General features: G+C 35.5%; 1 protein-coding gene across 2 annotated transcripts; it reads right to left on the bottom strand.

Moving 5' to 3' along the window:
• Positions 1-23,065: 23,065 nt before the first annotated feature.
• Positions 23,066-61,447, bottom strand: SLC36A4 (solute carrier family 36 member 4). Of its 2 annotated transcripts, XM_063094107.1 has the most exons (12): positions 61,340-61,447; positions 48,927-49,050; positions 47,680-47,770; positions 46,355-46,443; positions 45,165-45,260; positions 43,662-43,746; positions 36,477-36,704; positions 34,384-34,482; positions 31,346-31,515; positions 28,023-28,192; positions 23,952-24,143; positions 23,066-23,148 (listed from the first exon to the last, which is right to left on the bottom strand). In XM_063094107.1, exons 1-12 carry the CDS (start codon positions 61,386-61,388, stop codon positions 23,129-23,131), a joined length of 1,413 nt encoding a protein of 470 aa, XP_062950177.1. In that variant the 5' UTR covers positions 61,389-61,447; the 3' UTR covers positions 23,066-23,128. The 2 variants fall into 2 exon arrangements, with proteins under 2 accessions (XP_062950177.1, XP_062950176.1); XM_063094106.1 differs by lacking the exon at positions 23,066-23,148 and having other exon boundaries at positions 23,833-24,143.
• Between the last annotated feature and the right edge of the window lie 10,642 nt (positions 61,448-72,089).

The raw sequence follows: 72,089 nt of genomic DNA, 5'->3' as shown, positions 1-72,089 counted from the left end.
GACTCCCCCTACTTCAGATGCTAATTGCAAGTCCGGGCCTTCTGTACCTCTGACCAACTGGCTATAAAATTGAGGGCTCCAAGGATCCATCCCCTTCCATTCCTATAATTTGCTAAACAGCTAAAAGAACTGAGAAAGGCATTTTACTTATTATTAGCAGTTTGTTATAAAGGACACAACTCAGGAATAGCCCAATGGAAGAGGGCAAGGTATAGGGACAGAAGCAGAGTTTCCAAGCCTTCTCCAGGTGCACCACCCTCCCAGCACCTCAATGTGTTCACCAACCCGGAAGCTCCATGAACCCCATTATTTAGGAGTTTTTAATGCCAATTTCATTATCTAAGTATAATTGATTAAATTATTGCCTACTGGTGATTAACTCAATCTCCAGCCACTCTCCCCTACCTAGAGATCAGGGGGTGGGGCTGAATATTGCAACACTTAGTAGACCTGCCATAGTCTTTCTACTAAACAGTCCCCATCCTGAAGCTATCTAAGGGCCTCCAGCCACTAGGTGTGTCACTAATGTACAAAAGACACTCATCACTGCAAAGTTTACAAGAGTTTTACGAGCTGTATGTAAGGAAATGGGGATAAAGACCAAATATTTACTACTTCTTATATCACAAGACATAATTCATATACCAAATAATTCACCCATTTAAAGTATACGATTCAATGGTTTTTAGAATAGTCAGAGTTGTGCAGTCATCATCACATTTTAGGACATTTACATCAGTCCGAAAAAAACCTTTTTATACCTTAGTCATCATCCCCCAACTCTCCATCTCCACAGTTCTAGGAAACTGCCAATCTACTTTCTACTGTGATTTGGCCTGTTCTGGGCATTTCATATAAATAGAATCATGCAATATGTGACCTTTTGTGACTGGCTTCTTTTACTTAACATAATGTTTTCAAGGTTCATCCTTGTATGTGTCATGCTTCAGAACTTCTCTTTTTATAGCCAAATAATATTACATTGTAGGGCTATACTGCATTTTATTTATCTATCCATCTGTTGATAGACATATGGGTTGTTTTCAGTTTGAAGCTATTATGAATAATGCTGCTATGAACACTCGTAAAAATTTTGTATGAACGTAAGTTTTCATTTCCTGTTGGTATTTTTCACAGGTCTCTGAGATGATGTTAAAGACAGACATTTGAAATGGAACTTTAATGATGTCCAGAAAAGAAATAGTGAGCTACAGCCTTCTGTCATTAATTTATTTAATCTACGTATTAACCGTGTAAAGTAGGTATTTTTTTAAACCCATATGTTATCGTCAGGCCAACTCGGCATACCCTCTTGCATTAAACAAATGATCTGAAAATCCAAAAGTTGGTGCAAGGACTGGAAGGTGTATTCAGATTACCGGTACTCAACTAAATGTCTAACCAAGCAAACAATCGAATAGAAAAAGAGGAGCAGTGCGGTCCAGTTTATCCTAGTCCCAATCAGCAGGGTCAACCTATTCTACTGACAGTAACTGATGAAAGCAGTTCTCCCCACTGTTGTCGGCACAAAGAAGAAAGTACAGACTAGATTTAAATCAGAGAAACAAAGCATAGCTGGGACAACAGCAGAAGAGGGCTCAGAAAATCAGAAACAAAGCATAGTCAGGAGCCCTCCAGGGTGCACCTGTATAGTAGCAGATACAATCCAACCAAACAGCAGAAGAGGGCTCAGAAAATCAGAGAAAGGTAAACAGAATTTTAGTGGCTTCTGAACTTGCAGTCACTGCGTGGCCTGGGACGGAATCCCTACCACTCTGGGGAACCTGCTCAAGCAAGATCTGCATGGTGTAGAACTGACCTTCCCACCTCTGCTAGTCACCCATCAGGGCAGGCTGCTGCCCGGCAGAGGGAGCAGCTTCTCACAGGTGAGAGGAGTTTAAGCTGCAGTTGTCAGGCAGTCACTTTAAAGAGGAAGGTGGGGGGGCGCAGGCAGGGAAAGAGAGTAAAAGAGAATAAAGCATTGCCTTGTCAGAATTTAGGCTGAGGACTCCAGGAGAGACTTACCAGCAGCAGAGGCATAGGAGCAAAATAGTGCCAGTGACCATTTGCCTCTTCTAGCTAGAGTCTTCTCTGGTGCCCAAAACTTTCCAATTTTTGCCAATGATTAAATTAGGCTCCTGGATTCCAAAGTCATAGAAATGAACAATGTATCCAGCAGTAAAGCAAGCAATGCTTTATTAAAAGAGGAGATAGACTTATGCATTAGGAGGGTAGCAACAGTAGGGTAGCTGTTCAGGGTCTTTTATAGGGAAAGGAGTTAAGGGGTATAGGTCAGCGTCACTAGAGGTAGTCCATTCTGTTCTTCCTGGTTTCATCATGGGTGCATGCTCAGTAGGTCCAAGATGGCAGTGGTGTTCATCATTGTCACCCCAGGAAGGTCATTGTTGATGCTTTGGGGGCAGGTGGGAATTCCTAAAGGGGTCTTAAGGTTAATCTGCAACTTTTACAATTATGGTAAACAAGCCTTGGGGAGGGGTTTTGCAACTCAGTAAATATCTGTTTCCTCTCTTATCTCAGTCTGTTTTATTAGGGCGGCCCACGGAGTAATCATTTGCCTTGGGGGTCTCATGACTGAGGAGTGGAAAATTAACAAAGTGTCCTCTACAGGGAAAATGGCTTTGGTTTGGTTCACAGGCCTGGCCTTACTCTGTTTCACAGAGAGTCAGAGAAAGAAAATATCTCTTTCTGACTCGAAAACCCATGCTCTCGAACACTATTCAATACGGCCTCCCACTCAAACTGGGGAAATGGGATGTTATTCCTATTTCTGCACAGAACTGGTGTGGTTTTAACAGTCTAACACTCTCTGGAGGGAAGACATTGCCATTTGGAACCGCTAAGATGGTGCAGCTTTGGAAATGTCTGAAGCTGTTACCAAGCAAAGGCTCACTGCCTGATGCACATAGAAGCAAAGGCTTTGGTGCTGATTTTTGAGAAAAGAAAGGCTTTAATTGTGAGGTTGACCAGAAAGGAGACAGGAGGCAAGGCTCAAATCTGTCTCCCCAGCCTAGGGTCTGGACATGTTTTAAGGGGTCAGGGAACAAGGCAAGAAACAAGGAAGTCGTGAGTTGGCAGAGTTTAATCAGTTTGCTTTAAATTTGTCTGTATTTGGTATGCGAAGTTGTGGGCATCAGATCTTCCTTGTTGTGGGAACTCTCACTTTGGAATTGGCTCCGATGATTGAGTTTTCAGCCTTTCGGATCCGCTGGTGGAAGAATTTGTTCCTGCAGTGCTTAGGGTCATGACCTTCTTTTTCTGTGCATGCTCAGTGGGTTTCCTGCTAAACAACATACTAGAGCAAAGAAGTGAGACTAGTTCAAACAAGTTATGCAGTTTCAAAACTTGCTTCCCAGGTTGGGCAGTGTTTATTGCACAGAGGACCCTGGTGGCAGCAGCTGTGGAAAAGTGTCTTAACTGTCTTCTTATGGCTGAGGAAGCTGGCACAGAAGAACAGAGTACCATTATTGCATTCAAGTGAGCCACTTCTAGAGACCCCTGCAATAGGTGGAAGGGATAGCTAGGCACCCAAGATCCCACAGTTATGCAGTGGATAAGATGAGCCATTGAAAAGAGAAAATCAATGGTAATATGAACACATTTTTATCTGTTACAGGTTGGGGGGCCTGTAACAAACCAGCCATTTGGGGGCTCTTGCCTTTCCTCTTACTGCCCCTTGTGTCTGGACACCCCCTTCCCCATTGCCAAAGTGGGAATATGCTAAAATGTGGTACAGCTGGAGTTAGGCAGTAACATTCTTTTTTTTTTTTTTTTTTTTTTTTTTTGTCGTTTTTTCGTGACCGGCACTCAGCCAGTGAGTGCACCGGTCATTCCTATATAGGTTCCGAACCCGTGGCGGGAGCGTCGCCGCGCTCCCAGCGCAGCACTCTACTGAGTGCGCCACAGGCTCGGCCCTAGGCAGTAACATTCTGATAGAGACAAGAGAGTATCCCAATTATTGGCTCTAATTGGGGTTGCTGACTCTAATCACACTTTAAAGCTGTCTTAGTCTGTTTGTGCTGCTGTAATAGAATATCTGAGACTGGGTAATTTATAAAGAACAGAAATTTATTTTCTTACGTTTTGGAGGCTGGGAAGGACAATACAAGATCAAGGTGCTGGTATCTGGGGACAGCTGCTGTCTGCTTCCACCTTGATGCTGTATCCTCCAGTGGGGAGCAACACTGTGTCCTCACATGACGGAAAGAAGAAGGGCAAGTCAAGCCTCAGTCAAGCCCCTTCTTAAAGCCAGTTCTATTCACAAGGGAGGAGTCCTCATGGCCTAATTACCTCTTATGGGCCCCACTATCACACTGGCAACCCCTGAATTTTGGAGGGCACAGATTCACATCACTTTGATTTTCTCTGAAGTCTTCTTTCACCAACACTCTAATAAGAATGCATCATTCTCTCTTCTGAATTCCTGGGTACATGATTTTTTTAAAAATTTATTTATTTATTAATATTATTATTTTTTTATAATCTAAGATGTTGTTGCAGAGAGTTGGGGGGAAGGGAAAGAGGAGACAGGGAAGGGAAGTAGGGTGGCAGGAGGAGGAGGAGCGGGGAGCATGGTCAAGGCCCATGGCACCCCCCTCATGCATGCAGGGGAGACCAGAGGGCTTCCAGCAGGGGCTTGGTCATTGCTGGACTTGATGCAAATGTCTTTGGGGTGTGGCTGAAGCCCTTGGCACCCTACCACCCCTACTCAGGAACCCAGGATGTTTCTTGTGGCAGCTAAATGGTCATTGCTGGGCTGGTTGCAGATGTTGGGGGGTAAAGCTGAGGCCTTTGGCCCCCCACCACCCCAGCTCGGGAGCCCAGGGCACTTCTGAAGGTGGCTCAGAGGTTTTTCAAGGTTTTTTTTGTTTGTTTGTTTGTTTTTTTACCACTTCATTGGTTCTGCTTTGCCTTTCAGAAAGCACCAAACAAATGTGCTATACTAAACAGTAAGAGCTTGAAAAACAGTGATTAATTGCATTCTTATAATAGGTTGAAAGATTAAGAAAAATGGTCATTTCATTTGAATATTTTTTTCTCATCCCCTGCTTAGAAAAGAGACAGCATAGTGTTTGAAAGGTTAACAGTGGTTTAAAAAATTCTCCCATCTACCCACCTGCCAAGTAAAGAGCTTTCTGGGGTTTTGAACACATTGACAATGACCCTAGAGTTGGAGATGAAGGCAAATAGTGTTAAAAAGCAACCATAATGGAAAGGAGTATTAGAGATTTTTTAGTGATTTCCTTTATCCCCAGACCAGGGAAGGGTGCTAGGGTTTGGGGACTTCACCTGTGCCCTCCCCCACACAGAGGGTTATGAAGCTTTGCTTTCCATCCATGATGGCAGTTCAGGGGAAGGGAGAAAGGATAGTGGTGTACATTACAATCTATTTTGGTGGTAGCCATGGGAAAAGACCACTATGCTTGGATATGGCTGTGAAGTCGGGTGGTTACCTGACTTTATCCATCCAGGAGAAGCATATCAACCATGACACTGTGCACCGAAGGCCAGAAAGATTGTACTCAATGGTCCAGACTATGCAAGCCACCTGGCTTGGAGGAGGTGGAGGGGGTACATAGTATATAGTTGTAGGATTGTGAGGAGATAAATGCAGGAGTCCAGGTGCGGTGGTAGAGAATTCTCATTCAGAGAGTCTTCAGGAGGCGATATGGCATTATGGTTGAGAACCTTGGCTTTGGTGTCAGACATATCAGAACTCAAGTCCTGACTCTGTCACTTAATACTAATAGTATGACCTTGAGCTAGATGCTTCACCACTCTGAGTTTTCATTTTTTTATCATAAAACCCTTCTTCATAGGTTGTTATAGGGATTAAACCAGATAATGCCTATGAAATAGTAATGAGTCAGTCCAAAAGCTTGGGCACCAAGAAACACGATTTCCTTAATGTTTCTAAAACTGAAATTATTTTTTATTTATTTTTGTTTGTTTGCTTTTTTTTTTTGACTGGTAAGGGGATTGCAACCCTCGGCATGGTGTGGCCTGCACCACACTCAGCCAGTGAGCATCCCGGTATAGGATCCGAACCCGCGGCCTTGGCACTACCAGTGCCACACTCTCCTGAGTGAGCCACGGAGCCGGCCGGAAATTCTTTTTATTTTTAATGTCATCCTACCAAAGCTGGCCAAAACCTTTAACCAAATTTAATGTGTACACCCTTCACCTAGAAGTCTTGTTAAAATGAAGATTCTAATTTGGTAGGTTTGAGGTGGTGCCTGACATTCTGCATTTCTAACAAGCTCCAGGCGATGCTTATGATGCTGCTGGTCACAGGACCACAGTCTGAATTGCAAGGATCTGAATGCAAACAGAATTGACACCTGCTCAAATTGGGGTTGGAAAAGAGGGAAAATAAGGAAGAAGAAAGCAGTCCCATCTTAATTTAAAAGTGCTGGCCTAGTACATAGAACAGTGACCACTCAATAAATGATAGCAGTTACCATTAATCTCTGAGAACAGAAGTAATCTATAGGACTTATTGTCCACACTAACATGACAGTTATCCACTGTCTTCATCAATGTGATTTTATTATTCCAGGACACTCTTGTTCAGGAAAATAAAGTTGCAAATAACTTTATTATTCATTTCCAGAATATCTTGAAAATGCATTTAAGTGAACATTAGACTACTCAAGTAGTCTATACTTACTACCACATAAAGCCTCAAACAATTGTTTATGCTCCAAGACTATTTTCAAAACCCTTTCCCCACTGTGTTCACCAATCCTAAATATGTTACATGATTGCCCAGTCCTAATCAAGCCCCCTGCAACAAAAGACCCATCTCAAACCAGACTTCAAAACATCATCAATAGCCTGCTTTTCCCCTCCCTACTTTGAGATACTACTAAGAATCTGTCCATTCATCAGTTTGTGTCCATTCATCTGTTCCCTACATGTAGTGAAAAGATGAATGTTTGTGTCCCCCCAAAATTCATATGCTGAGGCCTAGTCCCCAATGTGAAGGAATTTGGATGTGGGGCCTTAGGGAGATGATTAGGTCATGAAAGTGCTGCCCTTATGAATGCGATTAGTGCCCTTCTGAGAAGAGACATAAGAGAGATGGTCCTCTCTCTCTCCCATGTGTAGAAGAAGGTCTTCACCAAGAACAGAATCAGCCAGCACCTTGATCATGGACTTCCCAGCCTCCAGAACTGTAAGAGGCTGTTTAAGCCACACAGTCTATGGTATTTTTTTATAACAGCCTGAACTGACTAAGACAAATGATCACCCTTATGATGGTAAAAAATAAACTCAACACTGATTTATTAACATTTCATTAATATTTTGGTGGTATTTTGGGACATTTAGCATTTTTTAGCAGATTTTATTTTTAGAGCAGTTTTAGGTTCACAGCAAAATTGAGTGGAATGTAAATTAGGTATGTCCAGATGGAATAATATTGACTATTGCCCTATGGATGGAACAATTTTTGCAAATTCGTTTCAACATTTCTTTACTGCATTGTAACCTGTGCATATAACGTAATGAGTTAAATAAAATCTTTGACACATTCGTTTTATATCTGAAAGTCATAATTCCTAACATTTTGTGGAAATTATCCTTTGACATCACATTTAATTATAATCACAAGTTTTCAGTTAATTAGTAACTCCTACTGAATTGCTAATTCAGTAATTAGTAATTGCTAAGATGTGAAATAGAAATGTGGCCTTCTGCCATTTTGGTCAGCACAAGTAGAAACCATTTCCTTTCAGTCAAATTTCCAATTCATTTAATAGAAATTCACATGCTTGTTAGTTAAGCCCACTGACAATGCTTACAAGAGTGATGGTAACAGCCAAAGTAGGCAGCAATTGTCAGGGGGAACTAGAAGGGATTTTCATATTTAAAAGATCCATTCAGAATGAAGCTGGGATTTTAGTGAATGGTTGAATAAGTACAAGTCTTTGTAAAAAACAAAAACAAAAAACAACCATAAGTAAGCTTGGCTATGGAATATTTAATGGATTTACATTAAAATGGCTGTACAATAAAGAAGATTTATAGTACTTCAAAATGCCAAACCAAGAAAGGCTAACTTTGTCCTCTGCAGTTTTACAGCAAGTTACAACCTGATATGCTTAGGTGGGCCAGTGCCAAGAAGGAGATATTTCCTAGAAGAGCAGAACACACTGAGTGGGTGGCCAAACAGTCCTCAATGCAGAAATCTGTCTGTAAAACAGTATTTCCCAATATGTGGACCAGAGTAAGAGCACAGTAATATTTGATGAATGAATGAACAAATGAATGAACCAGTGACCATGCTCAGAAGTTGTAGAGCTATGTCCTGGGATCTGCAAACCATGGTGCATAACCAGTGATGTTGGGAGGCTGGGGAAGTGTTTCACACACCTACCCAGGCCTACTAATTCCCAAGGTAATGTGATAACACAAACAAGTTCACTTAGAAACACCATTAAGTTTATTGTAGTTTTTCTCATTTGTATTTTTTCCTATCGTTTCAAATAAGAAGTATGGCAACTGTGATAGGGAGATCTCTAAAATTTTTTGATGTTTTAAAAGGGGGAGTTTTCATCCCCCTGATACCAACACCAGACAAAGATACAACAAAAAAAGAAAACTCTAGGCCAATGTCTCTGATGAACATAAACACAAAAATCCTCAAGAAAATAATAGTAAACAGAATACAGCAACACATCAAAACAATTATACACTATGATCAAGTGAGATTCATCCCAGGATTGCAAGGATGATTCAACTTACACAAGTCAATAAGTGTGATATGCCACATCAACAAAATCAAGGACAAAACCATACGATTATCTCAATAGATGCAGAAAAGCATTTGACAAAATTCAACATCCCTTCATGATAAAGACTCTCAGCAAATGAGGTATAGAAGGAAAACATTTCAACAAAATAAAAGCCATATATGACAAACCCACCACCAATATCATCTCAAATGGGGATTCCAAGAGTTGGAACCAACCTAAATGTCCATTGACAGATGACTGGATAAGGAAAATATGGCATGTATATATATATTTTTTTTTTCCTTATCCAGTATTATATACACACATAATAATGGGTGTGTGTATGTGTGTGTATATATATATATAAAATATGTGTGTGTATATATATATATATAATATGTGTGTATATATTTATATATATATAATATGTGTGTATATATTTATATATACCATATTTTCCTTATCCAGTAGTATTCTCTATATATATAATGGAAGACTACTCTGCTATAAAAGAGAATGAAATTCTGCCATTCTCAGCAACATGGATGAACTTAGAGAAAGTTATGTTAAATGGAATAAGCCAGCCACCAAAAGAGAAATACCATATGTCTTCATTCATAACCGGGAGCTAAAAAAATAAACAAACAAAGAAGAATGAAAGATACAACACTCACAATAATTTGTTGAACTTTCAGAAGGAGAGAACAGAACTCCACTGGGGGGAGGAGGGATCAAAAGTGCCACCTAGTGCCACAGCACTATTCCTTGAATTTTCCTATAAATTTTAGAATCACCTTGTCAATTTCTGCAAAGAAGCAGCTCCTTTGAAGCTTCATGGAATTTCGGCAGGGATTGTCTTGAATCTGTACATCAGTTTGGGGAGTATTGCCTTCTTAATGATATTCAGTCTTCTGATCCATAATCATGAAATTTCTTTCAATTTATTTAAGTCTTATTTAACTTCTTTCAATAATGTTTTGTAGTTTTCAAAATATAACTTTTGTACTTCTTTTGATAAATTTGTGTCCAAGTATTTTATTCTTTTTGATGCTTTTAAAAATGGAATTGTTTTCTTAATTCTAATTTTATTGTAGTAAAATATGCATAATATAAAATGCACCATTTTGACCATTTTTAAGTGTACAATTCAGTGGCACTAAGTACATTCATATTGCTGTGCAACCATTACCACATCCATCTCCAGAACTTTGTCATCCCAAACTAAAACTCTGTACCCATTAAACAATAATTCTTTATTCCTCCCTCTCCGCAGCCCCTCATAACCAATATTTTAACTTTTGTCTCCATAAATTTGATTATTCTAGGTACCTCATGTAAATGAGATCATACAGTATTTGTCCTTTTGTGCCTGAATTATTTCACTTAGCATAATGTCTTCAAGGTTCATCCATGTTGTAGCATGTACCAATATTTTTCCTTTTTAAAAATGCTCAATAATATTCTATGTTTTATATATATATATATATTCCATGTTTTATTTGTCCATTCATCTGACAATGGACATTTGGGTTGTTTCCACCTTTTGGTTATTATGAATAATGCTGTAATTTCAATTTTGGATAGTTCATTTCAATTGTGTAGAAATAAAATTGATTTGGGGATATTGATCTTCTATCCTGCAACTCATTTATTAGTTCCAATTGTAATTTAGTAGTTTCTGTAGGATTTTCTATACATAAGGTCCTGTCAATTGCAAATAGAGATAGTTTTACTTTTTTCCTTTCAACCTGGATGTCTTTTATTTTATTTCCTGTTATATTCATCAGTTAGGGCTGTTATAACAGAATACCATTGACTGGGTGGCTTAAACAACAAACATTTATTTCTCACAGTTTGGGATGGGAATTCCAAGATCAAGGTTCCAACATGGTTCAGTCCTTGGTGAAGGCCCTCTTCCTGATTTGCAGATAGCCACCTTCTGTTGTATGGTAGAGAGACAGAGAGAGCTCTAGCCTCTTCGACCGCTGTGAGGGCATGATCCCATTTCAGTGACCTGATTACCTCTCAAAAGCCCCATCTCCAAATACTGTCACGTTGGGGATTTGGGTTTCGACATATGAATTTGAGAGTGGGGGACAAACATTCAGTCTATAGCACTTGTCCAAGTGCCCTGGCTAGAACCTCCAGTACAATGTTAAATAGAAGTGGTGAGAATGGATATCCTTATCTTGTCCTGATCTTAAGGGGAAAGCATTCAGTCATTGCCCATTAAGCGTGATGTTAGCTATAGGTTTTTGGCAAATGTCCTTTATCATATTGAGGAAGTTCCCATTCTTAGTTTGTTGAGAATTTTTATCATGAAAGGGTATTAGTTTCATTAAGTGCTTTTTTTTCAGCATCTATTGAGATAATTATAAGGTTTTTTGTTTTTTATTCTATTGATATGGTGTACTATGTATTTATTTTTGCATGTCAAAACAAGCTTACATTCCTCAGATAAATCTCACTTGTTCATGATGTGTAATCTTTTTTCTATGTTGTGGAATTCTGTTTTCTAATTTTTTTGTTGTTAAATATTTTTGCATCTCTATTCATAGACATGTTGGTCTGTAGTTTTCTTGTGTTTATCTGGTTTTGGTATCAGTTATTTGGTATCTGGCATCACAGCATGAGTTGGGACATATTCTCTCCTTTTTGGACAAATTTTTTAAGGATTGGTGTTAATTCTTTAAAACTAGCTCAGCTTTTAGATTTGGGGAGTGGGGTGAACTGGCATAACCTTTCCATTAATAGATATTAATTCCCCTATCTCAATTCTACTTCTCTCACTCCTAGCTTCCTTACTGTAGGCTTGGGGTTCAGCGCTTCTCAGGAGTTTGCTGAGAAGATTGGCTCCTGTACCCACAGCAGCCCCTTAATGCTCATTTTCTGGGCTACACTTTTCTTCTTCTCTGTTTCATATATTTACTAACTTTTAATGGCATATAATATTCAGGAATCTTATTTACTGATGACTCTCTTGCACTTCTCTTTGCTATAATGTATTTATCCCTTTGATCTCTCTAGCGCTATCTCAAAGGGAACTCACATAAGAGGAGAGCCAAATGTGTGCTCAACCCACCATCACGAGATGCAAATCCGGTGCTTCACATAGAGATTCACACTTGGTAGATGCTCCCTCAAAGTTTAAGTTGAATTGAATTAAATTCATTGTATTAGGACTTCAGAGACTATCTTTTGTGGTTTATCCTACTGCTTTAAGTTTTTTGTATTTACAAAATTGGAATATCATTTGATTTGCTTTTACATCTCTAAATATGCAAACTCATTTTCATTTTAAAAGTTTTTAAGATTTTTATTTTTATATATATAATTTAGAAGGATTTTTTATATATTTGCACATGTACATGCACACACTTGTGTATATTACATATGTGTATACATGTATACATACATATATATGCACACACATATATGAGGGTAGTTCAAAAAGTTCATGGAAAAATGGAATTTAAAGATAATTCAAATCATTCTATGAGCTTTTTGAAGACTCCCTCATATATATCCAAAATGTTGCAGCCATACTGAAATTATCATTGTAAAGTTATTTTTTTACTCTTCTTTGGAAGTCTGAATTACCAATAAAATGTTATCAAGTTTAAATTGTCTAATTCTCATAGTCAGAGAGACTTGGGACTGTTTGGTCTTTCCTTATTATAATCAAATAGGTTTTAGACATACGTTTTCAAGGATCTGAATTTTGGCTCAGAATTTCCTTAATAATGAAAACTCTTAAGATATGTAGGAGTAATTCAATCAATTCCTTTTGCTCTGGACTGAAGTCTTTAAACCTTTTGCAGGCACATCAAGGCAACACACCCCATCTCTGTAAAACATTTCCATGCTCGTTACACTCTTGGAAAATTCCTGTATCCTTCTGACCTGCTCCAGTTTGAGCTTGTCTCCTTCTTTTGTCTCCTGATCTTTTTAAGGAAACTAGAACATTTTAGAAGCATTTACATAATCACCCAAAGAAGTTACTACTTTATTGTCCGACTTTTGAAAAATGCCAAGAGCTATTATCTTTAAAATTGAGTAGTGCTAGAGAATAATAAATAATTGATCTTTAACTGTTCAGTGTCATCTCCCTGTCCAGAAACGCAATCAAATATAATAGTAATATACTGGTTAAGAGCATGGGATGTAGTGTTGGTCAGACTGAGGTTTCCATCCTGACTTCATCACTTATTAGCTATGTCTCCTTAGGCACATTGTTTAAGCTTCTTAAGTTTCAGTTTCCTCTTTTGTAAATTGGTGTAATAATACTGCCTCTCTCATATGGTTGTGAAACCTAAGATACTGCATAAAGGGCTCCACACATAGTAGGTGCTCCATAACCATTTTTTTATTGTTTATTTCTACAGTAGACCCACTGTACTATAAAGGAGAGCAATGAGATATCATGTAATAGCCCATATGAATTATCTAAGAGATGATTTGCCATTCTCATTGCTCCATGTTCTCAAGTTTGAAGGTAATAATGGGAGTTTTGTTTATTTGTTTTTAAAAATGTTTCCTTGTGTAAGTCCAGAATAGGGAAAATATTGAATGCCTTTATAAACCTTAAACAATTTTTATTCTTAATTACTTTAGGTTTTGCTCATTCTCACAGAAGACAAGTGTCCTTAAGTCTTGCTAAGCCTTGTCCTGTGGACAATGATGCTTGCATGACAACTTTCATCTATCACTGGCAAAGTGGTTGTCAGAAGTAATGGAAATAATTCTTAGATTACTTTGTTCTCTGCATTGGACTTCCATTACTGGAGTCTAATAGAGAGGCAAGGTAGCAGGATAAAATTAACAAGCAAGATACAAAACATAGGAATTAGACAGCATTATACTCAGCTGCCATGGGAGGCAAATTGTCAGAGGTGAGAAGCTGGTGGAAGCAAGCTTGAAAACCACTCTCCTTCTGCTGGTGCCACTCTGTGCTCCCACATAGGGGGCTGTTGCATTAAGGTAATGACAGCCACCCAGGTTGGAAACCATAGATTGCAAATGCAACCCCCCAGAAATAAAGGAGTATAACTAATATGAACTCAGATGATCATGCAGTCACCTCTCAAGTTATTTTTTAAGTTGTGAGCAGATGACTAAGCTAAAGCAGCAGTTAATGTTGAAAATGAGGACAAATGAACAGGGCTTAATCTGTGATTTGGAGGTGTCTGCCCTTTTCTAAAGTCTTGGATGCTTTTATTTTTACCCATTACCTCCAGCATATTTATTCTAATATTGTATTAAACTATGCTTTTTACTTAAAAATATAAAACTTAAGTTTATTACTTACAGTTATGTCATGATTACACATTTAATGCTATTGCAATTCCAGGAAGCTAAGTCTCCTTAAGTAAGTATGGAACTCAAGACAGCAGGTTTAATTAATGACTTTATCTTTTCAATGAAAAATGATAGACTACTATATTCTGGAGCAGTCAGTACTACAATATTATTCTTTGCATCTGTTCTTCAATTCATCACATGTTTATTGACACCTTGCTATGCTCAGAAGTGATTTTTAAATTTATTTCAGTGGCTGCATTTCTTGTATGATGCTTGCTTAATTCTGACAAGGTTTGAGGAGAAAAAGTACATGCAAATTTCAGAAGCGAAACACACGTGAAACGTGATTCCGTATTCCTCTGCATTGCCAATGTTTATCCTCTCCTGTTCTGAATGTTAAAAACTGAACAAACTGGATCCCTTTCACCTTTTTCATGATAGAAATTAGTCCTCAATCCTTGCCTCATTTTAGGTTCCCATGTTGAGGCTGCTTGGTTTAGATCACGTGCTAAGATCAGCATCTCATCTGTTTCAGGCTTTGACATGAGTCAATGGTCTCCATTAAGGGAATGATGGTAGGAAATGTGAGAGAAATTTTGTTCTAAGTGTGCAGATTGTGTGACTGATTGTGGCTCTCTGAGGTTGAACACTGAGATTAAATGAAAATGTATAGACTGCGCAGTCTGAGCTTGTTGCTACTAACTCCTCAACTTCTTTACTAAAGGTACCTCCTAGGACAGCAGAGTGTGAATATGCTTTCTCAGGGGTCTATAGTACAGCCCCAGTTGGAATCCTTAAACTCAAAATTTCTTTGAAGTATTGTGCTTTATTTTAATAACTCACCTGCTTTTTCAGCCTTAATAACATAATTTTTGATAAAAAATAATATTTTGTATTATACTGTCTGAGATTTGTTAGATGTTGCCTAGTCAATCCCGTTTCCTCTTCCTGGGCAGAAACAAACACTATTTCCCAGTCCCTCCTGAGATTAGTAACATAGGACCATATGATTAGGTTCTAGGCAATAGGATATAAGTGGAAGTGATGTACCCCCTTTCTAGGACTGACCCTCAAACTCCATGCAAGATTTCCCATACTTTTTCTTTCCCTTTTATGGTGACCCTAGAGACCACATGTTTAGTATGGTAGTAACACAGGCACAAAGAACTGGGATCCCTGTATCCTCGTGTGGAGGAGAGGGTCCCAATGTATAGCACATTGTGAAATGAGCAAGAAATAAATTCTATTATGTTAAGCCACTAAGATTTTAGTGGTGGTGTGTTACAGAAGCCATATTACTTGTCCTGACTAATCCACCATGGGGACAATTTTACCTATTAGCTGTACTCATCAAGATGCAGTTTCATTGAGTTAATCAATTTTGAAAATAGGGCTGAATTAAGTAATGCTGAATAGCATTATCAGGTTTAGTGTCTAGGCAATTTCTCTCCTCCTTTTTGCTGTTACAATATTTTCAGACCTCAGAGCCACAAAAATAGGTAGATACCAAAAATAGTTTTTCTTTCATTTCTTTTTCCCCAAAGCCCGATTAACTCTATCAGTGTAATCACTGAGAGAAGACGCCCAGAAGACTGTGAAAAAGAGATGCAATATTTTCAGGCTAGTTTGGGTTGAAATTTTGACAAGTGAATCTTCTTTTCAAGAGGAAAAATTGTTTGCATCATTTGGCAGACTTAAAAGGTTTCTGACCCACTGTTAGTGTCTCAACTTTTTCATGAAAAATGATTGATGATGCAATTTATTTTACACTAATGCTATCATTTCTATCTCTTATATATTAAGTCTCAAAAGATTCATCATCCTCATATTCATTATTTTCTTCAAATGCAAATCCTAGGACTTGTAATACTTTCCCCCTCACACCTGTTCTCTACGCATTTCCAATTTTCCATGGCTGCCACCAGAAAAAAACCACTTGAGGGCAATCTTTTACTACATTCAGGCATCGTGTATCCTTAGACAATTCCCCCACCTGTTCATTCCACCTGTTCATTCCACCAACAATCTCTCACCAACGTCTCTCAAATTTTTGTTATCCCCAAAGTACCTAATGGTTACTCAGTGTACTCTCGGACCATTAGCTGTAAAGTAAATAGAAAGAGACATGATAAGTATTTAAGTTATAAAAATGGAACATAATATTAACGGTAAGAATAATTGTTTCATGCCAGTGGAAGAAGGATGAACTCATTACTAACTTTTCACTAAGTTTTTGGTTCAACAATTGAAGCATTAGGTTCTACATGCAGTATGTCTCTTTCCTGCCTTTTTATTGCTGCTAAATTAGAGAATTCAAAATTACCATTACAGATCGTTGGGAATGTCAGCAAGTGTTGATGCTCCAACTGATAGTTCCGGATATTCGGTTCAAACATGGACCCAGAATTAATGGAGAGACGTTATCAGTGAGCAGTACCTTGAAAACTCTAACCACACAGTCGAAAATAAACCTGGCAGTTTGGTTCCACCTGCGGGTTAGTGACAAATAAATTCCTAATCTATTCTGATGGTGTTGCACTCTGTAGAGCAATTCTTTATGTTCTATTGCAGCATCTTGGTGTAGTTTTTAAAGATGCCCGAGAAAATTTCACTCTTTTGTTTTCTCTAATGAGAAAGAAAATCATCACATATTGGGAATGAGTCAAATTCCTAGTGACTGATATAATTGTGCTATAGCCTGTTTTGTTTTGTTTTGTTTTAATCCTAACATCTTGTCCTTGCCATTGAAAGCTGGCAAAAGTTCATCCCTGAAGTGATAAGTTCTGGCTTTTCAGGATAATTATAGATATTGCTGAGATATACCACATTTGAATTGATAAAATTGGTCTTTATTGTCATTATTCCCTGTTTTCTGCTCCTAGGACCACCTTTCCCTCTACCAACCAGTGTTTTTCAGTGGGGAAAAGCAGTGTCATGTATTTGCTGCCCATTTCTTGGCAGGACATGCTGAAAAGGTGTACACTCAATAGGTGGAAGGTGGTCTTAGTTACAATGTTTACTCTTTCCTTAAACATAAAATTGCAGTCAAGTGGTACTTAATAGTCTCCTAATGAATCTCTGGAAACCAAGCAGTTTGTAGATTTGCATTTAGTGGCTACCCTCCTAATCTTGTAATAAATCTGAGCCTCTGTCAGATCTGAGTACGACACATCTTGTCCAGTATGTATAATGACTCCAAAATAACTTTTTAATTAAAATAAAAAAAGCTCTTCTCCTATGGTATGGGTTTTCTGTATTACAGCAACCAAAAGCCATCAAGCACTTCCTTCATACACACACTCTGTGGCATAGGCTGAAAAGTGAAGTCACAGCCAGCACGCCCATTGGATAAGCACGGTCCACACTGTGCACCATAGCTGTTCAGTGATTTCCAGCAGTGTCTGTTCATATCAGTACTTACCAGTATTCACATTGGGTGGCTAGTTTTCTAAGCATATCACAAAGAGGGTGATCCGTATCTATTTTCACCATTAGGAGTGTAATCTTGGGGCCTATTGTCTTCTTCCAGTGGCAAAATTAATCTATTTATACTGAAAAGTATGGCTGTGGTAATTGCTTTTTACCACAGAGCACACTCTGCTTTTTGTGCTAATAACACACTGGGGCAAAGTCTCATGAAAAACAATGTACTGGAGCAAATGGATTTTCGGTTAAATTAATTCCTATTTTCAGATATTCATTGTTATTTTTATTTCCACTTTTCTTTTTCTTTTCTAGCTATTTCTACAAAATGATCGTGTTTGCGGGGCCACTTTCCCCCACATTTATGGATTCCCATTCTCGGCTTGCACTGGGGGCCCATTTATGGAATACACTGTGATGAGCTCAGAAAATAGACAGGTTCTCAGAACAGTCAGAGAATGCCCACTTTTGTGAGATTCCAAAGAACTATTGAGTGTATGACTCTTTTACAAGCAGGCAACCCTTGGGCATCAAAAGCTCAGAAAAAGATTCTCAACCCTAGCTAGATATTATGCATTTTTGTCTTTTTAGAAAGAAAAAGGCCACTTCCATTTTAGGTTATATCTAATTTTGTAAACAATGGGTAGAAAGTATAACTGATTTTTTTCCTACCAAACTTAAACTGCCCACATAAAACATGAAGACGTAAAGGCTTGTGAAGAAGGGTTTTTAATATTTTCCTTATTATAGAGTTCACATATTTTACTAGAACCTTATGAATATGTTTTTAAGGTTTGTCTGATTCACAGGATTTTCTGTAAGACACTCAGATTTGGGTGTCTTTGCTTTACAGGATTATAGTCTGCTGAGCTAGCATACAAAGTGGAAAAGCAGGCCAGACACATTCATTCAACAAATAGACACAGGGGCAGAAAGGACAGTACAAAAAGCATGACTTTGCCCCTGTGCTTGAAAATTTCATTAAGTACAAGAACTCTAATATGGGCTTTTCCATGTTTTTATTTTGTTTTGTTTTGTTTTGTGCCAATTCATTCAACAATTTTTTTGAACATCTGCTTGTGCCTGACTCTCTTCTAGGCACTGTATTTTCAGCAGTGAACATAACTGACAAAATTGCCTCCCTTATGGAACTTATACTGTCTAGGGGAAGGCAAACAGAGAAGAAACAAAAAAAATTGAGGAAAAAATTTGAGAAATACACAACTCACTCTGGGTAGGGGCAAGGATATATGGAAGGCTTCCTGTTAGAAGAGACACTTAAACTGAATCTTAACAATAACCAAGGATTAGCCAAGGAAAAAATGGGGGAGTAGAAGGAAATCATTTTAGCATGAGATGATGGAATCATGCAGATGAAAAACAGAATGTGTGTACTGTGTTTGCAGTGTTGTAGCAGTTTAGTGTTGCTGTAACATGTAAGGTGAGGCAGGGAGTGAGGCCTGCTAGTGTACCTACCACCACATTAAGGAGCTTGGTGTTTGTGTAGCCGAGATTGGGGAAGGATAGAAAATTTAAGAAAGGAATGTGACAGGATCAGATTTTCAAGTGCGTGTTCCGTGCCCTTGTAGAGTACTGTTATCTACAAGATAAATAAGACACTACAGGTTCATGATCTGAGGTGCTCATTTCTTCATTGCCTTTTTCTTTCTGCAGGGGTGGGGGGTGGGGTTCACTTTCTCGTTCTACTCTAGACCTACTCAATCTTGGTCCAAACCTAGCACACCTTTCCTCTCTGCTCAGTGCAGGTGGGTATTCAGTGGCCAGTTCCTGTCATTTAGCATAGATCAAGATCCAGCACGGAGAGCAGGTTTACTCTGTAATTCCTTGGCAAGATTAACATATTAACTTTAGTTTGAGAAGCATTCTAACATCTGGTACCAGTTGGTACCATGCTTCATGGCACCAGAAAATAGTGAAGACCAAAAGACCCAATTCCCTCACACCATTTCAAGTCATCAACCAAACCTATCTGCAGAGGGAAACTGAAAAAATTTGTTTTTTCAAATCTGTTCTTCAAAAACTGATGCACAACCGTTCCCAAGGAACCTTTCCCCTGGAGTCCATGGACCCCCTGAAATATGAATCCTGTCAACCCATATGCAAAATTTTATAAGCTTGTGTATCTGCTAAGAACAACAGCTGTAACCCTTTTGGATTAAAAAAACACAAAACTTTACAAAGTAGCCATATTTAATTTTTTTTTTCCTCCAGCAAGTATTCTGTAGAGCTTTTCATTGCATTTACATCTCTATGTACCTAGTCCTATCCCCACTCTTTTATTTTTTTGATCTTCTTGTGTTCCTTCTGCTGCTTGCCAGGAGCATGTACTACCTACCAATAAGGCTTTATGAATTCCTTGTTTCCTTCACCAAACCATTTCCCTTTATTTCTCTCACAGCCCTCATTTGACTAGTCATTTAAACATAATAAAACCCATTTCTTTATCCTAACGCTATAGTTCCATTTTCTGAATATCTCCTTGTCTTAGTCCAAAAGCATATTTTTGCAAAGCTGCAATTAAAAATTAATTTTATGTATTTTTCCTTTCCCAAATTATTAGTCTTCAGTAGAACTTTAGTCTAATTAACACAATCTTCATTGTGTTCTAGGTTAAGATATAATTTATGATCTTCTTATTGTTGAATGTACGTTGTTTCCAATTTCTCACTGTTAAAGCAATGCTGCCGATGCACCTTTCGGCATATAGTCTCTCTTCTGATGATAATATGTCTTCACATGTTAAGTTCACAAGAGAAGGATTACTAATGTAAAGGTATAAATATCTTTATGATCTATGATATGGATTGTCATAATGCTTTCCAAAAGCATTATTTCAATTTTATAATGCAAGCAAAATGACTGATACATATTCTTGACTTTAAGAAAGTGTAAACTTAAGTCCTAGATGTAGCACCTGCAGACTGCTCATCTTGCATTCACTCTGTATGAAGTTTAGGTCATGGTTTTGGGTGTGTTTTTTCATTTTTAATCAACTTCTGCCCTTAAGTAGTAGAGGTACATAACATCAACTTCCAATTATTCTAGTACCATTTCAGCTTATCATATTTGTCAATGTCATTTAACCTTATAAAAGACAAATTTATTTAAAAAGGCAATTGCAAGCAAAATATTTTATTGAAAATTCAAAAGAGTTACAATACCTTAACAGGTTTTTTCATACTCTGTTATAAAGAAAAATAAATTAGAAGAATTGACTAAAGTGCAATAATATTTAGTTTACATTCAAACTAACAAAATCATTTGAAAAACAAAATTCCACAGCTTAATTTATTCAGGGTATAAACTTGTATTTTTATATTTGTTATCAAGAAAACTCTAATGCAATACTTTTAGAGTGAGATTTTCAGTACAACATCCTTCTAGACCCAATTTAAATGGTAAATTAGTATTGGTATCTAGATCACATAGATTACTGATGTGTGTGTCTGTGTGTGCACACACGTGAATGTAGGATCTAGCTAATTTCAGTATGAAATATGGCATCTGCTAATAAAGTACTTGTTTTCACTTGGTAACACCACCTAAGCTATAGTCTTTAAACCAAGGAAAAGCCCTAGTTCTTATTTCTTCATAATTAAAGAAGTAAGGACTAGAAATAAGAATCTGGTCATGTGGGGAAAAAAAGATCCTCTGATAAACTGTCTGAGAACTAGTGTTTCGACAAGTTGACTCTGATACTGAGAATAATGGAACAGTGATAACTGACTTAGAACAGAGCTCATCGGAAGTAAATAAAGCTTTCCTTTCTCCCCCCTCAGTAGTAGAAAAGTCTCTCAGGCAACTGATTAACTTGCAGAGAAGAGTTCTTCATTGTGGTGGCAGATAAAATGCTGAAGTGATTTTAGCCATAATGTGATAGACCAAGAGATGAGATACAAAATTTGACAGGTGCAATAACTCTCATTTCTCCAGGCCCCCAATATGAAAGCAACAGCTGATATAATCAAAATATCTTCTCCAAAAATATTTAGAAAACTGTGACTCATTAAAAATAAATTTCCAGAGAAAAAAATATTACCCACTGATTATTTTGCAAATAAAATATGTCATCAAATATCCTTTATAAAGTGCATTTATACTTTGCATCTAAATAGTGTTTCTTGCTAACAATTAAAACTACTTTATCCCTTTTTAGCCCCTCTTCCTTTCTGCATTTCAACATTTTCTTGTATTTAAAGTATTGGTAATTTAGTGAATTTAGTAATGGCTGCTGATTCAGCATTCTTATTGCATAGGAAGCCTAGTTGATAATATGCTCAAGATGTGTTTGTGCTGAATTTAAAATTTATGGCTATGATCAACTATATAAAACTTCACTGCATTTGATGATTTCCATAAGGAAACTAAGCAGGTGAAAATATAAAAATAAAATAGTACACAAAGACTAGAAATATTATCCGAAGACAGATGACAAAAACCTAATACTGCTTTCTATTAATAAAATAGTTTTCAACTGATTGTATACCAAGTTATAAATTTTTAAAAACAACTAATTTATTCTTATGTCCAAGATCATATAACATTAGTTTCAGTGAAGATTACTTTTCTCATAACTTCTGCATTCTCAGTATAACTAAAGGCTCAAGGTAACAGATTTGATATAAAAGTATCACAATTATTGATATCTAAAGTAAATGTTTTAAAAGGTTTTGATACTTATGAATTTGTACCAAAATAAAGCTTCTGATATATCTTTAGGATTGTACTTGATGATTAGTTAATGATATAAGCAAAAAATACTTGGACTAAGTTAACATTTACATACAAAAATAGAGAATATATACACTACAGTGATCTTGATGATACCTTGAAGTATGGTATTACAAATTAGAGTAACACCAGCCTGATTTAAAAATTCATGTTTTAAACTATAAAGTTTTTTAAAAATCAGGAGACAATCTTATTCTCAGCATTTTAAACTTAAGAATTTTAATCTTCCCCATCAACTGAGATTTTGGCTAATAACTGTGGTTGAAGAATATGGAGTAATAGAAGGTATTTCTCCAGAAGAAGCCTGGAGTGTCTTAATATTTAGCAGACAGTTTATTATTGCTTCAATTTTTCCTAAGCATTAATCCCTTTATTGTTCTTTTATTCTGCCCATTCAGATCAATAAGAGGCTGTGATAAGGAAAGCCACCGGGCTGTAAGAAGTCCACAAATCCTGTATTTTGTGAGATATCTATTTTCTGCCATTAAGGAAGACGGTGCCTACAAAACCCAGGAAAGGGAAGAAGCAGTAAGGAGAGATCAAGTCACACATGGTGTAGCTTGGCACATTCTACCAGCCAGCAGTTATGCCAGCAAGTGGTCTCTATTCTTTTTAAAAAGAACATGCTTCTTTCCCTTGTTGAGGTTTATATGGCCACAGTGCAGGCTAAGGTTTTCTAATTTTCTGCTCAGGTCACATATACTATTCAAAGATTACACACTCACTTTCAAAGTATTAAAATATAATTAAATAGACTTAACACTAAAATTAAACTGAACTTAATTTATTCTTTTTCATGGATGAGATGTGAAAAAAAAGTCCTGGCCTGGGAGTCAGAAGATCAAGTTCCCTTGATCTCAAGGTTGAGTGCTCTTGACTTAAGTTGCTTCATCTTTCTAGGCCTCCATTTCTTCTGCTGAAAAATAAGGGAGTTGTATAACCTTTAAAGTCCCTTTCAACTTTGATTGAAACACTACATCTGAATCTTGCACAGTGCCTCTTGACTAAGATCAACTACCATTACAGTATAGTATAGCTTTGGGGATTTTCTGATGCTTAAATTATCGCTAATGGGAGTTTTCTCTACTAGGAGCTAATAATCGTAAGTATTTGGTTCTCTAATAAAAAGATATTGAGATATTTTTTACATTCTACATAAGTTTACTTTGACACTCACTGAGATGGACTGGAGAGAGATTTTTGTTACATATGTCATGTAATTCTCTTATTGTTGAAATCCTGTTTTCTCAACTGGGTGGCAAAAGAGTGGCATGGGGGTAAAATAAATTTTGGTTAAAGTATTTCTTAATGACATGAAGAATAGCAGAAGTATTTTTTGTTTAATTTTTTTACATATTAATTTTAATTTTTTTCCATTTTCAAAACCGAATTTTCTGAAATTATTATAAATATTTAAAATCAAGAATTTGTTGTAGTTTACAATTACTAGTAAAGAATTGCAATTTACTACTAAAATATTAATATTGTGCCAAAAGAAAACACAGTTTGGTACTACTTTTAAGTATACGGCAATGCATTTTACTAGTTCTTTAATCATTTTCAGAACTGAGACAAAACTGGAAGATTCATAATTCTGCTTCTACTATTTCAAACCAGATGTTAAGCATGTTGAATTCAGATTTAGAGAGGAAATTTGTGGAGTGCCAGCTATAACTGTGGGGGTAGGATAAATAATTTCTTCAACAGTTACATATGTACCTAATAAGAAACCAACAATTCCAGTAAATGCTATAGAAATATTTTTCAGGATCATCCATATATTGTAATGCTCCTTAGAAAATGTGAGAATTTCAACCAAAGGTGGTAGGATCAGGGCCAATGTGCTGCTACTCACGGCTCCAACCAAGGAAATTACAATGTCTAAACGAGGAATAAGAATTGCTCCAGCACCTAGAAAATGAAAATACGTATTTTTCTTATTTAAATGTTTAGTACTTACATGAATACTAAAAGTAGATATTTTCAATACATTAAAAGTAATTAATCCAAGTCTTACTACTAAACTATTGCTTGTGGAAAAATCTGCTTTACTTTGTTCTCAGCTAAAAAAAAAAAAAAGAAAACAAAGAAACTAAAACAATGAGTGACATTTCTTGAACTCTCACTTGTCAACAGAGTTTCTTATGTAAACAACTAATTTTTTGCTGTAAAATTCTGGGCAAAGAAGTTTAGATAGTTTGTTTCCAAAGCATTTTTTTATATTTGCATTACTCTGCCTGCCATACAATGCACAAAACATGGGATGGTATGATATAAATAAATGGGGGAGAAGAGATAGCTATTCCTTACAGTAGAATTCCAATTAATAAAAATACAAGGAACAATGGAAATAGAAAATCACCATTAAGCAAACACCACGGTAATCACTGGGCAGGAAGAGTCACTGAAGTATCCTAAAATTAGTGGGCAAAAACTGAATGAGATCAGGATATCTGAATAGTCTCAAAGCATCTACCTACAAAATATTTATTAGTTACAAAGGGAAAAACAGTTCTTTACAGTGGAGAAATATGTCACAAAACACCTCAACCAAGTAAGCAAAGTTAGCATCACCAATAAGACAAACTGATGCTATGATGTGATGCACTGAGAAGTGCACAGCATGTTTCCTGTGGAATTCTTGTTAGAAATGCTTAACTTCAATCTAATCAAGAGAAATCATCAAACACATCCAATTTGAAGGGAACTGTACAAAATTACTGACATTTTAAAAGGGTCAAGGTTAAAACAGACAAAGACAAGGACTTCAAGACAGGAAGAGACTAAGTAGACATGACAACTAAATTCAAGTGGGGGACAAACAGCAGGAGCAAGGGAACCTCAGGAACTGAGAGCAGCTCCCACCAACAGATAGCAGGAGTATGGGGACCTCAGGAGCCAAGGGAAGCCCCCACTGACAGATGGCAGGAGTGTGGGGACCTCAGGAGGTGATGGCAGTCCCTGCCAACAGATGGCAGAACATGGATGGCCCTCTGCTGCTACAGACATCAATGCTGCATGTGTAGTCCACCACAGCCACCAATGCTGCAAGGGTAACCTGCTGACTCTTTCTCTGATATGAAAATAAAAATCTATTTTAAGTCCATTATTTGCATCTGAAGGGTAGGAGCAGATACATCAGAACACAGGACAAAAACATTAAAAAAAAAAAAAAAACCTGTGGAAAATAATCTAGCATATTAATTTTAATTATATAAATAGTTAATGGTACTCTCCATACACCTACTGATTCTAAGATAGAATATCCGGATAGAGAATGGAACTTTTTCCATCTGAAGAAGCAACTAACTTAAATGAAGGATTTTAGTGTGTTTTCTCTAGTATTCTATGAACTACTAAAGATTTTTATGGGTTTTGGTACGTATGTAGCCATACTGTACTAAAAACAGAAAGAATACCCTCAAAGTTATGGACTCTTCAAATTAGAAATAGTAGAAGAATCTACAAGTTGGACAAGTTGGACAATAACAAAAATAAACAGTATTTAATATATTCGGTAGGCTCAATTCATACATGGAATTGAAATACTGGTCTCGAACTGTATTTCAAAATTTAACATATTTATGTATTTATGTCCATAGTGGCCTTTGGCCAGTTTTTATCCACTTTCCTCCCTCACTTGTGAGATGTCTTTATATCAGGCAAGCACCTACAGGGAACATGCAAGAAGAATCTGGCTCATCCTCTAAAGTTCTTAAGTTCCAATAAAAAGACATTTTAAAAGGATGATTCAAATGTTAAACGGATATTAGAATATAGCCACCATTATCCAAGCTGATAATCCTGCTACTTTAAAGATCAATACAACGTGGATTCAGTACTTGGAAAGGATTATGGAACACTAAATGACATTCAATTTTCAATGCAAATCCAGCTGAGCCTCCACTCTCATTGCTAGTGCTGCTCCATGAACATTACAAGGTCCCATCAGCTGTTTACACACATTTATGAGTAAAGAGCATGCCCAAAACCTCTTTTCAAGTGCTTTGGAGAACTGAATAAAAAACAGTCCTGCCATGAACGTCAGTTGTCTTTCACTTTAATTTGCAAGGATGCGTACCAACAATTCAAATCAAGTTCAGTGTCCAACAAAGTAGAAGGTAACTTTGTACGTTTTTTGTTCTCTTTGCCCAAAGCATAATTCTGTAACTATAATCCTTATTTATGACTGAGTAGCTTTAACTATTTTTAACCAAAAGAAAGCAGCAGCAAAGAAAAAGCTGCAGTTTTCTGTGCTATGAACTCAGCTCTTGAGGAAAAGCCCCTGGCCTTTGGGAACAAACTCATAGTAACATGTGCGGTATGGTCTGTGCCTCAACAGATAAGTAGCTCCAATATAACAATGGCAGGCAATATGCAGAAATAGGTCAAGTTATAAAAAATCCCAACCTCCTTTTAACATTGCCTTCAAACTCCTTTAACTGATATTCAGTAACTGATTTTAAAAGGGGATATACTTTCAGAACAGAATTGTGCTACATCTATTAATAAAAAGAACTTTTACTGAAATTAGTCTTTTTATTTAGCCCAGTTATCAAAATGTCAATAAAAGCCACGTGTAAAAAATATTCCAAAGTGTTTTAATATAACTTTTTCCTACTGAATGTTTCATTAGTAGTCAGACAGAGTATGGGCTTACTGACATCATTTCTCAATATGATTTCTTTTATTAGTTGATATAATTCATTTAAATGATTACTTAGAAAAATAAGTTTTATTTACTCTTTCCAGCTTTCCTTTTCTCTTTCCGGAAAAAAAAAAAGTAATACACCCAATTCTTTAAATCTAGGCACAAGCTCCACCCCAGGCTGCTCAGTGCAATTTATGGAGTAGCCCAGAATTTCTAGCTCTACCATTCTCTAACCTTGAATGGGACAAGATGGTTAATAATATCCTACACACAGAATTTCCAAAGCTGTTTGTGTCCCCAGAACACCAGTAATCTGGTCCCTGGTATCATTCTAGGCAATCCCAGTTTAGTCAGGTGTTGCAGTCAACCTTACATTTGTGGCTATAATAATGGTTACAATAATGATCATAATAACTTCCAGCTGCCTTGGTGATATTATTTTTAAATGCCATAAAAATGCCATAAGAAAGTCTTATCTCATTTCATAGTTGAGGAAAGAGACTTGATGATGGTATATACTTGCCTAAAGACACCAGCTAGTAAATGGTAGGCTTGACTTTGAATCCCCAGATCTATGAGACTCCAAAACTCACACTCTTTCCTTTTACCAAACTCAAGCTCACGGTCTGTAAGTCTCTATTATTAATGCTACCTTGCAGAGGCATTCTATACTGTGAAACCTCAATAAGAGATTATACACACTCCTTCAAATAGTAAGAAAATAAGCCAGTGAAATTATTACAAACCAAGACAAATAAAATAACCCCCTCTCTTATAGGCAGTCATAGAAAATTAAACTGTTAAACATACAAAAGTTCTGAAAAAAGAAACCTGAGGAAAACTAGAACTAAAGTAAAATATGTACCAACAACGTGAGGGGCCCATCATGTATCCGATTTTAATCATCACCAATGTCATTTTCAAAATAATTTGGTTAGTTCTTCTTAGTGTGTGATAGGATCTGGTTCGTATTTTTCTAATGTAGTAGTAGAAAAACAGAATTTTAACACCAAAAGTATCCAAGCTAGGTGAGTAACATTGATTTTAAAATAATGAAAAATATAATTTAAGTAAGCTTTCATTTTAAGAAATACAACAATAAAAGAATTATTATGATATAAATATATTGTGATACTTACAAGTAATACTAACCAAGAAGGACCTTATCCCAAAATCACAGATTTGCTTCCATTTAGCATGAAATTTTGATGTGATCCCAGGGATCATGATCTCTGCTGGAACATAGAACTGAATTGAATATGTCACAAAAATGCCAAAGGAATACAGAATTTTCACTGATTGATATAACCTGGAAAAAATTCAAAATGTAGTTATTTTTAATATGAATCTAGCTTTCCTCCTTTTATTTTTAATGTTAAGATAAACAAGAAATCCAAAACACAAATTTAAGCCAGAATTTTATTAGCTAAAGCCAACTGATCTTCACTTATTGTTGTCTAGATAATATGGACAACTCATTCTGACAAGCCTAGAAGGCTTGAATACAGCATGCAAAAGTCTGGGTCATATTGTTAGAAAAAATTCCTTTAGGGCTAAGCCAAAATTCTTAAGGTTAATGTTCTGAAACTTCAGCCCCATGAAGAACTAATGTTTCCTCAACTTTCTTTTAAAAAATTGAGCATACCATATGTCTTTGAAATCTTTAGTCATATCCTCAAGTGATCTATATACAGAAGAAAAACTTCATAATAAATTCTGAATTATAGTTCCTCATGCTTGAAAATCTTAGTAGGTATGTCACTTTCAGATATGTCATCAATCTCAAGTTCAAAAGGAAGGCATCTAAATGGTTTCAACTTGCAAAGTTCTCTAAATTATATATACTTCCTATGTTAAAGTCATATTAATAAGGGAAATAAAATTGTTGCGTTGTGTGGCAGTGGTGGTGTTATCTGAGTAAACTTATCTCTTTGATGCCCAGTGCTTCAAAACAGCACAGCAATGTTCAAACAGTTCTATAAATATCTTTACATTTCTATATTGTAGATAGTATCCTTTCAAAACTCAGAATATAAGTCTTGATAAAGACTTTGATAAATTTCCTTTGTCTTGCAAAAGAAGACTTTTTAAATGTTGATAATGACATGGAGAGAAAACGTAGAACCCTAGGACAGAGGAACATTACAGAGCCTACTCTCTTGGATTACAGATAGTAAAATTAATGTGTTGTATTTTTAAAAAATATTTTAATATTTTATAGCAATCAAAAGAAAAACCCAATCACTCTTGTATTTAAGAAACAAACTGGAGAGGAGACTGGATCGAATGTGCTGCATGCAGCTTCGGGCCAGTAATTAACACATATGTTCTTTTTCAACAGAAACATCATCGATAACAACAATCTTACCACTGACGAATTTTACTTTCCCACCTAATAGTCCTGTGCACAGGGAAGAGTGTTTTATTCTTAGGGAAAAATTCAATCATTTCAAAAGGATATAAAGTATTCTACTTCTGGTAAAGAAAAACCTCAGCACTAATTAGGCTTAAGCTGATTTCTTATGTCTTACGAGCTAAAGTAGCAAGGATAAGAAACAGTTCTCTAAACTATGGCCAAGCAAGAAGGAATTTAATAAATCTCCTGCTATAACATATTCATCATAGAAGTGAGTAAGAAGAAATTAAAAAGCTGAGTGAAAAGAAACTTGAAAATACTACAAACAAAATTAGAAAAGAAGGAACTCCTTAGGACTAGAAACAATAAAACTTTGATTTTAAAATTAACTAAGGATGTATTTCTCAGCTTGAAGCTTAAATTTTAAACATAAATGATCAAGTTACTAAAAATATGCAAAAATAACCAAAAGATTCCTGTTTTGTATACTCTGACATATAATTGTGAAGAATTAACAATCTATTTATTATTAGTTTAAAAGAAGAACATTCCTTTTTTTCTAATTATATTTTAACTTACATGTTTTTAAAATATGGTTACAATATATTTAAAAATAAAAATACTTCATTTTGCATATAAGCACAATTAATTTTTGATATAAAACTGAAGTTATTTAAGAATCTGGTTATTATTAATACCATTCAATAACAGTAATTATATGCAATTACTATTTGGTGTTACACAGAATTAAAATGGTAAATAAAATGGTTTGGATCTTTTAGAAGTTGGTGTGCCCACTCATCATCAACCAAAGAAAAGTAATAGAGAAATAAGAGGGTGTCTAAAAAAGTGCTTCAGTTTAAAATCAACTGTTTCACTTTTACTTCTTTTCTGTTTCAAAATCCCACTTATTTCTATATTTGGCAGCTATTTTTTCAACCACTCTAAACCATTTTTCTCTACTTAACTTTTCTGTGGACATTATCAACCTTTGTTCTCATTTTGGTTTTAAATAAGCATCCATGGTAAGCACCATTATGAACTAAAGTTTTAGAAATTAAGAGAGTTGAAAGGAAAAATTTACCCAGAAAATTCTCCCTCTCTAAAGAATAAAAAAACTTTCTTCAAGTCATGGGAATGTGTTCTGAGCATATATAAGAACATAAAACAACTTTTAAAGAATGTTTAGTGCACATTAAAAAGCCTTTTAAAACTCTTCACTGCCAAAGCTCCTGAGAGTTAGAGACTACATTTATTCTTCCCTGGATATCCCTCCCATGCATTTAGTAGATGATTGATACTTATCAAATATTAATTAAATTAATGTTAATGATCAGAAATGGGTATGACAGGTAATTCTCAGAAACTACATCCATTCAATATGACAAATAGTAATAATACTTCAAAGAACAGAATGATTCATGCTTAAAAACAAAACTTATTACACTGGTGGCAAAGAAATTTAATATCTTAGTAAAGGGCAGAAATGTATTTTTTAATAATTATTTTGCAATATATGAAATCAGATTATGGGGGGAAAATAACTCATTGTTCCAGTGAAAACTTAAGCTTTGAAAACACAAGATTTCAAAATTTGCAATGCTTTTACTCTTTTCCCCACATTAGCTAACAAACCAATACTTGGCCAAAATATTCAGATATGAATATCTTAAAATTTTTAAAAAGCCAACTTGGGAAGGAAGTTGTTGACTGATTCTCTTTCTCTCAAGGTTGAATACAGATAGGACCTGACAACTCACTTTCCCTCTTCGACCCTTCATGATATACGAGTTGATTGAGCATTTTTTAAAATTAAAGTGAATCCATATTAAAAGAATCCATGTTTTACTCTTATACCTGACTCAAATTGGAACAACCTACAATTTGTAGTCTTTTTTAAAAAAAAATCTAACAAGGAACTGTAAATTTATAGGTGGTCTCCTCTGAGGATTATGAAAAAATTCTAGATTATACAAATAAAGAAATCACAATAAAAATTTTAAATGTTTAAACCATAAATTTACAAACACACCTCTATCATCAAATATTGGTAAAGTATATCTATAAAATACATAAATTAGGATTAACAAACTCATATTCACCTACCATACATCTTGGGGAAGATTTAAAGTAATGCTGCCTTTGATTTCATCACGGAAACACATATATCCTAAAGTAGCTAATGTTACATACAAGGTTGTAACAATTCCCATGCCAATATTTAATGCTTGGGGAAAGCGTTTTGATTCTTTCATTTGGTTTTCCAGTGGAAGGACCTAAGAAAAGAATACAATTCTTTTTTTAAAGGGAACATGATATATGCAATTCAAAAACAACATTGTCTCTCTTATACATATTGGTCTTTTTATAAAAATGCAAATTTTTTCCTTTAAAACAGCACATATGATTGTTGAAGTATGTTTCTATGTGCTATATATTTTTTACACTACACATTTTAAAATTTTTAAAATAAAAAAGATTTAAAATCAACTCCTGGCAAGCAAACCTGTCATTAAAAAAAAAACCCACTTTATTTTGGAATAACTTTAGATTTACAGAAAAGTTGCAGTGATAACAGAGAACGCTCCCATATGCCCTGACCAACTTTCCCCTACTGTCAACATTTCACATGACCATGGTACATTTGTTACAACCAAGAACCAACACTGGTACATTACCATTGACTAAACTCCAAACTCATTTGGGTTTCATTGGTTTTTCCATTAATGTCCTTTTTCTGTTCCAGGGTCCTATCCCGGATACCAAATAGCATTTTGTCCCCATGGCTTAGTCTCTTCTGGTCTGGGATAGTTTCTCAGTCTTTCCTCCTACAGTTCATTATCTTGACAGTTTTGAAGAGTTCTGTTTAAGTAGTCGGCATAATGTCCCTCTTTTAGGTTTATCTGATGTTTTCCTCATGACTAGACTGGGAGCGTAGGTTTTAGAGAAGGATACCACAGAGGTGAAGTGCCCTTCTCACCACACGTTATTAACGTGATTTACCACTGCTGAAGTTAATTTTGATCACTTGGTTAAGGTAGTATTTGCCAGCTTTCTCTGCTGTAAAGTTACTTTTTTACCCCCTCATCATACTCTGTTTATTGAAAGAAAGTCTCTAAATCCAGCCCATACTCTGAGGACTGGGGGGATTCGCTACATCTCCTAAAGGGAGTAGTATCTACACAAATTATTTGGAATTCTCTATAATGTATTTATCATTTATTTATATTAACATGAATTCATGTACATTTGTTTTATACATTGAGTTATAACATAATACTCATTTATTTTATTACTCATGCTGTTCCAACTTTGGCCATTATGAATTCTATCAGGTTGGCATCTGTGAACCTTTGACATGCCTCCATTCTTTTTTTTAAGCACTTCCTTACTCTCTGGCATTTCAAGATGCTCCAGACTCACCTCAAATTTCCTTGCTTTGGCCCTAGAATCAGCAATTTTTCCAAAGAACTTTGGTTCTTTTGCTGGAGAATGGTATTTAAAAATCAAGATCTGGGAGTTGGGTAGACTTCTTTTTACTGTGGTCTCACTGCTTGCAGGTCTCTCAGGAGACAGAGCTAGGAAAATCTTCGGATGTTTTTGACCATGCGATTTGACCATACAGTGAAAGACACTAAGTAATAATAACAGCAAGTATTTGCTGAGGGCTTACAATGTGCAAGGTGTTATTCTAAAAACTTTGTGTGCAGCAGGCAGGCAGTTCTCACAATAACCCCATGGAAAGATAACTCGAATACCCCCACATTTTATGTGAGTAAGTCAGACCCTTATGCAAATATTAACTGTTAATTATAGAAAAGAGAACAGAGAGCAATTTGGATGCTCTGGAGATAATGCCAACCTGAAATATGGGCCTGTGGTCAAAAATGGTACTAGTGCAGATAGAAAAGTAGAGCAGGAAGGAAACTAATGTTTCCTGAGGCTTCCTCTGTGTCACACACCATTATAGCTGTTTTACATATAATCTCCTTTATGAAACAGATTTGAGAACTATGAAAGAAGAATCAACATGTCTTATTTACTGACTGGAACAGGAAACCAACAACAGAATAAAAAGAATTAATCCAATGTCTCAAGCTTAAGCAACAAAAAGTAAAACTAAAAGAAAAAGAGAAATGAGAAAATGAAGCTGGTTTTGGATGTGGAAGTATATGTCACAGAGATGTTGAAGTTGAGATGTCAGAGAAACAACACTTAACTGAAAATGTCCAATAACTAACAAGAGCTCACTAGTTAAAAACAAATGAATATCTGCAGTTTTGTTTGCAACAGTGATAAATGGAGTTGTGAGTTTTTAAGAATTTACTAGAATTCTCTAAGAGAGAATTCAGAGAGAGCAAAAACCCAAGTAAAATGACATAAAATTGTCTTTTAGATTTATTTTGTCTTGGCTCATATAAATACACGTTTACAAGCGGTTTTGCTCCCCCTACCAAATCATCAGACTATGAAACACAAGTTATAGAAAAGAGTAGACAGTAATATTCTACTTTCCCCAAATCTACAAATTTAGGCTTTAAATAAACTGGAAATATCCTGAATGGAAATATGTAAGATCTTAGAATCCTCAAGATGCTTGCATCTCTTGGTATTAGTTTTACGATAACATCATTCCTCAAAACAAACAAGACATGCACAAATCTAAACGGAGAATTTATATTTGACTCTTTCTATATAACACTAATTTTGTAACTGTTTCAATGCCCTTCAAATAATCTAGTCTATAAAATATGTTTGGGATATGCTTGAATATGTGGTATATAGATAAAACAAAACTGGCCATGAGCTATTATTTTTGAAGCTGAGTGAAGCTTACACAAGAATTCATTATACTACTCTCTAAATTTTGTATTGATTTGAAATTTTCCACAATATCAAAAATATTCACAGATAAAAAATAAGAGAATTAGACAGCCTAAGTGATATTCTAAGATTAAACTCTTGGTTAGTGAAAGAACTAAACTATAATTCAAGTCTTTCATACCAAACTGGAAATTGTGTTCCAGGAATAAAGAAAACTGAAACAAAAAAGAAAAACATGCATTTTAAAATATAGCTTCACTATATAAATCTATGTGTTGACGTACAAGTTTAAAAAATAAAAATAAAGACTAAATTCTTACCACTCCTATGCCTTCAAAAGCAAATACAGCAGTACCAAAAAAAAGTGGGTATTTCTTCCAACCAGCAACTATTGGAAGGTTGTGGGGATCTGGCATATTCTAGAGAAAGAAAAAAATAAATAAGACAGGTTACATCTTCACTTATTTGAAAGAATATCAAATGAAAGAGCAAAATTACATACTTCTGAGTTTCACAGCAGCAAATGTGGGTTATAAAAGTGAATAATTCTTTCAATAAACACTAAGCATCCTATGTTAAACATAGCCAAACTGTTAGGATTTCACTGCCAAAGCGATTGTTTCCCTCATGCCCACACATTCCATCTGAGGGAAATATTCCTGATTACCTGTTTCCACCTGCAAGTCCCAGGCTGTGCACACTGGGTATGGCTCCTGTCACAACAGGAAATATATAAGCATACTCAGGGTCTGAGCTGAGAGCCATACAGTCAGTCATCAACTACCACTGCTGGTTCCTAACAGAAATTCATTCTCCACTCTATTTCTATTACTCTTTCGGTTCTCTAAGATACCTGGTTCCTGACTTTGGCTTTCCACCTCAAAACTCTGCTGCTCCCTAAGGCAGTCTCCTTCTGGTTTCAGTGTTTACTCTGCCCTGATGGTTCTCATTACACTTATTTGTATATAGGGGCCCAGACTTTGGCTTTGATTATTTGGTCCTGCCTCTAGCCTTGTTCCTATTCTCACTAACTGGACAATATCACACACTGCACATCTGTTCAAGATCTCTGGCTCCGCAATGGCCACTTCTTCCATATACCCCAAGTCTGGCTCCTACTCTCCTCGCCATCCTGCATTCTCTGCCTTACCTGATTGGAAGCAGAATTTAAAAAAAAAAGAGGATGGACAAAGCAACTAAAGTGTGAAAGCCTATGGATAATTTATGAAATAGAGAGATCTAGAACATCTGAAGCATAGATAGAATTGTATGATATAATGATGATACGTGACTAAAAGCATGTTAGATTCAGAATGAAAAGGGTATTAAAAAGTTTGAATCTTCCACTAATACTAAACTGTTATTCAAAGTAAGCAGGATGCTATTTCACTTCATGTACCAGCTGATGCTGTTCCCTCTACCCAGGGAACCTCCTTTTCTACTCTACTAACTCTTGAATGTTCAGCTAAGGGGTCATGAACTCCATAAAGCCTTATGTGATCTTCCTGGCTATCCCCTTCCACTCTTATGTGCTATGAGAGAGGCTGCAGGTTTTAGAATTCAGAGAGAGGAAAACATGAAACACAGACCCATCATGAAATTTTCTAATGAATTACTAATGGATATTTTACAATGATTGCCTTGGAAGTAATACATAAGGTGGATTACATCAGGAAAGAACAGAAAAGGGATTCTCAAACTTTTGGGGGTCACTGGCCCCTTTGAGAAATGAAAGCTATACACCTGCTCAGCAGAAAAACACATATATGCACACAGAAACAATAAATCTTATGAACAATTTTAAGGGATTTGTAGATCTCCTGAAGCCCATCAGCAGATTCTTATTAAGGAATTAGGTTAAGAATCTCCAGACTATGGATAATGTAATCAATTGAGGTTATAGCATGTGCTTCAGATAAAGGGGTTACAGACTAATGCAGTGGCAATGGACTGAAGTGGTGGCAGCAAATAAAGGTTCCTAGGTGAAAGAAGATTACAGTCTATACACCCATCTCTTGTGATTGGTTCAAACTTTAAAGAAATAAACAATATATTTACTGAGTTCTTTGTTTCATATTAGGCATTGTACTAACAGCACAATCCTAAATCTCACAGTAATTCTCACAGGGTAGGTATTAACTGTCTTCTGAAGTACTGTCACAAAATCCCAGAAGCATATTTACCAAGATTCAGAACGAGATATGACCACAAGGCCTGGTCTTTCAATCTCTATGTCATATACTTTTCTAATTAAACTGTATCCCTCAAAAGAAAACCATTCACTGATTGTCTACAGTGTGCCATATATGAATTAGGGGATGTTTACATATCATTAGTTTTACCTCAAAAGTAAACAAAATTTTTTCTTATATAAGAAATATGTGACACTTAACTAAAAACATGTTATACTTACCCTAACAACGTATTGGTAAATTATTACAAGACTGACAGCCATGGAAACGTTGGCAAGGAATGAAAGTACAAACAGATTCTTTAGCTCACGAATGAAGACCAAAAGAATTATAAATGGGAGAAAGCAAAGCATGTATATTCTTAGGTCAACACTTCTTCTGTCACATGGATTTGATGAATTGGTACTATTTGAAACAAACACATTACTCTCCAGGAATCCTTCATGAACCTATATAGGATTACCAGAAGAATAAGAAAGAGGGGAAAACTTCCATCAACTTAGAATCTTAAAAGAATATACAAAGAAAATTATAATCTATATACTCAATGAAAAATTCCTATGATATACTTTATAATAACATATTTACATTTTTTCAAGATATTCTGGCTTCCTAGAAACATATATATCAAATATAAAGATAATTAAAGTAGGACAATCTTCTTTGCAAGATACTTTCTTTTATTGTACTGTGAAAATAAAGTTCATTAGAAAATTATGAGGATGGATTTACTAATTTATTTTGAAGCTTTGTGAGTATCATGTTCATGACCCCAAAGACTCAAAGATCTGCTTTTGTCGTCATCAAAATTGGAAAAATACTTGTCTAGAATGGCTATTGGATATTCTACTCTGGCTGATTTTCTTCAGAAAAAGAAACAAGCTCTAAGTACCTCTTAGAAATATACAGTATTCAAAGTAAAATTTAAAAACCATAGCCTAACTTTAGAATTTTTATAAAGTAATTGTTTGTATATTATCATCACTATCAATAAATATTTATTAAGGATCCATTACATTCATGCATGGTCACATGCTAGACAGTAATTAAATTTTTGCTAGAGCAAAAAATTTCTACAAACTTTACCTTAAAACTTATTCAGCCACTTCTATAACCCAATTTTCAGATTTCAAAAGAAATACAATGATTTATTGGCTCCATATATTAAAAGCTGTCTCTGATTCAATTAATCACACAATCCAATTTACTAAAATAGAAATGAAATTGTAGAGAACTTTAGAAACAATCTTAAAATCTTACAGCAGAGGTATAATTTGAAAATCAGTGAAACCTATTTGCCCCCGAACACTGTACCCTCCTTTGAACACACCGATATTATCAAGTCTCTGCATACATTTATTTTTAAGAAACAGACCCTGTAATAATAATAGCTAGTAGTTTTTGAGTACTTTCTGTGTGTCAGGTACTGAAGCACATGTTTTATAAACATCTCTTTTAATCATCAAAATGACTCTGAAGTTGGGGGTAGTATTAATATCAATTTATAGTTGAGGAAAGTGAGGCTTACTTAGAAAGGATAGAAAAAAAAAAACTCACATATTAACGCCAGTAAAGTGGTGGCTCTAGAATTCAAAACCAGGCCTGAGACTCCTGAATCCAGGTTGTAAAGGTGACATGCTAACCTGACCAAAATACTGTAGCCAATAAAGGGTGGCCCTGCCAAGTGGCCTCTACCCTGACATCTCTCTCTAAATTTAGTATAAGAGGCCAACAAATCAGAAGTTTAAAATAAAATTCTAATCTGATTAATAATTTAAGTGCTTCTTTACTTTAATTTTATACTTATAATCCACGGTAAGCAACGTTCAGTGTCACTACAAATGTACACATCATCTTAGACTGCAGGAAATATATCTACTAGATTTTTAAGTTATATACTGGATTAAGAAACACTCAAGTTACACCATGCACCATTTAAGAAATGCATAGCTCACATTTATCTTACAATTGGCCAACTTTATATTTTATTTCCTATAATCTGAAATAAAAGCAAAATTGGTAATTCACTTTACGTGGCTTTTAAGAACATGTTCCACTGTTGACTCAATTTTCTCAGTAACCAAATTATTTAGAACCAAGTACTTCTTATCAAAGCAGTACTTCTGATAATTAGATTAGATAATGATCAAAGTTAAGCTCTAACAAGGATACCTGGCAAGAGAATAGAAGTTATATAACCAATTTTTAAAAGGGCACTTTGAGGGCCGGCCCGTGGCTCACTCGGTAGAGTGCGGTGCTGATAACACCAAGGCCACGGGTTTGGATCCAATATAGTGATGGTCGGTTTGCTCACTGGCTGAGCATGGTGCTGACAACACCAAGCCAAGGGTTAAGATCCCCTTACCGGTCATCTTTTTAAAAAAATAAAAAAATAAAAGGGCACTTTGAATTATTAGGTACTTGGGAATTTAAAATGAATTCTATCACAAATCTCTTATAACACTTTAGCATTCTTTGGCAGAACGATGGCTATAAAAATTTTCAGGACTAAAAAATAAAATAAAATAAAAATGTAAATACATACCTAGAGCAAGATTCAGGTAAACATTTGAGTCCTTTGGTGCCCTCTAGAGACAGAGATTGACTATCTAATAGGACTTCCTATGATCTCACATTTTTACCAAAATGTAAAACACTGAAATAAATATTATAAAATAAAATTACTAAATTCAGTCTTTTCCATTTAGAGCTCAAATTTACTACAATCCACTACTTATTAGTTTTTCAATGATTCAGTAATTTAATGGTTAAAATTCCAAAGGCAGATTATGTTCTTTAGAAAGCTAATGCAGAATTAAAGCCATAATAACCCTACATTTGTATACTGCTCTACTTTTTACAAAGGCTTTCACAAACCTTTTGTCAGAGCCTCACAATAAGTTTATAAAGAACAAGGGGAGATTTTGTTACTATTCCCATTTTACAAATAAGGAAACTGAGGCTTGACCAGGCATAAGGGGGGTCTTGCCCAATGTGTGAGTTAAAACTGAGAGCAAAGATTTGACTCGTATCTCATGATTCTAAAGTCAATAGTCTTTGACATCACTACATTTTTCCCCTATTAATGTAATATTGCTTCTGTGCTCTCTCCATGCCCATATAAACTATTTTATCTATCTGAAATTTTCTAGAGTATCTTAGAGTAAGAACAGAGAGGAGCTGCTGTAACCACAATGGACTGGAATCATCACAAGCACTGCGAGCAAATGTAAAAGAACAGCTCTGTACAGAGAGTGAAAATCTCTGATCTCATGATGCTTCAGGGACCATCTCAACTATTTTCTCAAGCCTGGCTGCATGTCTTTTTTCATGTTGCTCTTTATGTTTCAAAAGACTTTTTCACCTTTTTATCTATAGCAGGCATCCATTCTCCTTACCTCCTAGAGAGTCACTTTTTCTGCCTGGTCTTCTTAGGAAATGTGCAAATAAGTTAAACTTTCTCATTCAACTTTGTAAGCAACTAATAGCACAAGGGTACTTCAAAAAGCTTGTGGAAAAATAAAATTAAAACATAATACCAATCCCTCCATGAACTTTTTGAAGTGCTCTCATATTTCATAAGAGAATGTCACCAACCCTAAGCTTACAGACATTTATTTTGTCCACTTTTTCTACTCTTTATGTCTCACGCACACAACTAAAATCAGACAATGTCCTTTCCAGTGATGAACAATTAACACACTGGGTGGCAGCTGTGACAGAGACCTAGATTTCAGCCCAATTAGATTTCAGCCTAATTCCACATGACTTAAGGTACATTACTCATATTCTGTGAGACTCTTTCCTCTTTCATAAAATGAGTATAGTACTTACATTACAGAGTAGTTGTAAAGATTAAATGATACATTTCATTGCTGATAAATATAAAACTACAGGGCATTATTAGCATTATTCTTAATTTCAAATACAGCTTGTCAGTAACTCTTAGGAGATATTAGAAAAGATACAGTACTACTATGGTACACAAACCTAGAAAGGTATAATTTCCATTGCATTCTATGTAAATGACTGGTAGGATGGTATGTCTTATCAGTTTTTGACAACAAACAGCTTCTTAATGGAGTTAGGAGTCTTAGGAATACGAAATTTTTGTAATTAAATACTTGTAAAATGAAAAGCACATCATCTATAATGAGTAATACTAATGAAAGCACTGACACTTTATTTTGACAAACTAAAGTGTATAAACAAGACTAACTCTGATTGCTAACTGTTACTCTTTTCTATCTCCTCCGCATCTCTGATCTCTAATTGCTCTCACTAAAGTCTTTCACTCCATTTCTACAGTTACAACATGTTGGAAGAAATGCCTGCATCTAAAGGAACAGCAATAGTTCAGATTATGGATTTTTCTTCCAGAAAACTGTATATAAGAATGTAATTGTTTGCAAGTATCTGGGAAAAGAAGAGAAAGAAGAAATAGTTTGGCAGTAGAATATTTGGAACAAGAAATAATAAAATGGGACTGGAAAGTGAAACTACCTAATTTATTGCGGATCTCAGATGTAGACAACATTTAAAAGTACCCTCCTGGCTAAAACTGTCATCAGTCAAAACACTGATTTCTTGACACCATTCCTTTTATAGACTCAGGGAGAAATAGCTATGGAAGTGACAAACCAAGCTAAAACAACCATGTAGGGGCTGAAAGAGAATAGCTGACAGAGAAAATGGGTGAAAAGGGTGTTTGAACAAGGATGGGAGCAAGGAAAGTGGCAGAGAGACCATCCACTGGAGAAATCAAACAGAAGGTTTAACTCTCAGTCAACAAAATTTTATTGGACACTTGCTAGTGTCCAATAGGTACAGTACTAGGTATAAGAAATAAAGAGATGAAAACCCAACAATCTCTCCCAGTCTATTGAGTTCATTTCCCTTCCAAGCCAATAAGCACACTGGGTACCAGGAAGCCAGGTACTCTTAGATGCTAGTTTATGATAGCGAACACAACAGATATAGTGGTCCCTTCCCTCATGGGGCTTGCAGTCTAGTGGCGAAAATTAACTTGCAGATTAACTTTAATACAGTGTGACCAAGGTTGTTCTTAAAAGTGTTACAGAAGGCAGGAGAAATAGCAATAAATTCTGGCAAGATGTGAAGAAAAGGAAGGCATGGAATGGACAGTTGAGGAAGGTTTCACAGAAAAGGTGACATTTAAACTAGGTTTGAAACTTTTCCAGATACAAACAAAACTTTTCTAGAAGCTAAGACATGGTATACTGGAAAGAACACCTATCTGGAAATTTAAGTTCTGATTACTAACTAGCTGTGACCCTTTAAGAGAACTCTCTTATTTATAAAATAAGGTTTGACTCAATGAGCTTGTCCAACATTAAAAATCTAATCAAGTGGCTCAAATATAGTGTACAGGGATAGACTAAATCAGGGGTTAGCAAACTATGGCCTGCAGACCAAACATGGCCTACCACCTATTTTTGCAAATAAAATTTTACTGGAATGCACGCCTATTTGTTAACATATCGTTATCTATGGATGAGTAGTTACAACAGAGACCATATGGCCTGCAAAGCAAAAAAGTACATATTAGCTGGCCCTTTACAGAAAAAAATTGTCAATTCTTGGTCTAAATATAAAATGAAGCCTACCTTATACTTAGAAAAGAGAGTCAAATATATACCTATACAGGTTCTTTAGAAAACAAATTCACATCATCATTTTGCATTAAAATACCTACAATATAATTCTATATATCAGCTTCTTGCACCATGTACATATGAATAATCAATAAATATTATTGATTAAAATAATGATTAAAGAAGAGAAGGGGGTAATGTAGGAATAATACCACCAGGCATAAACAAATGTGGTTTGGCGTTATTTTGATAGAGGCAAATTTTATTTCAGTTCTTTGCATGTTTGTCCACATGGCCTGTCAATATCTACCAAGGCTGCAAACCACTTCTTCTTAAAGTAAACCTTCATAATATACAGAAAATCATAGAAAACTGTACATTATTGGACACAGCATGTTTTTAGACAATGGCAATAATTATTGGATTTTAGTGATGAATACTCACTTTTTAGTTTCATTTTTTAGGCTGCTGACTAAAGCCTTATATATTGTGTGTATGTTTATTTCTCTATTTTTAATTGAAATGTATTGATTGTATATATTTATGAGGTACAGAGTTATATTTCAGTGCATGTATACAATGTGTAGTGATCAAATCAGGGTAGTTAGCAAATTCATCATTACAGAAATTTATTATTTCTTTGTGATGAGAACATTTGAGCTCCTTTCTTCTAGCCATTTGAGAACATCTAATAAATTATTGTTAATTATAGATGCCTAGCATTACTGTATACCACTAGAACTTATTTTTCCTATCTAGCTATAATTTTGTGTCCATTAACCAACCTCTCACTATCTCGCCACCCCTCTCCTTCCCAGCCTCTAGTAACCACAATTCTACTCTCTACTTCTAAAAGTTTAACTTTTTTTTGGCTCCCACATATAAGTGAGAACATGAGTTATTTATTTTATTGTGCTTGACTTATTTCACTTAACATTTCCAGACTCATCCACAATAGCAGGATTTCATTTTTTTCATGGATGAGAAGTATTCCATTGTGTATATATACCACATTTTCTTCCTTCATTTACCTGTCAATGGATACCTAGTTTGAGTCCATATCTTGGCTATTGTGAATAATACTGCAAGAAACATAGGGGTGCAGATACCTCTTTGGTATGCTGAATTCTTTTCCTTTAGATAAATACCCAGCAGTGGGATTGCTAGATCATATGGTAGTTCTATTTGTAGTTTTTTGAGGAGCCTCCAGACTGCTTTCCATGACAGCTGCACAAATCTACATTCCCACCAACAGTGTATAAGAGTTCCCCTTTCTCCTCATCCTCGCCAGCATTTGTTATTTTTTCTCCTTTTGATAACAGCCATTCCTACTGGGGCGGAATGATATCTCATTGTTTTTTGATTTGCATTTCCCTGATGGTTAGTGATATTGAGCATTTTTTCAAATACCTGTTGGCCATCTGTATGTATTCTTTTGAGAAATGACTATTCAGGACATTTCTTTATAGAGCCTCAATGTAAAGAATATGCTCCCAAAGCATCTATGTATGGTTTTGAGATCTAAATTTCAAGTAGCTAAGAATCAATAAATAATGTCATGTTCTGATCTGAAAGAACAATCATTGTTGATATTATGTCAAGAACAGCAAAAACAACTATAATAGAAATTTAAATGGCAAAAGAGAAGACTAATGGAAAATCTACAAAGGAAGATCATTTATGAAATGAACATATTTTCATATTCAACCATGGCTTCCATAGAAGAAACATGATGGCATAACTTAGGGCATTAGAATGAAATGATTTCAGTAACTGGAGAGAAATACTCACTTGTTTCACATTTTCAGCTAAGAAGACAATATAAACACTACAGAATCCCAACTGTGTTATCACCAGAAAAAAGTCAACCACACTCCTGAAAAGAGATATCCACACAAATAAGTATAAAGAAGAGCTGCTTGAAATGACAATATATTTTATTTCTCTTTTTAACTGTTTTAAAACATTCTATAACAGCATATATTCTTTTTTGTTTCCTTAAATAAGAAACATTTAAAATATTTATTTTTTACAAAGATCATACCTCTATGATAACTATATCACTACAATTATTATAGAACAAAAGGATGCTCCATTAAGTTAAAAGGCCACAATTTTTCCACCATTATCTATTTCTGAAATTCAACAGTTTAAGTGTATCTGCTTATAAAATTATTTTGTAAAAACATTTCATCTCTTAAAGTAAGCCCAACACTCCTACTTCTCCAGATCTTTTTCAGATCAACCCAGTGTATTTCCTACCTCTCCTAGCTTCATGTCATTTCCAAATAGAATGAGCATGCTCTCTACTATCCAATCACTGCTAAGAATATGGAATGGGAGAGGACTGGAAGCATAGCCCTTAATCACACCACGAGACACCTCTCCAGTAGCTTTTCTCTGTTCTTATTTTCTAGTGTGATACTCTAGTAAACTCCAGCTATATAAAATAGCATACAGGAGTGAGGAAGATATGTCACCAGAGACATCAGTCAGATTAGCATTATTTGGGTATAGCAGCAATCAAGTTCAAAATTTGCCTACATTTTGTTAATATATAGCACATACTTCTTCCTTTGAGTTTGGGAACAATATGTGACTACTACAGCATGCGCTTACTAATTCATTATACTCTCCTGCATGACCATCAGTGTCAACCTGACAAACAAGATGGTCTACAAAATCTATAGACCCTCCTTCTCCCATCTGAAGTTGGAAGGGCCCTTGCCTATCTTCCTCCTTGCCATATAACTCCACCATTCTCCATGTTTCTTCATGGATCTCATTTGTAGGTTATCTTTACCCTGAAATGAATTAAAATCTCTTCTCTCTAATGAATTACATTTAAGTATTCCCTTAATTTCTCTTCATCCACCTTTGATTTTAATGTCCCACCAACAATCATCCCAGCCACTTCCATCTGAAAGCCATTCTTCTTCGTAGAAAAAGTAGACAAAGCTGCCTCTAGTCTGGGGCAGAAGAAAGAAGAAGGTGGGGTCTGGGATTCTGGGTTCTCAGGGTAAGTCCCTAGGTTGTTAATAAGTTCTGTTTCCTTCCTTCATCTACTCAGTATATCAGGAACTCTGAGCAGCTCATAAACAAATCTAACTTCCTGAAAATCCCAAGAAAGGCCATATTTAACCATAAACTACCAACACTGTTCTAATGCTAAAGGTTATTTACGTTTATTTCCCAAGTTTATCATACTTTCATTTATGTACCTTGTCAGATTAAAATACTTAAAAATTAATATAATTTTGACAACCAGATATTAATAACATGACAGGTACTTACCGTCCCCAGGCTGCTTGCTTCTGAAGACAACTCCAAGGACTTACTTCCATAGCAAAACTCACAGTGTCACTATAACCTAATGTTGACTTTTTAAACCTGTAATTTAAGGACATACATACAAAGGAAAAAAATTTTTAAGTCGGTGCATAAAGCCATTCCTTAAAAAGAACATCAACTAAATGGAAATTAATAAATGCACGGCTGCACACTGATAGACGAGTTTTCGAAATTTCAAGCTCTACATAATCCTAAAGCATGGTTCACGAAATTTTAAAATTTTATATCTGTCCTTTTTACCAGTAGTATATTAATTTTTATCTACTGCGAAAGATTACATATATCTAGTTATATAAATACCCTAATATTTGTCCTTCATGGATTTAAATATTTCAAATACCTAAAAACATCAATTTCATTTTTCATGTCAAAATTATTCCATTCTTAGAATAGCGTTATTTAACAATACCTCTGTACAGAGCTCTACAATATATTTTTACATAAACTATCTCATTTAATCTTCAAAATTGCCCCATGAGGTAGGTACTGTTCCTCCACTCTCTCTCTCCCGCTTTCTTTTTTCAAGTATGCATTGTTATTTAATGACCATAAATTATTTACCCAAAGTTTTAAGAGCATTTAACAACAGCAACAACAAAAAGTCAAGACTAGAATACTGGTCTACTAGAACAGGTGATATTAAAATTTTTAAAAAGTTGGTCTAATATCCAGTAAAAGTATTTCATGATACAAAAATAAATTTTAAACAATATTACTTTATTGACTACCTACTAACTAATACATCAGTAAAAAGCACCAAAGTATTAATTATACCCAAAACTGAATTACCAATAAATTGAAGACCATTATGCTATAACTAAAAGTCATACCACTGCCTCCATTTCCCTTATACTTCTTTCCTGATTTTTTTCTATATACACTAACTAAGAAAAACCATTCTACTTCACTATTAATTTCTATTTACCTTTTAAAGTAAATAGATCTGACCAGATTTAAGTCATATGAAATGCTACTCTTTTCTATATTCCTTATCTTAGACTTGTCTATTTAACCGGCTAAAGGAAATACAACTTCTACTTGCAAAGCACAGTAGAAATATAAGACTATATGATGCTCTAAATAAATACATAGCTTTAAAATAAATTAAATAGACTTAACAAATCCACATTTACCTCTGACACAGAAAGTGACTGCAACGTACCAATATGTGCATACAGTGAACAGAAATAATTCCTATAAACACAAGGCTAATCGGTCCAAGCTGTGGGGAAAAAAATTTATAAGGTTTAAATATTAAAGTTTTACAAAAATTGAGGAAACTTATAAACAATGAGTCAATGTGAGTATGCATTTGCAGTGAATAAGTATTTGTTGGACAAAATGATTAGTCATTTGTGAGAGAAAATAAATAAACTTGGATACAGAAAGAATTTCAAGTAATATTTAAGACAACCATTTATGATTCCATCTAATCAACTTTGCTACCCAAAACTATGAATATAGAGTATAGATAGGCAAGAAAGTAGGACAGAATACAACGTTATGTTTAACTTCTGATGGCAAGTCTACAACTATCAGTGCCTCACCCTTATAATTACATGCAACTATGCATCATTATCTAAATGACTAGAAAGCACAATATCAAACTGGGATTGTTGGCAATCTACTTCTACATACTGCTTGTTGAGTACATACTATGTGTCAGAAACTGTGCTTAGAAAATAATTATTTCAAAAAGTGGTACATAAAAATTTCAAGTATTTATTTACAAAAATTAAAGTGATGCCTGGATTATCAAGACACGACAAAATATTCTCAAAGTTTATTGTTACAATCAGAAGTTTTTAAGGCACTCTAAATTAGGGTGGATGAAACAGTCAAACATGGAAAAAGATGATAGTTAAAACTGATTTTAGAAACTGGTCCATTTAAAAAAAGTTAAATATAATTTCATTATTTCATAAATGATTTCTCCTCTATTAAGATTTTCTGTAATTACAATAATTACAATAATTGTCTCTAACAATGCTTTAAATATTTGTTTTTAGAAGATGTTACTCCTTTTAACTACTATTCTTAAAATCTGAAAATTGCATATTTTGAGTCTGACACACTATCCAATTTCACAATACAAATAATCTTTTCTATAAACATATTTTTTGCTAGAAGTATACTGCTTAAGTCCCTTAAAATCCAAAAGAATAAGATATGACCATACCTTTAAAAATCAAGCACTGTTTTAGTTTTGGGGCTTTTTCAGTTAAATATTACAAATAAGTAATTAAGAAGAAATGAAAAAAGTAATTTGTTCTAATTTTCTCTTTTATATCATTACCATAGTTCACATAATATTATCCAGTACAACAGCTAAATGATAATCTAAATGTCACCTGACCAGGTTATATTTAACTAGGTTACATGTTACCCTGTGGTAATTGTTGCTGTAAATTAGATTGATAATTGTATTTTAATTGTAGATTACAAAGATAAGTCTTACCACTATGCCTGCATTTTTTATTGCCAGTGGAAGTCCTAAAAGGCCAGTTCCAATATTTCCTTTAAGAAGATGCATAAGAGTTTGTACAAATCTGAAAAGCAGAAGTTGTAAGATTTAAACATTTTAGGACAAAAGCTATTAAAATCACATAATTATGGTTTTAGAAGGGAACTGGAAATTAATCTAGGCAAGGAAACAAATAACATTTCCATTCCACTAGAGGGCTAGTAGTCATACTTGGTTCAAGATATATCTTTGCTACCTAAAAGTGAAATACATACAGTATTGGTTACTGTATATAGTATAAAGTTACTGTGAAGATTAAATGAAATATTTAGTGAAAGTGGTTTTGCACACAGCAATGTAATAAATTTTAAAAAGGTAATTTTCTCATAAGATACTTTGTTGCTATCATTTTCAGAAAAATGTTGAAAATCAGGCTAACAAGACAGAGCAATTTATTGACTGTCTATGTAATCATGGTACTAAACATATTTGATTTATGGTTATCAAACTAAGAGGAAGCTCATTAAAATAAAAAAACATATAAGTTTTAAAGCTACATGTATCATCAGGTAAGAAATATATTAATTAGTTTTAGATATCATGAATTCCCAAAGGGATTTGACCTAAGAATAGTTTCTAAAAGGCATTTGAAGGAGGTCTCTTGACCAAAAAATAAACTGAAACTAGAAACAAAAGCAAAAAATTAAAACTTATGAAACAAAAATGTTTGCCTAAATTTTGTTTGTACTCTTCTGATCAATTAAATTTGATGTTAGTTTGCTTAATTATTAAATTACTATAGAAAATAACTTGCTCAAATCTATTAATGATGACAAAACACCAAAAAGTTTTTTTTAAAAGGCTCTACTGCTTTCCTACCTTCATGACTTTCTTTCATACTATTCACCCAGCATAAAGTGTTTACGATCTTCCACTGTTTAACTCCTAACCATTCCAGAAGCCACTTCTCTTAACATTCCTGCTCCTCTCAGTCAGATCTCTCTTCTTTCAAGATCCAGAGCATTACATATGTAACTTCACTGTAATAATTCCTATACACTGCTCTGTAATTTAAATGTATTTGTTCCTTCCCAAATAAACTATAAAACTCTTTGAAGGTGAAAACTGTCTTCTTCATCTTTGTGTCTCTGTGGTATTTAGTAAAATGCCTTGCCCATAGAAGAAAATTACAAAATATATACTCAATGAAAACAAAAGGAGACTTATAAACCATAACTTACGAAATACCCTCTTGATCATCAAGTCGGTAATGCTTCTGAACAGGTAGGAGCTCTTGCTCATGTTCTTCATCTGATGTCCCATCAAAATTCTGCTCATTTATCAATGGTCTCATTACATCCATATCTTTAAAAAAAGAAAAGTATCTCACTATTGTTTAAAAGGTTGGGATAAAGCTAGTATAAATGAATTTTAAAATATTAGAAAATACCACTTGTTATCATCTTTACTATTTTCACCCTGAGTAAGTTAGTTCACATTAATATCCTGAGTTTTATTATATTTAAAAAGAAACAACTAGATTTATTTGCTGGATATTCTGTTTGGATTAATTAAGCAGTGCAAAGAGGAAAGCTTGAGTACTCAGTGCCAAACTTTTTCTGCTTTGTTTACATGAGGTTTATAGTCAATGATCATAGAATTATGGAATGAGAAATGTGAAGAAATAATCAAATACATTTTCATCTCTGGTTAGCTTCAAATCACACTGTCTAGGTAAACAGTAATCATGTTTTAAAATACTTAAGAAAATTATAAAGCCACTCTAATATTTAAAATTTTAGTATCAAAATCTGCCCTTATATCTAACAATTTTTGCATGATTCTGCTCCTTTCAGGGAAAAAAACAACACTAGTGACCATTGCCTGTCCTGTTCTAGTAAAATTCACTGAATTCATATTTACTGAGATGACTGATATGCACTAGTAAGGTCTGAAGTACAGAATATTTTAAACAAATGAAAGTTTGTTCCATCCAAATACATAACAAACCTACACAACAGGGAACTAAAATAATTAAAAGATCTAGTTGGGAATGACTAATATATAATTCATACCCTTTTATTTTGGAATAGTTTCAAACTTACATTAAATTTTCAAGAATGGTACAAAAAAAATTCCCATACATTCTGTACAGACTCACTAATTTTTAACATTTCCCACATTTGCTTTTTCTCTCTCAAATATAAATCATTTTTTATGAACTATTGGAGAGTAAGTTACACACTTTGTCCTATTACCAGCATGTATTTCCTAAGAAGAATAATATTCTCTTGAATATTCACATTACAGTTATCAAATTAAGGCTGTTTAACATTGATGCAATACTTTTATTTATCTACATTCCATATTCCACTTTCATGAAAGGTACCAATAAAGCCCTCTTAAGCAATTTTTTTTTTCAGTCCAGGATCACATAACACATTTAATTAAGTTGTTCTACTGATTACCTTTGCCATTATAACTTTTATGATCTCCTTAATCCTCTTTTTTATTTTATATTTTTTACTTATTTTTTTTTTTTACTATCTTGTTTGGCAGTTTTAAGTGTTATCCTCTGACTTCCACCTATTACAATAATTAATGATCTTATTCTACTTTCTCCTGTCTTTACCCCTTATTCTCTCATTTTTTAGTTGTATTTTTTCTACTTTGACAATACATATGATGCTTTACATACTGTTCTTCTGATCTTGTCTCTACTTATGTCTCAGACTTGTATCTACAATCAATATCAATATTCACTACCAGTTCCCTGCCAAAGATTTCCCAAACAACCCTTGGCTGGAAGAAGTTGATCCTCTTAAAGACTCTACATCAGAATAACCTGCAGGGCTTGCTTGCTAAAACACAAATTGATGTACTCCACCCCAAAATTTCTGATTCAGTAGGTCTGGGGAGGGCCTGAGAATATGCATTACTAACAAGTTCCTACGAGATGCTAATGTTGCTGGTCTGGGGACCACACTTTGAGAACCACTGCTCTAGAAGATTCCTCAGGAAGGACTCCTGAGCACAGTATTCCCTGAGTTTTTGCTTGTTTCAAGCTGTTTTTCTATAGCCCAGATACTGAAGAACAACTAGATATAAAATCCTTGACTCATACTTTCTATTATTGAGTTTCTCGAAACTATGTTTCACTCTTGCCTTGCTTTTGTATGCTACTCTTGAGAAGCCAAATGCCAGACTAATTTTCATTAAGTTATTCTTTTGGCTGAAGTTCCTAGGGATTTTGTCTTTGTCTATAAGTCTAACAGCTTTACTATGATATGTCATGGGGTTGATCATCTGAGCCAACTTTCCCAGGGACACAGTGGGCCCTCTTGATATGTTCATCTAGGTTTCCTCTTATTTCTGGAAAGTTTTCTTGGATTACACCTTTAAATATTTGTTTGGTTCAATAATTTTTTTATTTTTTTTATTTTTAGAGATTCCCATTACATTCATGTTGGATCTTCTTTGCCTGTCTTCCATTTCAACCACTTTCTCTCTGACTCTTTTGGTGTCTTCTGTTATTTACCTCATTTTCATTCATCTTATCTTTCTTCAATGACACATTAAATTTTCATTTCAATACATTCTCCCATGGACACACTGAAACTTATTCCTTGTGACTTTTCATACTTCTAAGCATTTCATGCACAGAAATCCTAGTTTGAGAGTGTTCTCTTCTATCAGTGAAGTTCAGTTTATTTCATGGATGATGCTAAGTTGTTAGGATGAGGAGGAGTAACTGGCATGTCTTCCAGTTCTCTTTCATTTCTACAGTATCTTCAATTTGCCCCATTACTTCCTTCTTTCCCTTCATTGCCAGGCATCTGAGGGGCATCTCCACTACTCTATCTCCCTCTGCCAGAAGCAATATTTTGCCAAGGCTGCCCCCTCCAGTCCTGTTCATATTCAGATTCCTTCCCTGTACTCAGTGCCATGAATTACTAGCTTCCAGACCTGACCTCCGTTTAGACTGTTAACACTTTAATTTAGACTTTATGTTTTCACTGTGCATCACACAAGTCTTCTGCTCCCCTCTCTTCTTTTTCAAAGAGATCCTAAGTGCCCTCCCCCACTTTCCATGCTTGCAGCAGCAACAAGAACTCTGTTTGAAATGTGCTAATTCTTTCTCTACTTACAGATAATTTGAAGCTTGTAATATCCTGGGTCTCCTAGTAATGCTAAAAGAATAATTTCATGGATGGTTTACTTTTACTCCTTGTTGAACTTACCGGTTTGCGGGGATGATGTGTTAAGATCAGGATTTACACAGCCATTAGCCCAGTGCCAAATGGAATTCAGCATATCACTTTTTCATAAAAGTAAAGTGATGCTTTAAGTATTGAGAGATGCTTAAAAATAGTCTATTCATAAATCATTTAAAATTTTTTCCTTTAGTACAGTAACTAATACTTATAGATTTAAATTCACTGAATCATCAAAAGTTCCAAATTCCTAGAATCCAAATTAATGAAGATATCTTTAGAATTCAAATTCCATAACTTTTGTCTTTGGTGGTTTTTCTAGCCCTTGAGTCTTTAGGACATTGTCCATAAATTATTTTGTAGGATTTCCTTGTTTCTTGCTGTCCAGTATCAAAGGTGACATAGCCTAGACCCGTACACAATGAAAATTAAAGTGCTTTCCCAGTATTACGTCTACTGGGATATCTACTATCTCACATTTACTCTAGAGACTTATTAATATAAATTATTTTCATCTTTTGTTAGAACAGATCCTGTATATTTTTATGTTATACTCTATACAAAGTAAGTTGATACTGTATCTTGTAAAACCATTGCATTAGTTTGCTGGGGCTGCCAAAGTACCACAAATCGAGTGGCTTAAACAACAGAAATGTATTATCTCAAAGTTCTAGAGGCTAGAAGTCTGAAGTTAAGGTGCGGGGAGGGTTGGTTCCTTCTGAGGGCTGGGAGGGAAGGCTCTGTACCAGGCCTCTCTCCTTAGCTTGCAGATGGCCATCTTCATGTTCACATGACATTCTCCCAGTAATTGTGCCTGTGTCCGAATTTCCTCTTGTTATAAGGACACCAGTCATATTGGATTAGGGGACCACACTACTCCAGCATGGCCTCATCTTAACTAATTACACCTATAATGACTTTATTTTAAAATAAGGTCACATCCTGAAGTATTGGGGTTTAGGACTTCAAAACATGAACTTTAGGGGGAAAACTATTCAACTCATAACAACAATCAGTATTAGTTGCATCAGCTTCAGTTTCAACAGAAACCTGTTAATATTTTCATTCCTAAATGTACTCCATTGCCCTTGCCAACTCCTAATTTGCTTTTTATTCATTCAGCTTGTCCAAATTGTCTGTTATTTGAGCTTTCTAATTTCTTTCTCCCAGGGGCTGTGCAGTATGTTCTGTGCTGTAGTAAGTACACTACCTATTCTCAATACAGATAGCTATCACTATTAATATTTCAAAAAATGGAACAATCTCTTATTTGAAGCACACTGCCCAAGAGATCACAGTAGCAATAGAAAAATCAGGAAAAAGGTAAGTTTTCTCATAACTTTTCAAAAAATATGAAGTCTAAATGATAAGTTTACTTTTAATGGCATCATCAGAAAATTTATTTTTAATACCTTTTTAGGTAAACCTGAAAATCTGGAATTGTTAAAATAATCTATATGTACTAGTTCTGTAATTCACAGAATCAAGTTTTTCAAATAGTATTTCAATGTTCACTTTAATTCCCAAGTAAAAGTTAGGCTCTCAATCACTCTTAACAAACTTACATTGTTTAATAATTGTCTTATTTAATTTGTTCCATGGTGTAATCCCCAATGGTTACATTTTTCCCTAGATCTTAAATTAACTATTTCTCAATGCTATGTGGTCTAGGAAACATTAAACACAACTTATTGCGGAAAACAGTTTTTCATACATATATTTCTTTCCTTTAAATCTGTTTGTCTTGTCCCTCACATTTAAAACCTTAATTAAAATTTAATTATTCCAGGAAGCTCCTCTAACTAATCCTCTCAAAATAAGATTAAAAAGAGTCAACTTTAAAAAGTTGAAACTACTTGAGAGAAAAATACTTCTTAACAGTGATAAGAATTTAAGAAGCACATGTTTATATATTGTTTTAATTCCATCATTAAAGCAGAACTACGTAATGTGACACACTAGCTAAGTTTTAACTATATGCTTAAACATATTTTTTAAAACTGCACTTAAAAAAATCTCTGAGACTTGCTCCCCAGTTTTAGTCTCTACTAACTGAGGTAACATTACATACTAAGAAATACATATTTGTTAAACTAAATAAACTATGACTAGGTGAAGCAATCAGGTTTTAGGACTGAATATATTAGCTAGAATGATACAAACTAGTTCCTGAATCTAAAGAATAAACTAGAAGACAACTAACTATAAGTATCTGGGAAATACTTACACACCCCAAAAATTGCATCTTTATATGGTAATAGCCCATGTAAGCCTAGATCTCTGAGGATGAGACCTACTAATAAATAGAGTCAACTAGTCATTTATAACTTTTGGAAGCTCTGGGTAATACTAAATATAAAATGCTAAATTGTACTTCTGTTCCAAATTTAGGTATACAGTTTAGAAAAATGCAGTGATTTTGTTTTCTTATTTGACTCTTGTTAGGAATGGTATTAGCACTGGCGCTAGTCACCAGATTGTGTGGGGCATTCCAGGCTTCAATATGCTGCCTGCTTGAGAAACTTTAGGTTGGTTTAATGTGGCTGAAACAGAAAGGGCATGCACATGGCAGAAGATTATGCTGGAAACATGAAAAGTTTTCAAATCAGTCTTTCACAAACTGCAATCCCTTTTCCACGAAAGGTTTCTAGCTCAGGTTCAAGAAAGACAGCACCCGTCACTACAACCATAACTTCCCCTTGGTTATTTCACACTATCACATCAGATGAAAAGCAGAAAGGTATAGGGTAAAGAATTAGCAGAACCTCCTGTGGAATTCCCAGAAAGATGTATATCAAAGTGATTAGTAGGAGTTGTTTTTCTTGGGACAGTAGATTCCCATGTCTTACCTTTGATTTATGAGTGAGGATGGAGGCAAGGACTAAGGTGACTTTTAAGAACATTAGCATTGCAGGCAGAGCACACTACAGGAGATGTTACAAAGAGACACAAGCCCTCCCACAAATTTTACTGGTTTCTGGCCCTTCTCAAGAGCCTCTACTAATAGACCGTCATCACCTTCTCACCAATACCTACTGACAATAGCCCCTCAACACAAAAGGTCTGTACTTCCTAACTGAAAGCATTCAATAAGAGGTTGCAATAACTTTCTATTCAATTTCACAAATATTAATGAGGCCCCAATATATGTTAAACACTAGTAGATGCTGGGAATAGAGCAATTACTGAAACTAAAAAAACAAAATTCTTGCCCTCATGGAGCTTAAATTCTAGTGGAGAGAAAAATAATAAATAAGGTAAGTACAGTAGTCCCTCTTCACTTTCTGCAGTTTCAGTTATCCGTGGTTTCTGTTACCCGAGGTCAATTGCAGTCTGAGAATATTATATTGAAAATTCCAAAAATAAACAATTCATAAGTTTTAAATTGCACACCATTCTGAGTAGCATGATGAAATCTTATGCCTTCCTACTCTGTCCCACTGGGTATCCACTCTGTATATGCTACCTGCCAGTTAGTCACTTAGTAGCCCTTTCAGTTACCAGATTAACTGTTGCAGTATGGTAGAGCTTGTGTTCAAGTAATCCTTTTTTTACTGAGTAATGGCCCCAGTGCTCAAGAATAGCAATGCTGGCAATTCAGATATACCAAAGAAAAGCTGTAAAGTGCTCCCTTTAAGTGAAAAGGTGAAAGTTCTTGGCTTAAAAAAGAAAGAAAAAAAAAACTGGATGCTGAGGTTGCTAAGATCTACAAGAAGAATGAATCTTCTATCAGTGAAATTGGAAGGAAGGAAAAAGAAATTGTTGCTAGCTTTGCTGTCACACCTCAAACTGCAAAAGTTACAGTCACAATGCATGATAGTGCATAGTAAAGATGGAAAAGGCATTAAATTTGTAGGTGGAAGACTTGAACAGAAAAGTGTTCCGGTTGACAGCAATCAGGTTCACTATTATCTGCAGTTTCAGGCATCCACAGGGGGTCTTGGAAGGTATCACCTGAGGATAAGGGGGAACTCTGTAAAATAAAAATAAGCTAGATAGTGTTAAGTGCTAAGGAGAAAAACAGGGAATGGGAGAGAAAGCCTGTAATTTTAGATAGGACAGCCAAAGTAGGCCTCACTGAAAGGCGAGTGTCATTTTAAAGAAGACCTGAAGGAGGAGCAAGAGTGAGCAATGTGGATGTATGGCAGGAGGTAGCAGAACAACAAAGGCAAAGGTTCTCAGGATATAGACAGCCTGGTATGTTCGAAAAAACGGGAAGGAGGCCAGAGTAGCTAGAGAGGAGTGAGCCAGTGGGGAGAGTAGTAGGAGATGAGATCAGAGAGGTAACAGAAGACAGACTGTACCATCCTGAGTGACATGAAAATCCATTAAGGCAGTGTTGTCCAACAGAAGTATAATGTAAGCCATAAATATAATTTTAAAATTTCTAGTAACCACATTTAAGAAAAAAAGGAAAAAGAAACAGGTGAAATTAATTTTTAAAATATATTTTATTTAACCTGATATATCCAAAATATTATTTTTACACGTAATCAACATAAAAAATTTAAGATATTTTACATTCTATATTTCACACTAAGTCTTTGAAATCTAGTATGTATTTTACACTTACAGTATATTTCAATTTGGATAAACCATATTTCAAGGGCTCAATAACCAAATATAGCTAATAGCTATGATACTGAACACCACAACACTACAGAGTTTTGACCAGTGGAGTGACATCATCTGATTTACATTTTAACAAGATTCCTCTGGGCCTATTTTTTCATGTGTACAGTAAGACTAGTAACTTCTACCTCACAGGGGTTTGTCATGATAAAATTAGATAACCTATATAAAGCGTAGAACCCTATCCTTGGTACATAATAAGTAATCAATTAATACTAGTTTTCTTCCCTTTCCTACATAAATATATATTAAAAGTAAATTATGCTGTATAGGATTTTTAAATGTTGCCTTTTGACAAGAAATTAGAACTAATTTAATGATAACAGTTAATAATTCTGAGCATTTATGAGCTACACACTATGCTATAAGACTGAGTACATAAAGATGAGCAAAACATGGTATGCCAGCCAGAAGGAAATAGACTAGCAGAGAAGACAAACACTTAAAAACCCAACAAGATAAAAGCTTTAACAGAGCTAAGAATATATAAAATAAAATCTCAACATTCACCCCAAAGTATTTAAAAATTGCATGATCCCAAAAAGAGTCTATTATCTGCCAATGTTTTGCTATAATTTTTGGCCAAGTATTGAATTGGATAGCTCTGAAAAATGCTGTGATTACTACTTGTATAAAAAGAATTAATATAATGCCTTATAAATCACTATTAAGCAACATATATCAAACTACCTAGACACAATTATTTCTATTTACAAGTAAAGAAATTACAGACGAATAAGAAAACTAGTTTGATTCAATATCATACACTGTACATTATATACCATACATCTGATGTATTATATTCCATACATATATATTAATGGTGCTTAAAAATCGAACGTTCAACATTATTAGGCAGTGCTCATATGCTCTCTTATTTTGCCCAGACAATTGTTTCAAAATCAACTTTCTAATCTAAAGCCAAATTAAATTTCCAGTTTCAGGCAGAATAAAGAAAAATAACATTAATTTAACAATATGGATTAAAGTACTGAAAATGTTTATTCCTTCCACCTAGTAATTCTACTTCTGGCAAGCTAGTGTATGGAGAAAAGAATTACTGCACAAAGATGTTAACTGCAACATTATAAATGTTGAAAATTTGGAAATAACCTAGATGTGCAACAATCAGGAAATTGCTAAATTAACTATTATACATATACCTTATAAAGTAGTACAGTGACATTAAATTATGGTTATAAAGTCTCAGTAAAACAAGGAAAATTATCATATGCTGAGTGGGAAAAAGCTAGATATTGACAGCATGATTGCAATAATCTTTTTAAAAATTAAATAAGAAATGAAGGAAAGGAAATACACCAAAATGTAAGTTAGCAAGGATATAAATGGACAGTGAGATTATGTCCCACTGTGATCATGAGTGCCCTTTCCTGTCTTTCTCTAGATAATATAAAAAATAAGAAGAAAGTAAAAAACTTACGTTACTTTTGTAATAGCAAGCTAAAGGAGATCACTTACATTTTGGCAATGGACAAACAAAAAGAAAGCAGAAGTTCCTTTTTTAAAAATAATGTAATATTGTCACCTAACTCTATAAACTACTATCTAGATGTAAAATGAGAACAATAACTACTTTATTCATTTCTGAGATGAAGAAAATATGCACTGCACGAAACCATCCAGAGATCCCCATGGCCTATGAAATAAAGTGCAGACCTTAAGCTATGTAAGAACTTAAGAGAACCTGTATCTTAATATGTTGACAAGTTCTTTTCACATAGATACCCATTTTTAAAAATTCTTTTTAAATTAAATAATACTGGGTCATTGTAGAAAATCATAAAATACATAGGTAAACATTTTTGAAATTATAGATTACCTTCCCACCCAGAAATTGCCACTGTTAGTTAACATTTTAGAGTACACACACACACACACACACACACACACACACACACACACACACACACTCCCATATGTTCTCATTCAGTCCTGTGACTTTAAGAACTATCAATATGTTGATGACTTCCAAATTTCTATCTCCAGACCAGACCTTTCACTAATTCTAGACATAAATCCAATTGCCTACTTGACACCTGTACTTTGACAATCTCAAACGTAACATGCCCCAAACTGAACTGATTTTCACCACCAAACTTGCTCCTCCTGCAACTTTACCCATCTGTATTAGTTATCTATGTATAACAATTCACGGCTGTCATCAGCAGGCATCAGCTCCATGCAACATGGACCTTTCCTTAGGGCTATTTGAGTATCCTCACAACGTGGCAGCTGGCTTTCCCCGAAGTAAGTGATCCAAAAAAGAGATCAGGGAGGCACAATGCCTTTTATGACCTTGTGTTGAAGTAAAACATCATCACTTCTATTAGAAGCAAGTTACTAAACCCAGCCCACACTCAAAGGGAAGGAAATTAAGTTCCTCCTCTTGAAGACAGAAGCATCAAAGAATTTGTAGACTTGTTCTAAAACCACCATAACACCTCAGTTGATGGCAATTTCATTTTTCCCGGGAGTCATCCTTGTGTCCTCTGTTTCTCTCAACCCTCATCCAATCTGTTAGGAAATCATGCTGATCATGCTGGTTCTACTTTGAAAATATATCCAGACTCCAACCATTTCTGTCCATTCCACTGCTGCTACCTACTGCTCTGAAGGACAGGCATATTTCTTTCCTGAATTAATGAAATACCTTCCTGCTTCTACTTTCTTCCCCTTAAAATCTATTCTTCACATGGCAGCCAGTGTAATCCTTTTAAAACTTAAGTCAGATCAGGTCACTCCTCTGTTCAAACCTTGCATTGGTTACCCATTTTCTGAGTAAAAGCCACAGTCTTTACATAGCCTGAAAGACCCTACCTAATCTAGCCTCATCACTGTCATCACTATGCTGCAGCTGCGTTGGCCTCCCTGCTATTCCTGTCTTTACTTCAGCTGTTCTTTCCACCTGGCATAGTCTTTCCCCAGATATTCACTTGACTAATTCCCTCTTCTCGTCCAAGCTTTGTTTAAATCGCATCTTTTCAATAAGGCCCATGCAGACCACTTTATAAAATATTGTAAACTGCTCAGCCTCCACCCTCACTCCTGATTTCCCTTACTCTGCTCTTTTTTCACATAGCACTTTTCACCTAACATACTATGTAATTAACTGATTACCATCTTTACTGTTTGTCTGCTTGCCCTTACAAAATACAAGCTCCAGGAGAGCAGGAATCTTGATCAGTTTTGTTCACAATTTATCTCAAGTGCCTACAAGAAGGTCAATGAAAATGTGTTTAATTAATGAACACACATAACTTAAAAAATAATTGAAATAATTTGAAACCTTTTTAAGTAAATAAAAATGTATATGGTGAGCATCTTTCCATATCACTTTTAGTGGTTAGGCAGCATATGACTATAAGGCTATATCACAATTTACTTAACCAATTTCCTTAAATTGGACATTTGTAGTTAACAGTTTTTCTCTATTATAAATACTGTTACAAAAATCTCTTGATATAAATATTTGTTACATGACTTATTTCCTTGGGAAATATTCTAGAAGCAGAATTGCCAGATCAAAGGATATGTGCATTTTTAAAGATAAATATATTATCCTGCTCCTACCAGCAATGCGTGAGAATGTCCATTTCCCTACATCCTCGGTAAGGCAGGTTATTAATGAAGTTCAGAGAGTCAGATAAACATCAGTTCATACCTGGGTTCTTCCATGAGCTTAAAATCAACATACCTATAAAACAGGGATAATAATAGCACCTACCTTACCAAATTGCTGTCAGGATTAAAGGAGACAATGCATATATAAAGCACTTAGCACACTGCTTACACACAAAAAATACTCAATAAAATGTTAAGTTTATTATTTCTAGCTCTATGATTTGAAGAAATCAATTGTAAAGTGTCCTGCGCACTTACAGGCACACCAACCTATTAGTTACTTATAATAATTTTTTTTTCCCCCAACCGGTAAGTCAGCACCACGTTCAGCCAGTGAGCGCACCGGCCATCCCTATACAGGATCCGAACCCTCGGCACTACAGCGCCGTACTACCGAGTGAGCCACAGGGCCGGCCCTATAATATTAATATTTTTAAAGCTCAACCTCTTTCTTGAAGATTACATTTAATCAGCATCAAATTTAAAATATTCCTAAGCATAGTGCACATGACTGGGAGGACAATCATTTTACCAGCCTGATCTTTACTTTTGTTTCTTTTAGCGGGAAACCATAAACAAACATTTCCAGTCGCTAAGGAGACAGAAGACCAGAGAGAAAAACAAACTTTGCCAAGTGAGCTAGCTACAGTATCTCCTGTTCACTCTAGTGAACACATCCAGTTCGTCTATCCTGGGGTAGAAAAGGGTCAAATAAGGATTCATCTGCAGACTCCAAGTGAAAAGCAGAACAGTGACAACTTCCTTGGGGAAAACGGTGAGAGTGACAACCGCGCACCTCCCGGCTCCCCCCCACCCACCCCTTTGCAGGCCTCAGCTTTTCATCTGACCAAGCTCTCTGAGCAGACAGCCGTTTCCCGTGAGGTGCTGACCCCGGAGTCAGCCGGCAACCAAGCCTCAGCTCATCCCAAACGATCCCGGGAGGTCTGTTCTGCTGGCTTTTAAACCCAAACCCGTGCCAGACCCACGACCTCAAGAGCCTTGGTACTCACGGAACACCGTCCCCCCGCCCCCAGCCTCACGTCTCTCCCAGTCCAGCGAGAAGCAACTGCAACCAGGATGCGGGGCCCAGGGAGGCCTGGCGCATCCCGCGGACCGCAGACCCGCGCCCAGTCGGCCCCGCGCCTCTGCCCACACGCAGCACCCACCTAGCTCCTCGCGCGCCGCCGCCTCGGCCGCCGCCGGCGCCGCTTCCATCTCTCGGGGGTCTCCAGGACGCCGCCGCCCGGCTGCTCGCTCTCCCGCCGCGGCGTGGCCTGCGTCAGGCCCGGGCCTCCCCAGCACGGTCGTACCGGGGCCCGGCGCCCGCCTCCCGGCCCCCGCGCACCCCACTTGCGCGCCGAGGAGCATGCGCAGTGGGGCGGCCCGGCTCGGCGGGCGCTGCCCGGGAGGAGCGGCAGGGGCGGAAGACTCGAGGATGGAGCGAGGCCGGGCTGGGGCGTCCGCTTGGAGAAGTGCTGGATAAACGCAGGGGAGGGAAGTTTTGGAAATAACTGGAGGTGGGAGCTTAGAGCTGGCAGAGACCCAGGTCTGTAGCTCCCTGGGAGTCTTTCAAGATCACCGCGAACTTAAATTTGGGGCGCCCGTCTATTTGCAAGGCTTTAGCATTCTGTAAGTCATGTTGGAAAATGCAAAGTAGGACAGGATTTGTCCCGTATCCGTGTTGGGGTTCTGACTACACATTGCTTATCTGCCTCCCTATTCCCCTATTTAGAGATATAGGATATACTCAAGTAAAATTTAATTTAGTCAAATACAGTTTCACTTTAAGGATTTTTCAATGCCCTTCAAGATAATTGATGTTAATTAGGATGTTGAAAGAAAATTAAGACTAAGAGTAATTATACTGATGTAGTTTCAAATACTCTTAAGCACTCTACATACATTATCTTTGATTCTGATGGCAACCCTATCAGATAATTCTAATGTTTATACCCATTTTAAACATGAGAGAACTAAGGCACACAGAGGTAAGTAACTTGTCCAAGGACAGTAAGCTAGTAAATGGCAGAAATGGAATTCTAGCTGCTGCCAGAGCTGGGGCTTTCAACCAATATGCAAAGCTGGCCCCTCAGGTGCATATCAATAAATATTTGGTGAATCAATAGATGAAGCAAGGTTTAGCTTGAAAGGAAAATATTTACTATAATTTTGAAATTGCTCTCATATTTTAAATTTCATAGTTCTTTAAAGTCAGGACACCTAGAAACACTTTTTATTTTTGTCTGTTTCATTTCAGTGGGATCATTTTAGGAGAGCTGAGTTTTTTGGGGGGCAGGAAGGAAGTCAGATTTCCAGGGCCACTGATGTAACTACCTGGTGATGATGTTAAATTTTAAAATTCTGAGATTATAAAGGTACACAGTTACATAATATCTATACCCTTCCTCCTGTTGCATCCTTTGTAGGTTTTCATTAGATAGCCACTGATAGTAATGGTTTGCCAAAACCTTTTTTCCCTTTTAAATGAACCCGAATCACTCACACACATACACATGAAAACCCCAAAGAGAGGTTTTATTTTAAGCATTTCTAACAAATAACAAAATGGTAGGGGAAACAGAGAAAGACAAGATCTAGCATGGAACATAATTAGAGCAATGGTCCCTAACCTGTGTTGGGGTGAGTCACCTGGTTAGAGACCAGTGGGAGAGAAGATAAGTATCAGACAGAAGTCATAGCACTCAGGTAATTGTCCATAAACCATCTGTTGTATTAAGAACACTTATCCTTTGAATTTTAAAGGAAATCAAAAGCCATTGTCCCCTAATCTGAGGGAAAGCAGATATGGAAATATGGAAGGAAAAAAAGGGCTAACTTGAACTGTAGGCCTAGGTTTCTTTGGAGAGGCTTGGGAGGCAGAAAGCCAAGCTCAGTGTCTTGACAGAGTGATATGAGATAAGCCAAGTGATAGGCATGGCCATAAGAGTTAAGAAAATTATGTTTTTTATGCATCACTATTTGTAGAAATAAAGTCTTTCCCAGACAAACAAAAGCTAAGGGAATTCATCAACCTTAGATCTGCATTACAAGAAATGCTAAAGGGAATTCTTCAGTCTGAAAAATGACGATGCTAAGGAGCAGCAAGAAAAAGTGTGAAGGTGCATAATTCACTAGTAAAAAAAGTTCACAGAGAGCCTCAGAATACATCAATGTCATAAGGATGGTGAATAAACCACTTACATACTTAGTATGAAGACTAAAGGACAAACCTAGCAAGACACTACAACAACCATGTAAGAAATAGACAATATTAAAAGATGTAACTAGAAAAAACAAATTGTCAAAAAGTTGGGGAGAATGATGCCAAAGCATAAAGTTGGCTTTGTTTTTTTCTTTTTTCTTAGATATCAAGGTTAAGTTGTTATTAGTCTAAAATAATCTGTTATAACTATAACATGTTTTTTGTAAGACTCAAGGTAACCATAACACAAAAAAAGTATAAGACACATTCTAAAAATAATGAGAAATCAAAATATGCTTCTAGAAAAAAAATCACAAAGGAAGGCAGTAAGACTGGAAAAAAGGATCAACAAAACAACAAGAAGAAAAGGAAAAAATGGCAGTAATAAGTCCCTATATATCAATAATAGCACTAAATGTAAATGGATTAAATACCCAAATTAAAAGACACACAGTGGCTCAATGGATTATAAAACAGGAACCAACAATATGCTGCCTATAAGAAAGTCACTTCACCTATAAAGACACACACCATGTGAAAGTGAAGCCATGGAAAAATATATTTCATGCAAAAGGAGGACAAAAAAAGAGCAGGAGTAGCTATAATTATATCAGATAAAGTAGAATTCAAGCCAAGGAAAGTAAAAAAAATAGGAATGGTCATTCTATAATGATAAAAGGATTAATTCAACAAGGGGATACAATAATTCTAAAAATATGCACACCCAACTCCAGATCACCCAGTTATATAAAGCAACTACTATTAGACCTAACGGGAGAAATAGTTGGGGACTTTAATACCCCACTTTCAGCTAAAGGTGGATCATCCAGGCAGAAAATTAACTAGAAAATATCAGAATTAATCTCTAGGTCAATTGGACCTAACAGACATATATGAAACATTTCACACAACAGCTGCAGAATACATATTCTTCTCAGCAGCACATGAAACATTCTCTAGAATAGACCCTATGTTAGGTCACAAAACAAGTCTCAACAAATTTTTAAAAATTGAAATCATATCAACTATCTTGTTCAACCATAATGAAATAAAACTAGAAATCAGCAACCAAAGAGACAGTAGAAACCATATGAATACATGGAAATTAAACTACATGCTCCCAAACAATGAATGGGTCAAAGAAGAAATTTAAAAGGAAATTAAAAAATTCCTGGAGACAAACGAAAATGAAAACACAAGATACCCAGAACCTTTGGGATACAGCAAAAGCAGTTCTAAGAGAGAAATTTATATCAATACAAGCTTACATCATAAAAGAAGAAGGACTTTAAATAAGCAACAGACTATTACACCTCAAGGAGCTGGAAAAACAAGAACAAACCAAACCCAAACTCAGTAGAAGTAGAGAAATAATAAAGATCAGAAATAAATGATTAGAGATTTAAAAACAATACAAAAAATCAATGAAACAAAGAGTTGTTTTTTTGAAAAGATAAAATTGATAAACCTTTAGCTAGACTAACAAAGAAAAAAGAAGATTCAAATAAATAAAACCAGAAATGTAAAGGGAGACATTACAGCTGATACCACAGAAAACAAAGGATCATGAGAGACTATGAACTACTATATGTGAACAAACAGGAAAACCTAGAAGGAATGGACAAATTCCTGGACATGTACAACTTACCAAAGTTAAATCATGAAGAACTAGAAAACCTGAACAGACCAATAAAGAGTAATGAGATTGAAGCAGTAATAAAAAAGTCTTTCAACAAAGAACATCCCAGAATCAGAAATCTTGACCAATGCCTGGTTCTATGAAGTATTTAAAGAAGAACTAATACCTATTCTTCTCAAACTCTTCCAAAAATTGAAGAGAAGGGAATACGTCCAAACTCATTCTACGAGACCAACATTAACCTCATACCAAAACCAGAAAAAATACAAAAGAAAAAGAAAGCTACAGAACAGTATCCCTAATGAACACAGATGTGAAGATCCTCAACAAAACACTAGCAGACATAATCTGGAAACACATTAAAAAGCATCATTCACCATGATCAAGTGAAATTCATCCCAGGGTAAGCTCAACATAAACAAATCAATAAAAGTGATACATCATATCAACAGAATGAAGGAAAAAATCTATATGATCATTTCAGTAGATGCAGAGAAAGCATTTGATAAAATCCAACACTGCTTCATGATAAAAACACTCAATAAATTAGATGTAGAAGGAATGTACCTCAACACAATAAAGGCCATATACAACAAACTCACAGCTAATATTACACTGAATGGACAATAGTTGGAGGCTTTTCCTCTATGACCTGGAAAAAGACAATGATGCCCACTTTCCCCACTGTTATTCAACATATTACTAGAAGTTCTTGCCAGCACAATAAGGAATGAGAAAGCAATAAAGGGCATATGAATTGGAAAGGAAGAAGTCAGACTATCTCTATTTGCAAATGACATGATCATATACATAGAAAACCCTAAAGACTTCACCAAAACATTAGTGGAACTAATAAATGAATTCAGCAAAGTAGCAGGATACAAAATCAACACACAAAAAAGCGATAGCCTTCCTATACACCAATAACGTAATAAGTAAAGAAGAAATCAAGAAAGTAATTCCATTCACAATAGCTACCAAAAAAAAAAAAAAGAAAGAAAGAAATACCTAGAAGTAAATTTAACCAAGAAGGTAAAAGACCTCTACAATGAAAACTATAAAACACTGGTGAAAAAAAATTGAAAAGGACACAAATAAATGGAAAGATATCCCATGTTCTTGGGTTAGAAGAATTAACATCATCAAAATTTACATTTAACCCAAAGCAATCTACACATTCAATGCAATCCCTATCAATATACAAATGATATACTTCAAAGAAATAGGAAAAAAAAAATCTTAAAATTTGTGGAACCACAAAAGACCCCACATTTCTAAAGCAATCATGTTTCATTTTTATTTTGATTTTATTTATTTATTTATTACCATATTTATCATTCCACAATGTAATCGATCTTGAACAAAAAGAACAAAGTTCTTTTTGGAGGCACCACACTTCCTGACTTCAAAATATACTATAAAGCTATAGTAACCAAAACAGCATGATACTGGCATAAAATACCAGTAGACCAATGGGACACAATAGAGAGCCCAGAAATAAATTAACACACATACAGCCAACTGATGTTTAACAAAGCTGCCAAGAATATACAGTGGGGAAAGGACAGCCTCTTCAACAAATGGTGCTGGGAAAACTGGATATCCACATGCAGAAGATTGAAACTAGACCCCTATCTCTCACCATGCACAAAAATCAACTCAAAGTGGATTAAAGACCTAAATTCAAGACCCAAAAGTATGAAACTACTAGACAAAAACATGGGGGAAGTGCTATACAAAATGGGAGTGGGCAGCACTTTATTGAATGAGACTACACAGGCACAAGCGATGGAATAAAAAATACACAAGGGGGACTACATCAAACTGAAAATCTTCTGCACAGCAAGGGACACCATCAACAAAGTGAAGAGACAATCTACAAAATGGGAGAAGGTGTTTGCAAACTACACATCAGACAGGGGCTAATATCCAGGAAATAAAAAGAATTCAAACAACTCAACAGCAAAAAAACAAATAGTCCAGTTAAAAAATGAGCAATGGACCAGAACAGACATTTCTCAAAAGAAGACACAAAAATGGCCAACAAACACATGCAAAGATGCCCAATTAAGACCACAGTGAGATATCATTTAACCCCAGCTAGAATGGCTGTTAACCATATCAACAAGACAGAAAATAACAAATCCTGGTGAGGATTGGAGAAAAGGGAGCTCTTCTACATTGTTGGTGAAAATGTGAATTGGAACAGCCATTATGGAAAACAGTATGGAGTTTCCTTGGAGAACTAAAAGTAGATCTACCTTATGATCCAGCTATCCCATTACTGGGTATATACCCAAAGGAAATGAAATCAATATATGAAAAAGACATCTGCACTCCCATGTTCATCACAATGCTATTCACAATAGTCAAGAGATGGAATCAACCTAAATGCCCAACAACAGATGAATGAATAAGAAAACTGTAGTATATATACACAATGGAATACTATTCAACTATTTAAAAAATGACATCTTATCATTTGCAGCAACATGGATGGAATTGGAAACTATCATGTTAAGTGAAGTAAGTCAGGCACAGAAAGACAAATACTGTACAATCTCACTCATGTGGAAACCCCGCCCCCCAAAAAAGTGGTTCCCATAGAAATAGAGAGTAAAATAGTAGTTACCAGAGGCCAGGAGGGGAGGGAATAAGGGGGCTATCTACCCTAAGAGAACCATTGTGCAGTACATTCATGTATTAAGACAACATACTGTACCCCACAAATATGTACAAATAAATGTTAAAATAAAAATAAATAAAATACTTTTAAAGGAAGGATCGAGAAAAAAACCAAACTAAGCCCAAATTCAGTAGAAGGAAGGAAATAACAAAGATCACAGCAGAAATAAATGAAATGGAGATTTTAAAAAATGGAAAAAATCAATAAAACTAAGAGATTAAAAATAGAAATTAAAAATAAAAAATAGAACCACCATGTGATACAGCAGTCCCCACTACTGGATATATATCCAAAAGAAATGAAATCAATTTGTTGAAGAGATAGCTGCACTTTCATGCTTATTGCAGCATTATTCACAATAGCAAAGATATGAAATCAACCTACATGTCCATTGATGGATGAAAAGATAAAGAAAAAGTGGTATGTATCTGTGCATATATACATATATGTGTGTGTATATATACACAATGGAATATTATCCAGTCTTTAAAAAGAAGGAAATCCTGTCATTGTGAGACAACATGGATGAACCTGTAGGACAGGTTCATAAGTAAAATAAGCTGGGCACAGAAAGACAAACACTGCATGATCTCATTATATTGGAATCTAAAATCATTAAGCTCATTAATGCAGAGAGTAGAATGGTGATTGCCAGTAGCTGAGGGGTGGAGGAAATATAGAGATGTGGGTCAAAGGGTACAAAGTTTCAGTTATGTGTGATGAGTAAATTATGGAGACCTTATGTCCAGCACGGTGACTACAGTTAATAATACTGTATTATATCCTTGAAATTTGCTCAGAGAGTGTATCTTATATGTTTTCTCCACACACACACACACACAAGAAGATAACTATGAGAGGTGTTCAAAAAGTTTGTGGAAAAAATAGAATTAAAAGATATATGAATCTTTCCATGAACTTTTGGACCCCTTATATATGTTATTTAGCTTGACTGTGACCATCATTTTACAATGTAAATCAAAACATCATTTTGTTCACTGTAAATGCATACAATTTTTGTCAACTATAACTCAGAAAAGCTGGAAAAAGAAAAAAAGAAAAAAAAAAAATAAGGCTTAACAGACTAACTAAGCAACTTGCACAAAGTTCCACAGCTGGAAGCCAAGTCCACTTGTGGCTCGAAGACATGTGCTATTAACCACTCTGACTCACAGCTACTTGAGATCCTGAGATCCTGAGCTGGCAGGTTGCGAGTGCCATTCACAGTCTGACCATTGGTCAGTGGCATGCTTTAGTCACTACAGCATTGAACACTTCTATCTATTTTCATATTTCTAATGAAAGGTTCAGAAGATCCCCCTGAAATCATGTAAATGAGCTTCACTGTTGAGGCTTAATTCTGACATAAATGTCACTACTAACAGACTAAATATTGTCCTCTGAAACATCACTCTTTGAATGGCAGTAGAAAAAGTGACTTATGGCAAGTGCTGGAAAGCACACACTTATTTTCCCACGTTATGTATTCCTTCTGATATTTGATATAAATGGTAAAAGACTTTAAAGCTCTTCTTTTAATAAATACCAAGTGTCCTTCCAAAGGCTCAAAGGAAAAAGAGTGCTTTCAAACATTCGTTTCTTTCCATTCTCAGTATTATGTATGGGTTAACCTACAGGGAAAATTATTTTACTTGGTGTTGTCTTCAAGTGAAGCTATTGTCATGCTGAGTACAAAAGTCTGGTTTTTCTCTGGACACTAAGAACTCATGATCCTCACATGTAAATTTAACTTGATAAGTCCTCTCTGTTTCAGAATTTTAACATCAAGTTCTGGCTTTGGATTTAATTTGACAAGATGTATTTGTGAGCTTTTGTGTAGACCTCTCTCATCACAGTTCAAAGGGAGTGTGAAAGACTTATTTACAGTAAGTAGGTCATCCAAGACAGGTGTTATGCATGAAGAATCTTGGAATTCCTACTACTTGGAACACTTTCCTTGGTGATTTGAAGAGCTTGCTCACAACTTGATAACATTGTTGAGAATACCAGCCACTTTGGGAAGGAATAGATATCTCATTAAGGAAATCTGCCTAAGAGAAGCAGATTTCTGGTGAACCTTTTTAGAGAAAATAAACATCAACACACAATCTGCTTTTTAGTAATAAAAAGAAGTGGCCTGGAAGTTAGAAAGCTTCCAATCCGGAGGAAGAAGTTCCAGCTAGAGGGTTGCATACCAGCCCAGGCCCTCAGAAGTTAAGACAAGAGGTCCTTAAAAAGAGGTACCATTTAGAAAGAAAATGTAACCAATCTGTTTCCTTTAAGGCCAGGCTGGTAGCCAAATACATTATGCTTTATTTATATGGCTCTCTTCCTGTCAATTTTGTTTTGTAGTCATAAAAACACATAATTTGCTCATTGTCTGATTTCTTCCTCATGAAAATAGCTAAGCACTTTGGCCTGTTTTTATCAATAGACTGCATCCATTTTATAATAAATTAGATCAGTGATTGATTACTTAAAGATGGGCCATTATATTAAGTCAAAGAAGTGAGAAATTGACCAAGGAACAGTTCATTTTGTATAATATAAATGTTTCCTAATCCATCCTCTAGTCAGCTCTTTGAACTTCCATTACTCATGTCAAGAGAGTTTTTACCACCTAACAAGTTTGACCTTATCTTCATTGGTGATCATTCAAACATGGCTTTTTAAGAAAACCAAAATACCCAGAATCGCAGGATTTGGCATACTCTAAAACAACATCAGTGGCCCATTCAGATTGAGAATTATCTAACATTTACTGTTCTAGGCATTGTGCTAAGTGCTTTCATATATGTTATTTAATTTACTCTTCATAATAGCCCTATAAAAATAGATACTGTTATCAATATTTTACAAATGAACAAACTGAATCTCAGAAAGGAAGTGAATTCCAAAGCCTAGTGGTCAATAAGAACCAGACTCAGGATTTCAACTCTGATCTTATGTATTTCAAAGTTTCTCCTCATTCTACCATCTCTATTACATACTTTAGGCTTCTAGCATCACCCTTGTGAGCTAAAATATCGGCCCCCCTTTCTCCATTCCACTGAGAAGTCTGATGTGAATTCCAGATTAGGATGGGGTGGGGTTTTTTAGTATTATATTTTGAAATGAGGGAAAAATCCAGGTGAGTTTTGGTAAAGTAAATAACTCTTCCATTCAGAACAAAACCAGGATGGTTGAACATACAAAATAAGATTTTAAAAGTCAATCAATAAGTATTCATTGATAATTGAGTAATGTGGATAGAGGAGGGACAAAACCATATGGATATGAATTATATTCCCAATCAACGTGGGAAGACAAAACAGTCCATGTAAAAGAACATCTAATAATACAAGGCTGTATATCCCAAGGGCCAAGGGGGCTGAACAACTCAATACTGCAGAGATTCAGAATAAGCAGAGATCATTTTGACCTGGCCTGGTGATGAATTTCATCAGGGCTGTAAAAACTTAAATCTGCATAGTAGAGAGACTGTATCACTTCTAAGGAAGGAGAAAGCAATGGGATTTGGAAGATAGTGGGAATACTGAACAGAGGGATTCACCTCTTGGTAAGCCTTGAAGATAAGGTAGGATTTAGGGAGGGCCAGGGCTGACCGCTTGGCTGGACAGTCCAAAGAACATTGGATTCAGTCAATGTGACTCCCACGTTTAGGTATCAGTTTCAGTGTTCAGGCAGAATCCATGTCTGCCAGTGTCACAGTGCGGAGTTTATGTGAGAGGCCTAGCTTTCCTCAGAGGACCCAGTGCCTGACCCGCTCTTTTAACTGAGAGGCCCATTCAGACATTAGGTTGCAGTGCAGAGATTTATCAAATCAGTCCCTTAGCTTTGTTCAGTCACTTCAGTATGAATCCGTCAAATCCAGAGTATCTTTTACTCACTCTCAGGATTCACACCTTCTCTTTTGTCACTTTATCTGGAGTTGAAAGAAGTGGCTGACTCCATTCCCAGTGAGGTGATCTGCTAAGGTCCCAGTTTGCCTGAAATAGTCCCAATTTAGCCTAATGTTTTGAATGTCCCTGCTAGGACAATAGTTACATGGCGACCCTACCCATAGCCCTAGCTACTTTCCAACATGGGAGCATGTGCTCAGAAAGCCACTTTCATCCCTTATCCCAGCAAAGCAGATGTATATCTCTGGTATTGTTTATGGACACATAATTTGATTTGTCAAAACCCTCACCTCTCCCAGGAGTACGGATTTGGGGAAGGCCCAAAACACTTTGAAATTCATCCTCTTTTAAAACCATTTAAATACCCACCTGGCTGATACTAACGGCAAATTATCCAGATACTTGGACTCTAAACAGTACATTATACTTTTCAAAGAGCACTGCTAACACATCAGTCACAAATTCTGCCCTGCACAACTCCTCCATT

Source organism: Cynocephalus volans, chromosome 4, assembly GCF_027409185.1.
Source record: "Cynocephalus volans isolate mCynVol1 chromosome 4, mCynVol1.pri, whole genome shotgun sequence".
Classification (NCBI taxonomy): domain Eukaryota; kingdom Metazoa; phylum Chordata; class Mammalia; order Dermoptera; family Cynocephalidae; genus Cynocephalus; species Cynocephalus volans.
The sequence above is the reverse complement of the archived record's forward strand: the minus strand, read 5'-3'. Positions and strand labels throughout refer to the sequence as shown.

Bases quoted from the DNA above. Each gene is read 5' to 3' on its own strand.
- SLC36A4 (XM_063094106.1), bottom strand. From the start codon at position 61,388: ATGGAAGCGGCGCCGGCGGCGGCCGAGGCGGCGGCGCGCGAGGAGCTA. The intron at 45,261-46,354 runs GTAAATGTGGAT...CTTAAATTACAG, and splicing joins AGTCACTTTCTGTGTCAGAG to GTTTAAAAAGTCAACATTAG. The intron at 43,747-45,164 runs GTAAGTACCTGT...ATCTCTTTTCAG, and splicing joins AAGCAAGCAGCCTGGGGACG to GAGTGTGGTTGACTTTTTTC.